The sequence below is a fragment of the Nannobrachium achirus genome (assembly GCF_963921795.1).
Source record: "Nannobrachium achirus genome assembly, chromosome: 16".
In the NCBI taxonomy this organism is placed as follows: Eukaryota; Metazoa; Chordata; class Actinopteri; order Myctophiformes; family Myctophidae; genus Nannobrachium; species Nannobrachium achirus.
Window position 1 is genome coordinate 53330727 of NC_137823.1, and position 72089 is coordinate 53402815.

At 42.1% G+C, this 72089-nt stretch overlaps 4 protein-coding genes across 4 annotated transcripts; 3 read left to right on the forward strand and 1 right to left on the reverse strand.

The window, feature by feature from the left end:
• Positions 1-2286: 2286 nt before the first annotated feature.
• Positions 2287-19697, forward strand: tube1 (tubulin, epsilon 1; the record flags this gene model as incomplete). Its single annotated transcript, XM_080743966.1, has 12 exons — positions 2287-2423; positions 2900-2973; positions 4452-4504; positions 5331-5391; positions 6207-6322; positions 7192-7313; positions 9014-9201; positions 9506-9669; positions 10491-10631; positions 11184-11324; positions 16719-16893; positions 19539-19697. Exons 1-12 carry the CDS (start codon positions 2399-2401, stop codon positions 19695-19697), a joined length of 1419 nt encoding a protein of 472 aa, XP_080600092.1. The 5' UTR covers positions 2287-2398.
• A 3611-nt stretch (positions 19698-23308) lies between these two features.
• Positions 23309-37461, reverse strand: ccn6 (cellular communication network factor 6; the record flags this gene model as incomplete). The annotated part of the gene is made up of 5 exons (XM_080744595.1): positions 23309-23590; positions 27640-27833; positions 30518-30760; positions 31796-32075; positions 37411-37461. The coding sequence occupies 5 exons, from the start codon at positions 37459-37461 to the stop codon at positions 23309-23311; spliced, it is 1050 nt and encodes a 349-aa protein (XP_080600721.1).
• Positions 25213-26220, forward strand: LOC308300318 (beta-1,3-galactosyltransferase 2-like; the record flags this gene model as incomplete). Its single annotated transcript, XM_080744134.1, has 1 exon — positions 25213-26220. The coding sequence occupies one exon, from the start codon at positions 25213-25215 to the stop codon at positions 26218-26220; it is 1008 nt and encodes a 335-aa protein (XP_080600260.1).
• Positions 37462-49086: 11625 nt separating the features above from the next.
• LOC308301137 (solute carrier family 22 member 6-A) lies at positions 49087-66724 on the forward strand (the record flags this gene model as incomplete). Its single annotated transcript, XM_080745032.1, has 10 exons — positions 49087-49443; positions 50594-50697; positions 51882-52036; positions 52465-52633; positions 54640-54763; positions 56677-56783; positions 58967-59178; positions 60885-60993; positions 64068-64280; positions 66655-66724. The coding sequence occupies 10 exons, from the start codon at positions 49087-49089 to the stop codon at positions 66722-66724; spliced, it is 1620 nt and encodes a 539-aa protein (XP_080601158.1).
• Positions 66725-72089: the final 5365 nt, after the last annotated feature.

Genomic DNA, 72089 nt, shown 5'->3' on the forward strand with positions numbered 1-72089 from the left:
CATAATAAAATAACAAAATATATTTATATTCGATTTTTATTAACGCAGGAACAATGGCTTCCATTGTAGCATGGTAACTTTTCAGGAATAGAAGAATTAGCTTTGGATTCCCCAACGATGATAATTTCGGAAGAATTGTGCTATTTTATCATGAACATTAGTGAGGACCAATTGTATGAAGATATGTTGAAAATGTTCTTCCTTTTTAGGCCTAGAATTATTAAATGCTTTAACCAGTGAAAAATAGCATACATATACAAGCTCACATATTTTGAAAAAGTCGTCAAAATGTGTGCAAGTCTTTGACTATATGTATTTTCAAAGCGAACATTTGTAACTCAAATTTTGCTTCTGGTGGTTCCTGGAACTAAATATTTTGAGATGGGGGTCCGTGGCCAAATAAATATCATTTTGGGGGTCCTTCACATGAAAAAGTTTGAGAACCACTGACATGGTAGTCTCTCAAGAACAGACTAACTGAGCTCCAGTTAAGTGAAAAGGACCTTTTCTTTGACGATGGCTAACCAGATTGCTGACATAGAAACATATATTTTTCAAAAGACCTTAGAAGGATTCAAAAGACACTTATAGAATCAGGTCAAAATTATAATTTTTACGATTTATATATAAAAAAAAGATCTACAAGCTCACAGCGCGGCACTCGGTACCACGCTGTGAGCATGTATATCTGCTATTTTTCAATAGTTAAAGCATTCAATAATCCTAGGCCTAAATGGGTTAAGAGTTTACCAAGTTCAGTTAAAACACTTAAAGCACTTAAACCCTCTACTCAGTAAAACACACCTGTAGCATAGGCCTACTTGGTGTGCTTGTAGATGTTCTATTTTCAGCTAATGTTCTCCTCAGAGTAGGGAGGGTATTGTTATTAAATGTTTAATAACACCAGTTGTTGTAACGTCACAGTAGGACAGTCATTTTTACTTCAATTACGGTGCTCTTTATTAATTTTCAGTTCCAACGTAGTGTAAAACAATAAAAACAGACATACCAGGACAGTTGTTCAGTGCTTTATCTGATTTATCTAACAATAAGAAACTTGAATATTGAATTATTATTAGTATAGTAGTAGTATTGCATGTTGTTTGTGTAGAACCAATGGCTCACTTATTTGATGGTGACTGACAGAGACCCACTCACTGGATTTTTACAACAAGGTGTCAAGTGCAAATGTCTCGGTGTGAAGGTCTCCTGGAAGAAAACCACAGGTTCTATGCATATGAATAACAGTCACAGTTTTCCGTAGAGAGACACAGAGGTTACATTGCTGTACTTTCAACTGTGACCAGGGCTGAATTTACACCTCAGAGGGCCCCTGGGCAGTGAAGCTCCTTTGGGTGTAAACGGATGCAGTTAAGTTAAACAAAAGACAATAATTCATTTTTCTTCTAGTGCCTACAGCCTCCAACAGCTCACCCATCCTCTGAATGTAGAATGAAGGTGAAGGTCTCATTAGAAAATGATACATATTGCATCTGCTCCCAAGCATTCAAAAGCGCAGGCTGTGGAGAAAATACAGATTTTTAAAATGTATATTCTAATGTTGAAATTGAATGAATAGATTTGCTATTACAATGGTTTCAGCACATCTAGTTATGCTCTATGTTTGTCATGCACTTTGTTTTAACATTCATTTCAGATGACTGAGAGTCACCAATTTGGTGTTAAAACATGGACACATGTTGGATTCATTGCCAATACAAAAGTAAACAGGTAACATAGTTTTAATATATGAACGCTAGGGGGCGACAGACACCCCCTGATGTCATTCATGAGCGAATCTAGAGTTGCAATACCAACCCTTGACAGGCCATATACATCCAACTAAAACAGAAAATTCCTAGTTGGTCGTATTAAACGATGTTAAACTCACCAACATTGCAGCTGTACGGAAAGCTCGAATTATCCACTTTCTATATGCAAAGTGTTTGATTTTTCATCGACAGTTATGAGCTACTTTCTCTCTTTATATAAAGCTTTTGGAACAAATAGCAGCATTGTTTTTCCTCAGTACAATTTAGATAGTAGAGAAAAAATAAAGACTCAGATGTAAAATGCATTTAAAGTAGCAGCGCTCTCTCTCTCTCACACACACACACACACACACACACACACACACACACACACACACACACACACACACACACACACACACCATACAACACACGTGTGCGTCCGATCGTTTCCATGTTTACCTTGGTTTCTATGGTTTCCATGGCAAAACGTCATCAAGACCCGACGGACCAAAACAAGCGCGCGGAACTGAACCACCACTTTAATAAAATAACCTTTTTCATCGAGTTCTGCAAGTTATACATTTGTTTCTCAATAATGTTAGTTATGTTAGTGATGTAAAGTTGATGTTTGAGTTCCTGCGGCGATGACACAATCAATAGTTGTTCAGGGTGAGTATCAACTTAGAAAAGAAACGAGCGATGCCTTTCAGGCAGTGATGGAAAAAGTACTCGAATGTTTTACTTTTTGTTTTACATTTGAGTATTTTTTTCCACCACTGCCTGAAGTTGACGCAATCTATGTAGAAATACTCAATACTTCAATCCGGTGTCAATAAGTCCTGAATTCTAATTATACTTGAGTAATAAAAGTAGGAGTACTGTATTGCCATCAAAATGTAGGCCTACTTAAAGTACCAAAAGTAAAAGTACTCAATGATGTCCCATTTCAAGTTTTCAAATCTATCTTTTGAAAACAGCAGTTCAATTCAATTCATGGTAAAAAATAAAATAAAGTTGAAGTAAAAGTATTGGAAATACTGAAGTAAAAGTACAGATACCTCAACATTGGACTACAGTAGCCTACTTAAGTAAATGTACTTACTGTAGTTACTTTACACTACTATTGACAAACTTTCTTTCTTCAGTTGGGCAGTGTGGCAACCAGGTTGGCTGCAGGTTTTGGGATCTGGCTTTGAGAGAACATGCACATGTCAATAAAGTAAGTATAGTGAAACTGCAACAATTTAAACGTATGTAATATACAGTATATATCACAGCCATTCTAAGGGCTAGTTGTTGTGGAAATTGAACATTTCCTCGTGAGAGAATGAATAGTTAGACACTGATATGTCTATAGCATATTCATTCAATGCAACAGATGACAATATGACGATGATTCCTATATATATATATATATAATATAATAATGAGAAAATAAGAGTAAAGAATAGAAAGGACACATACACATTGTATAATTAATTACATAATTCTGAGGACTGACATTCCTTCTGTCTGACCAAAAGATGTGTTCTCTCAGCACTTGAGTACGGAAGGTCAATTCTGCCTGGCTATATCGCAGTCTTTCTAAAGGGATAGTCATACAGTAATGCTGCATTCACACTACGAAAAGCCAAGCTAATGGTTTGCTTGGTAATTCAATGTATTCTCTATGCAAACCAGCTTTAAAAATGTCCAAGCTGGAAAACAGCTTTTCTTAGTGTGAATGCAGCATAACAACTGTATCCAGCTACATGTTGCATCAACGTGACTTTGTTTCCTGCACTGAGACCGAATAACTGTTTTGTGTTGGTCCCTACATCATAGTGAAAGTTAAATCCTATACAGAGGATGTTACATACATTTTAGTTTGCAAAATATAATGGAAGGCAATATCTGCATTCTGCATAGTATTCAACAGGGCGTCCGGGACCCCTAGGGGGTCCTCAGAGTTACTACAGGGGGTCCTCCAAATCTCCCAATCCTTTTTGTATTAAAGGAGCTTTTTCTTGAAAAACAGATGCTAAAATAAAAAATAATGTTTCGAAAATATTTTATAAAAAAATAAGCTTCGTATATCTGTTTCTGTTCAAAATGACCACGTAAAATAATGATAAAATAATCATTTTGGCCATTGTCAGACCGACACTTTGTTTACATTCTAGTCTATAGACTAGGATGTAAACAAAGTGTCGGCCCTACAATGAAAAGGTTGACTATAGCTCCTTTAACAACTTGAAACCTAGTGCCATATTTTGAGAACTGTAGCCGAAATTAGCAGAGCTTGTAGATAGGCTATTTTTTTGGCAAATAGGTTTGGTGTAGAGGGGGAAAAGACTAAGTACAGAGTAAAAGGTCAAATTTATTAGGTAATGATGGCTCAAGTGGTTCAATATCTGAAAACAAATTGACATGAATCCGAAATAGACTGATGATTGTGCTGTCAAACGATGAAACTACATGGAATCTATGAACAGGTTGTGGGGGTCCCTGCTTCATCTCTCTCTCAACTAAGGGGTCCTTGGCCTGAAAACATTGAAGACCCCTGCCCTAGACAATTAAGTCTACTTGCACAAAACAAATATATATATAATTCTGCAATTTTCACATAAATGTTCACCTATTGTGACATGAATAGGGACGCTAGGGTTCATGTGGCTGTAGTAACATCCATCTTATTTTTGATTTCTTTCCTGTTAGAAAGGTGTGTATGACGAAGCCCTGAGTAGCTTTTTTCGGAACGTGGAATCAAGGTAATCACACTCCCTTTGATGCATTAAACGTCTGTTCCATGTCAACGATGTAACTCCATGGGTTGAAAACGTGTCTGTTAAGCCCAAATTATACCGTGCTGATGTAAATGGTAAATGGTGCATTTATATAGCGCTTTTATCCAAGGCGCACTCGTCCGAGACAGTTTGCCCTCCTGGCCCCCAAGTTGTGGAATAAACTCCCTGTCGCACTTAGAACAACGGACTCACTCGCTAGCTTTCGCCGTGGACTGAAGACTCACCTCTTCAGACTCCACCTAAACCCTTAGCACTACAGAAAATCAATGACCATACTTGAAGATAGTTAGCATTTGTTTTTAGTTTTTTTTAGAACTTTGATTATATAGTGTTTTTTCTAGATAGATACCCATTTGCACTTGTTATATTGCTGTTGATGTACTGACATATTATCTTGTGATGTTTTGTATCTGCTTATTGTAAGTCGCTTTGGATTAAAAGCGTCTGCTAAATGCCTAAACTGTAACTGTAAACATAGATTGTGCATTACATTCACCCATTCACACACACATTCATACACCGGTGGCGGAGGAAACCATGCAAGGCACCAACCTACTCACCGGGAGCAATTAGGGGTTCAGAGTCTTGCTCAAGGACTCTTCGACATTAACTCAGGGGGAGCCCGGATTCGAACTGGGAACCCTTCGTGCTCTAATAACGGTTTCTCTACCCCTGAGCTATGTACAATTGTGTTGTGCGTCTAGAATGGCACATCTACAAGCTCATAATGTGTCACAGCGCTGCTCTGCAGTCCTTTCAGCTGTTCTCTGCTGTGTCCATGTCGTTGCAGGAGAAGTGACGGAGGAGCCTGTGATGTCATTGGTGGGAGGATCCGCTGTCTCAAGGCCAGGGTGAATTCCTTTCATTCCTCTTTGGCTTGCCTGACACATTCTGGTGTGCATGAAAAACTGTGTGTGTGTGTGTGTGTGTGTGTGTGTGTGTGTGTGTGTGTGTGTGTGTGTGTGTGTGTGTGTGTGTGTGTGTGTGTGTGTGTGTGTGTGTGTGTGTGTGTGTGTGTAGTAGTAGTACAGTATATATGCATGCATGTATGACTGTATGTATGTTTGTATGTATATCATTTATCAAAAAATGACGAATGAAACATTTGGCCAAATTGTCAAATATTAGAGGCAGAAATTGTGAAAATAGCCGATCTACATTGCTCACAACGCCTCAGGTAGATCTGCTATTTTAACAATAGAACCGTGTTATACAAAATGTAATTCCTCAACCTGAAGAAAAGGTTGAGGACCACTGCAGTAGGCCATGGGCCCTCATTAGATGATTCTTATCTGGGTCCACACAATCTACAATGTAAAATCCCTCTGTGTTATTACCTAGTTGTCAATCTGGCTAGCCATCGTCAGGTTCTCGTCAAAGTTCTGTTGCTCTTTTCCCTTTTTGCAGCAATGCAGAAGTCTGGAATCGAGAGACTACCTAGTTTTAGACTCCTAAAGGTCCATTTGGTCCCTATCATGTAGCTGTGGGGACCCCCTGGATTACCTGTTGTGTTTGGCTGTGGGGACCCCCTGGATGACTTGTTGTGTTTGGCTGTGGGGACCCCCTAGATGACTTGTTGTGTTTGGCTGTGGGGACCCCCTGGATGACCTGTTGTGTTTGGCTGTGGGGACCCCCTGGATGACCTGCTGTGTTTGTGTCCACCCAGGCGGTGCTGGTGGACATGGAGGAGGGCGTGGTGAACCACATCCTGCAGGGACCACTGCGAGAGGTGTTTGACAGCACACAGCTCCTCACCGACGTGTCAGGCTCAGGAAACAACTGGTGAGAAGGGATGGGACCATATGAACATGTCATATCACGATTATTATTGTGACAAAAGAAATCGGTAATCAAAATCCATTATCCTGTTGCGGAACATTTGCCAAAAAATAGCAGATCTACAAGCTCTCTTGTGAGCTTGTAGATCGGCTATTTTTGGGCAAAGACATTTGCTAGAGAGTGAAAAAAAGACTGTATCAAGTACGTATATTATAAGTGCCTTTCACCTTATAGAGGGTTTTAGTGGATATGCAGCTCGGCCAATAAAAGGTGAATTGATCCCAGTGCTTGACGGAGGACGATTAAATCTCCACGATACGATTATCGTGAGTGTTTTTTATCACGATAAACGATAATATCGCTTATCGTCCCATCCCTATTTGGGATCCGGAATCGTAGGAACCAGATCCAACATTGGAGGAACTGAAATCGGTTCCGTCACATCAACAAGTTTTATCACACTGTCACGGCAATCCAGCCAGTAGGGTTTTAGATACTATACAGTATGTTGTTTTCGGACCAATGCTTGGAGGAACAGTGACCAATTTATAGCAATTTATGGCATTCAAGAGGAACAGCGATTGTGTGTTCTTTGTGACCTGGGAATTGTGGAGGATGAGTTTAATTTTGTGTTCCACTGCCCATTGTACAACGGTATAAGAACTGCTTTATTTGAAAAACAATACAGGACAAGAATTTGTTTTGGATGTTCATAGAGAAATTATTGCTTTGGAGAAGGATGTACCCGTAACTCACAGCCTGGACTGTTACGACACGCCCAAAATATGGATGCTAAGGTTAAAGTGTTTTTGACAATGGGGCATATATCACAGGTGCAATAACCAAGCTGCCTGCTCTTCATCTGTCCCCAGGGCAGTAGGACACATGACGTATGGTGCAGCCTACAGGGAGCAGATTGTGGACAAGCTACGGAGAGCGGCGGAACATTGTGACTGTCTTCAGTGTTTCTTCCTCATTCACTCTATGGGAGGAGGTGAGGCACAAAACCGGACATTGTATTACAAAACTTAAACAGTACACTAAAATACAGTATGAATCTGAAAACATTTGAGGTGAGAAATGTAAACATGCTTCGGCACCGCCTCTCTCTCCTTCTCTGCCTCATGGTGCTGTCACAAGAAAGGGTTGATCCCGATAACCTTTTCAAGGGTACCTTGGAGGCTTGGATTAATTTTCTTTTTGATTATGAATTATTCTTCCCCTTTTGGACCAAGAGCAAATTTCTTTTTTTTTTTTTAAATATACTGTATTTGTGTTGGCCTTTTCTGCCTTTATTGCGACCGTAAGGTCGCAGTTTAGTATGAAAACCTCCACCGGCCGTCCGTCCGTCCGTCCGTCCGTCCGTCCGTCCGTCCGTCACACACGTCACACCTTTGCCCTGCTCAATGTATACGTGTAACGCCTGATACTGAGGTGATGTGTCACTGTGACATCACAGATACTGAGGTGATGTGTCACTGTGACATCACAGGTGAGATCGCAGTGATGTCAGATACTCAGAGCAGGGATCTCCATATTTAGGCATAAACAGGTGACATCACAGTGATGTCAGATACTCAGAGCAGGTATCTCCATATATGGGCATAAAATGGATTCTGTTAGGGATCTCCATACTGTATATGGGCATAAAAGGGATTAGTGATGTCAGATACTCAGAGCAGGGATCTCCATATATGGGCATAAAAGGGATTAGTGATGTCAGATACTCAGAGCAGGGATCTCCATATATGGGCATAAAAGGGATTCAGATGGAGATTCAACTTCAATGAGTAACAATGGCAAACTGTCAACTGCCCGTATGTCTTGATAATTGGTAAAACAAACTTTTGGCCTATTTGTGGCTTATCATCACATCCAACCATCTTAAGATACTCAGCTAGTGGGGAATGCTCTCTTCCCTGGTGAGAATTGCCCCTTTATATAGGGCTTGTTTGTGTATTGTATGACATCACGCCACATCATCAGCTGTGGACTCTGTGATGTCATCGTATCTCCATATATGGCCATCTCCGTATATGGAGATATAAGTCGTCCATGCCCAGGTATGGGCTGGTGAGGTCAGACTTTGTGTGATGGGTAGGTTATCTCCATATATGGAGATTCAACATTCCAGGTGTAACTATGGCTGCCCGTATGACGTGAGAGGTGGAGGCTGTGATATTTGTGGAGATAAGCGACCAACGGTCGCTTATCTCCCGATTAGGGAGTCTTACTGGTTAGATAGTATACCGTAAGTAGTCTGACAGGATATGGGTAGAGAGAGATGGGGAGTGACGCGCGGTAAAGGTCGTCGGGACTGAGAGTGTAACCCGGTGTCATGTCATATTAACACTTACACCTTCTAGAGAAGGAGACTGCAACAGAGCAGACAGCCCGCAACACTCCAAATTACATAAAATCTTTTTGGTGCACGGCTCAACAGTATCATGAAGCAAAGAAGAAGTCACCAGCACAACAAGGAAATCCTTTTCACATGATTTATTTACCTCTCTGGACAGGACAACAAAGGAAGACGCTACAGTACCAGGTCGAAACGCATACGTTGTCCTGTCCATAGAGTTTCATGACACTTACACCTTCTAACAACATTATCTTCACCAGACTTGTATGCAGTAGTTGCCCTCCTTTTCTTTCTCATTTGAAGTTTCCCCCTGGTTGGTGGCTGTCCTGCAGGGACGGGCTCGGGCCTGGGGACCAGAGTGCTGAAGCTGCTGGAGGAGGAGTTCCCAGAGGTGTGTCGGATCGTCACCTCCGTCTACCCCTCTGCCGAGGACGACGTCATCACCTCCCCTTACAACAGCGTGCTGGCCATGAGAGAGCTCACAGAGCACGCTGACTGTGTTCTGCCTGTGGAAAACCAGGTCTGCGTTCATTTGTCAATGATTGTCTTTGCCTAAAATGTTCATTTTCGGGAAAATGAGCTCAAGTGGAGTTAGGAGGTTTTCACTAAAGCACTTTTTACTACTTTCCATTGGTTCAATATTATTTTAACCAACACTCAGATGTAAAGGGTGTTCAATAGCCCTGATTTATGCAAATCAGCCATAATCATCCCTATATTAAATTATCTTCTAATTGTGTGTCAACGCTGTCGCCTCATTGATGTTGATGATAACGATCGCTCCTAACTCCCATCAAATTCCCACTGTTCCTCATCCCACCCAGTCCTTGGATGACATTGTGAACAAGATCAAGCACATGTCTCAAAGTGGCTCCGTCATCAAGAGAGACAGCACGGTCATCTCTGGTCAGGGTGGAGTCAGTGGGGCGGAGAAGCCCTTTGATGCCATGAATAACATTGTGGCCAACCTGCTGCTCAATATGACCAGGTATGTATGCATGCTACTAGCAGAGGAATACTTTGTTATGGGATTTGCTGACCGTGGTTATGCTGTCATGGCTTATAAGCAAGGTTGTAAACCCTCCCCCCTCCTGATTATTTTCCAATCAGCAGAGCTTGTAAACCAGTTATTTTCGCAGCGGCACATCGCTATGCGCTCTAGTACAGGGGTCTTCAACGTTTAGTTGAGAAAGAGATGAAGCAGGGACCCTCACAACCTGTTCATAGATTCCATATAGTTTCATTGTTTGACAGCACAATCATCAGTGTATTTTGGATTCATGTCAATTTGTGTTTTCAGATATTTAACCACTTGAACTGTCAATACTTAATACACTTGACCTTTCACTCACTGTACTTAGTCTGCTCTTTTTCTCCTCTACACCAAAGCTCTTTGCCGAGAATAGCCGATCTACAAGCTCACAAGGCGTTGTAAGCTTGTAGATCTGCTATTTTGGCAAAATCTCTCCGAATATGGACGCTAGGGTTCAAGTGGTTAATGGAGAAAAAAAAGTTTCTATCACTCAAAGAGTTGGAGGACCCCCTGTTGTAACTCTGGGGACCCGGACCCCCTGTTGAAGACCCCTGCGCTGTAGTATGAAATGGGACTCACTGTAAGACAAATGGTTAAAACCACAATGATACTGTCCGCTTGCACTTTGGTTTATGTTCTCCAATCTTCGAAACACCAGTCTTGGTTAAAGTCAGTTATTGCTCTGTCCTTCTGCATCGTCTCCTTCTTGTCGCTGATGGATTGCCCTCCTTCACATCGTCATGTGATTGATGCGTGTGCTCCTCCTTCCTTTGCAGCTCGGCTCGTTTCGAGGGCTCTCTCAACATGGACCTCAATGAGATCGCCATGAACCTGGTTCCCTTTCCTCGCCTGCACTACCTGGTCCCCAGCCTCACTCCTCTGTACACGCTGGCCGACGTCAACATCCCCACCAGAAGGTATGCTGCCCCCTGTCTGTGTTTCTACACCACTGTTCTTCTTACATCCTTGTATGATTAGGGGTGCAGTAGTTAATCTAACTCAGGGGTCTTCAACAGGGGGTCCTCCGAGTTACTACAGGGGGTCCTCCAAATCTTCCGATTCCTTTTTATATTAACAACTTGAACCCTAGTGTCCATATTCTGATAACTGTAGCCAAAAATAGCCGATCTACAAGCTCACAACGCCTTGCAAAGAGCTCTGGTGTAGAGGGGAAAAAGAGCAGACTAAGTACGGAGTGAAAAGTCAAGTTTATTGAGTTTATTGGTTATTGATGGTTCAAGTGGTTAAATATATCTGAAAACACAAATTGACATGAATCCAAAATAAACTGATATTTGTTCTGTCAAACAATGAAACTATATGGAATCTATGAACAGGTTGTGGGGGGTCCCTGCTTGTGCTTCATCTCTCTCTTAACTAATGGGTCCTTGGCCTGAAAATGTTGAAGACCCCTGGTCTTAATCAATTTAATCGGTTAATTAATTACAAAACCACATGTGTCCTTCTAGACTGGATCAGATGTTCAGTGACGCCTTCAGTAAAGACCACCAGCTGATCCGGGCCGACCCAAAGCACAACCTCTACCTGGCCTGTGCCCTCATGGTCAGGGGCAACGTCCAGGTGTCCGACCTCCGCAGGAACATTGAGAGGTCAGACAACACTCCCTTCCTCACACACACACACACATACACACACACACACACACACACACACACACACACACACACACACACACACACACACACACACACACTAACAGGCCCAAGGATGACCTTCCCGTCCGTGCTGCTCAGATACTGGCCTCATTCAGCACCGGTTGTGTTTTCTTTATTTTTTTTCTTCCTTCAATGACAGCCATGATTCATGACTAGCCCATTCACTCCCACCTCTCCACTCAGCTCTCTCCCTCTCTCTCTCTCTCTCTCTCTCTCTCTCTCTCTCTCTCTCTCTCCCTCTCGCTCTCTCTCTCTCTCTCTCACACCGTCTCTCCCTCCTTAGACCTTGTTTTCATGTGTCATGTTGTCAAGAGAATCTGAAACATGAGGTGGTATTAGAGGACATATTTACACATGACCAGTGATTCAGTGTTGAAAGGGGAGAAATATTCCACACGAGGCAGGCTTGTATTATGGCAGTATTATTTTTGGGGGGGTGTTGTGTAATAAGAGTTTCTTCACTGGGCACTAGGGTGAAGTACATCTGTATTGGCATTCTTCCCAATTCAAACAAATGGGTTATTTTAGCCAAATGTTTGTTCCTTAACTTGGATTTGGAGCTATAGTCTTATTTGATTAGTTTCATTGCTTCCTGAAGGGAGATTAAACGACACTTTGAAGGAATGAATAATCATATTCAAATGTTATGATAGGCATTAAATTAAAGGACAACTTAGTTTTTTTTTACATCAAAGGGTTCATATTTTAGAATGATGGTCATTAGAGATAAGCATTTTGTCACTGCTGCTCTCAGAGCACCTTAACTCTCAAATACCTGGAACGCGCCTGAGTCGCGTTAGATTTTAACCACTTTAACCATTATTTTATGCTTTAACTTTAGAAAAATAGCAGATATACAAGCTCACAGCGCGGCACCGAGTGCCGCGCTGCGAGCTTGTAGATCTGCTATTTTTGAAAAATCGTGAAAATGAGTGCAAGTCTTTGAATATCTTTGACCCGATCTTTGACCCGACTTCTAAATCCTTCCTCTAAATCAGTGGTTCTCAAACTTTTTCATGTCAAGGACCCCAAAAAATTACAGGTATTTGGCCACGGACCCCCATCTCAAAATATGTTGTTCCAGGGACCACCCAGAAGCAAATATTTGAGTTACAAATGTTCGCTTTTAAGTAGATATATTCAAAGACTTGCAAAAAAAAAAATCATGATTTTTCAAAAATAGCAGATCTACAAGCTCGCAGCGCGGCACTCGGTGCCGCGCTGTGAGCTTGTAGATCTGCTATTTTTCAATAGTTAAAGCAGTCAATAATCGTAGGCCTAAATGGGTTAAAATGATATGCATAGAACAATTTCTGCTCGGGGGCATGCATGCAAATCAAAATCGTTAAAATCACTAAAATTATTTTCTCTAATGACTATCTAAAACATGAACCTTTAAAGTTATACCATGTAACTTTTTTTATAAAACAAATCTTAAAATTGTCCTAACTGTTAAATCGCTAAAGTTTTAGAACACCCACTCTGTTATTTTCAGCTTCTGAAGCCTTCTCTTTATATGTTTTCTATGAGCCGTGAGGGGGGGAGAATTCCGCGGCAAAATTGCGTCATCATACACTACCGGCCAATCACAGCGAGGGTTATACACTGCCGGCCAATCACAGCGCATCTTGAAGTGGGGTCGCTATCACAATACGGCGGCCATATTTGTAGGCGCCCGTGTAGCTTGCCTCAACATAACAACAGCATTTACTCGGCGAAGGAGTCCGTTTCTCCGGAATGCCTGAACGCACAGGAACCAGGGACCCCTCTAAAGATAGATCTCGGCGAGTTGGAGGCAGACGCGGGGGTGGTCCGCGGCGAAAAACGGCCGAAAGACGCGGACGCGACCGCGGTTTGCTATAGAGCTACTGACCTCTAGGTGAGCAACTTACACAGTATAGCTTTAAGTTGTGCTCTTTCTTGCACAAAATATGGTGTCTTCATTGAGGGTCACACAGTAAAAACTGTGTGTTCATTTCATTCATCCATTTGTACAAATGTAACCATCTTTCTGATGTGATATCATATGCCCTATGTATGTTGTCCTCGTTCTGTTACTCCGTGTCGACGTCCCGGGAACAATGAACTCATCGGGCGTACATTCATATTAAGCTCGAAACAATATCTCATTGTCATCGTTTCGTGTCATCGAGTTTTCCATTATCACTGAGGATTATCCACCTCTTTCCGCGGGAATTTACTGGAGATTTATTTGAACCACACTTCCGGTTAACAGCAGACATACAAGCTCACGTCGCGTCGCAGATGCAGCCGTTGTGAGCTTGTAGATCACACTCAGCTGCAGCGCCGGAAGCTCCGTCCAACTTCTGCGCAATGCATGATGGGATGTTGTGGATAGTGCGTGTATCCAGGGGTGTCGCACCAAATTCTGGGCCCTGGGTACAAGCATTCCCTGCGGGCCCCCCATGAATGTTCTTCATAGGGGGAGGGGGTTTAACCCATTTAGACTGGGAACGCATTATTACGCATTCTTTTGTGCTTTAACTATTGAAAAATAGCAGATCTACAAGCTCACAGCACGGCACTCGGTGCAGTTTTTTTTTTTTTTAACCTATTCTTCCCGTCTCAAAATATTTAGTTCCAGGGACCCCCCAGAAGCAAAACTTTAGTTACAAATGTTGCCTTAAAAAATACATATATTCAAAGATTTGCGCACATTTTCACGACTTTTCAAAAATAGCAGATGAGTGCCGCGCTGCGAGCTTGTAGTTGGGGTTTTGGGCCTAAATCAACGAATAGGCCTGAAAGGCTGTTTATAAAGTGCTCATTGTAGAATCATACATATAGACACAACACAAGAAACAAATGTGTCATTGGGAGAAAAATTAGACCAAATGAGACCACACAAAAAAGAGCCAAGCCGATCATCATCATCAATCATCATAAAATAACAAGTAGCATATATTATGTTCAAATAGGTCGTTGAAGACAACAGGTGCTTCTTTCTACACACAGTCCAATCCTCATTTAATCGAACACCGAGGTACAATCCTGGAAGACGAAAAAGCAAATTGTCCCAAACAGGCTTCATACTAGAAGCTGTTAAAGCCCAGTGGTGGGCTCTGCTGCCCCATAGCTCAGGCATACAGTAGTAGCTGAGGCGTCATCTGCTTCTGTGCACTAGCATCAAAGATGAGATTTTCTCAACTTGGACACAGTGACAGTTGTGTAGGCTCATGCAAATGTGCCGTTGCTGCACTGGCGACGGTTTCTTTTTTTATTTCTTTTTTTTATTTGACACTACAGGTGAGTAGAGCCCGACCGATATATCGGTCAATTCGATATATCGGTCGTTTTGGAGCAATCGGAAGGGTATCGAACATCGGTGAATTATTCCACCGATATATTAACTCATCTGGTGCCGATCCCGAACTAGTTCGGCTTTATTTCAATCCAATACAATCTTTTTTTTATTAATTTACTTACCCCGAGCTGCTTGTAGAGTCGTGGGTGGTCCTGGCTCGCTAGCCGCTAGCCAGCTAGCCGTTCTACTCTGTCCGACGATATATTCCATTAAAAATGGTTTAAAATACATTTTTGAGCTCCCCAATGTTCACCCGATGTTCGGCGCCGCTTCCGATGAGTACACGAGTGTGCCGATCCCGAAGTAGTTCGGCTTTATTTAATTAAATGAATAAAATGATAAGAGGCCTTCTGAAGCCTGGCTTGATTTTTGTAGCTACTAGCCGAAAGCTAACAACGTCCCGGCCGGCCGTAATTTGCGAACGCAATCGCCAATCTCCGCCTAATCCAATGAAAGACCGCATCTTTAAAGGCTTATATCTCTTTTTTGTGTTTTAGGAAAGCGGCGCGAGGTTTATTTACGGCGAAATCGCCCAAAAATGATCTTTTAGATGACAAAATGGGAATAGCCATTCTGTTAGCATCTTCATCCGGGACATTTCCATGCCGTGCAAGAACGTGAGAACGTCAGGTCCTGGAAGCTGAAGTCCTGGAAGCTAAAGCGCTCGCCTATGAGAGATGCGCTGGCATTCTTTGGCCCCTAGAGGGCGCTGGCGCTCAAAGAGTTAAGTGTCTGTAACGTGTCTGCGGATAGAGCATGAAACCCTGAGTTATATAGTCCTATGTGTGGGCAATACCAGAATTATCCAGCAGAGTGCAGTATAATAGTCCAAGATGCAAGCCAACACTACTGGAGCTGCTGCCTCTCGTGTGTCGTTCACTCACCACATGCACGTCTAACTCTGATTTTTCATGTTGCGGTGAAGGAAGGTGTGTAGGCCTATGTGAAAATCCACAGAGAGGAGCGAGCAGTCAATTAAATGATCTTAAATGAATAAAAAATGATTTTTACAAAACATCGGTATCGGTATCGGTATCGGTGCTCTAGCACTCTCCAACATCGGATATTGGTATTGGTCGGAAAAAAAGGTATCGGTCGGGCTCTACAGGTGAGGTACAGTTTGGCCCCAGGGTATGGGAGAGACGGCTATCCGTTAGACAGGGGCCAACCAGGGGACAAAACTGTAAAACTGTCATGAGAGCCAAGCATAATACATTTAAACACCCAGGTGCTGCAAGGTGGAGTTTGAGGTGGAGTACAGTCAAAACTCCAAAATAATATCCAAAAAGAGGAAGTGTTTTCTGTGAGCGAGCCAAAGTGCAGTACTATATGGCCAGGCACGTAGATCAGCTATTATCACAATGTTCGCCTCTTACTTACTTACTTAACCCATTTAGAACGGGTACACATTATTGTGTATCATTATTTTATGCTTTAACTTTTGAAAAACAGCAGATATACAAGCTCACAGCGCGGCACCGAGTGCCGCACTGCGAGCTTGCAGATCTGCTATTTTTGTCTTTTGAATCCTTCTAAGGTTTTTTGAAAAAACTATGTTTCTATGTCAGCAATCTGGCCAGCCATCGTCAAAGAAAATGTCCTTTTCACTTCAACTGGAGCTCAGTTAGTCTGTTCTTGAGCGACTACTATGTCTATGTATTTGGCCACGGACCCGCATCTCAAAATATCTAGTTCCAGGGACCACCCCCAGAAGCAAAATTTGAGTTACAAACGTTCGCTTTGAAAATACATATATTCAAAGATTTCCACACATTTTCACGACTTTTTCCAAAAATAGCAGATCTACAAGCTTGCAGCGCGGCACTCGGTGCCGCGCTGTGAGCTTGTATATCTGCTATTTTTCACTGGTTAAAGCATTCTATAATTCTAGGCCTAAATATTTGACAGTTTGGCCAGGTTCTGGTATTAAAACTCAGTCCCACTTCCCCCCCACTCTTGTGACGCCCCTGCGTTGTATCTCCCTGTTCCTCACCCCTCCCCAGGCTGAGGCCATCGCTGCCGTTCGTCTCGTGGAACCAGGAAGGCTGGAAGACTGGCCTGTGTTCAGTGCCTCCCGTGGGCCACTCCCACTCCCTGCTGGCCCTGGCCAACAACACCTGTGTGAAGGCCACATTCATGGACCTACGAGATCGCTTTACCAGGCTCTACCGGAAGAAGGTTCCCCTTATACACTTTATATCATGTCTAGGAGGCCAGGGGTTCTCAAACCTTTTTAGGCCATGACCCCGAAAATAAACATATATGAACTGGGGGGACCCACCCTGACAAGCACTTGGAATTGTAGGTGTTACATTTAATGTGACTCGGTTCCACAGATAAATATTGTGATCTACATGCTCACAACGCCTCGCACTTACTTAATATTTGACAGTTTGGCCAGTTTGGTATTAAAACGGTCTTAAAAGTCCTTAAATAGTCACTTTATAAATGTGAGGTGCAGATACCCTGTATACACTTATGTAGGTCTGTTTACCGTTGAGTGAGAAATGTTTTCTTTTACGTTAAGCTAATCATCTGGGGACTCCATTTGGGGTCCCGACCCCAAGTTTGAGAACCACTGGTCTAGGCCATGTATTAATGAATAATAAAAAGAAATGCCTGCATTTTACTTCTGATATGGTTCACAAGTTGGACAACACAGCGGTGGTATTGGTACAGTACAGTAATGCAGGGTTTCCTCAAACCTTTCCATGGGTTCTAGGCTTACTATTTTTATAAAAGTCTATGGGGAAAACGAATGGGAGATCTTTTAGTGGGACCATTAAACCACTTCCGCTGAGATGCTCTATTGCAAAACGGGCCTAAGACAACAAAGAAAATAGCTCATCTACGAGCTCACAACTACACGTGAGACATTAGCCTGCAGAAATACTTCATTGCACACCAAAAATAGCTGATCTCAAGTAGATCAGCTATTTTCAGCAGATATAAATCAGGCTTAATGTTTGCTTGCGCCAGACAGTTGGTTGTCTTCCACTGTATTTCACTCACAAGGATAATAAGTAAATGTGTAGTTGCTGCGTTGGTATGAGAGGAATCACAACCAAACACGTCTCTTTCCCTTGCACAGCAAAAAAACACTGCAGTAACTCTTCCAATATTTTATTTGGTTACCGCAGGTCTGCTTGTAACATTATGCGTTGCGGAGGTCACTGCCAAATGTTGGGCTCCATGTTGCATTCGAGCTGAAGCAATGACAAAGGCTGACAAATCAAATGTGACAACAGTCTTCGATCAGTTGACCACATGAGCGTGCGTTGACTTGAAAAATGACGACCAGGGACAGATTCTGTGGTCTGTCTTTTTCCCTTTTTTTCCCCCACATTTGGCTTTAGTTTTCTTCTGTGCAAACGAAATCATGTTCTGTGTTAACAGCAAAAATATGCACACTACTGTACATTCTTAACCCTTTTTCATATTCTAGAGGTCACATGGCACAGAACAGCTCATACACCTCAACATTGAGTAAACTCATTCTCTTTTTTGAATGTTCTTTTTTGAAAGTTTTGAAATGTTCACCTAATAGGCCAGTCAATCTAAGCTAAAAAGGGTCCTGACACAAAATAAATTGCAATAGTAATCTTTCAGGTTTTTTTTATGATCCTTAGGGTCATCCAAAACACATGTTAAAAATCTTCCAAAATATTCTTAGTGGATCAAGGTAAATTCAGGGGATTCAAGTTTGGGTCCCTTCACTTACTATACAGGAAAAAAGACCCCCTAAAAAAATCTTCTTTAAGTAGCATGTGAGGGGTCTAACTATGGAGTTTTCATAATTCTGAATCCATTGCAAGCATTTGTTTTGCATGAAAAACATTCCTCGGGCCTAAAACTGACCCACAACACGATGGTTTAGTGATGAGTCATCACTTTTCACACTTTGTGGGGTCCATTTTTTGCCAGAGGAATGTTTTTCGTGCAAAACAAATGCTTGCAATGGATTCAGAATCATGAAAACCCCCTAGTTAGACCCCTCACATGCTACTTAAAGAAGATTTTTTGGGGAGTCTTTTTTTCCTATATAGTAAGTGAAGGGACCCAAACTTGAACCAACTGAATTTACCTTGATCCACTAAAAATATTTTGGAAGATTTTTAACATGTGTTTTGGATGACCCTAAGGATCATAAAAAACCTTGAACCATTACTATTGCAATTTCTTTTGGGTCAAACCTCAGATTGACTGGGCTATAATACCAGAAAAAAACATAATTATTGTCTCTGTCGGGTGGACACATCATATGTCCAAAACCTTTCAGGATTCAAAATGAAAAAAATTGCAAAAGTAGCAAATTGACGAGCTCAGAAGCATGCAGATCTGCTACTTTTGATACCTTTGTGTGATGCTGTACTATGATGAAGTAGGCCAGGGGTCTTCAATAGGGGGTCCTCCAAATCTTTGTGTGATATAAACTTTTTTTTATTAACCACTTGAACCCTAGCGTCCATATTCGGAGAACTTTAGCCAAAAATAGCCCATCTACAAGCTCACAGCTTGTAGGTGGGCTATTTGGTGTAGAGGGGAAAAAGAGCAGACTAAGTACAGAGTGAAAGGTCAGGTTTGTTTTAAGTATTGATGGTTCAAGTGGTTAAATATCTGAAAACACAAATTGACATGAATCCAAAATACACTGATGATTGTGCTGTCAAACGATTAAACTATATGGAATCTATGAAAAGGTTGTGGGGGTCCCTGCTTCTTCTCTCTCTCAACTTAAGGGGTCCTTGGCCTGAAAACATTGAAGACTCCTTGAAGTAGGCTATTCATATCTATGTGTGTTATATGTGTGTGTTTGTTCTCAGGCTCATCTCCATCACTACCTCCAGGTGGAGGGCATGGAGCAGAGCTCCTTCTCAGAGGCTGCCGTCTCCCTCAGCTCACTGATTGAGGAGTACGACCAGCTGGACGCCACCAAGAGGAGACTGGTACCCGACGCACCTCGACTCACCGTCGCCACCTGAAGGTCCACACACTGTCTTAATGAAATTATTTAAAACATATGTTCTACCACTTTTTCTGGTCACATGTTCAGATACTGGATTCTGATTGGCTTAAAACAGTGGTAAATCAGTCAACAACCTTGAGTTGGCTCATGGACCCCGCCCACTGTTGTGTCGCGGTTGATTGTAACTAAATAACTTTGCAAGTTACAACTGTGTTTTCTTTCATTTATATGGTAGAAGTGGTAGAAAAGCAACTCGTGCCACAACCCTGAAACAGTGGTAAATCAGCCAACAACCCACTCCCTCTCATGGTAAATGGCTTACCTGTACTTTTAAAAATCTTTTAAAATAATAATCAATTACAAAATGTTGAAAACTAAACATAAAGGGATCTTCACTCGCGACCCAAGAAAACGGGTCCACAACAGACAAATGGGTCCTGACCCACTGTTTGGGAAACAGTGATATAGACTGTAAAAAGAAAATGGACTGAGGACGTCACCCATTGGTTTCTACAAACCCTTTTTGAAGCCTCTCGTTCCAGCGTTGTATTACAGTGTGTCACACCATACTGACCTACTGTATAAGTTCACAATGCATTGTATCCACGACACATTGTGAGCATATAGATCTGCTGTTTTTGGTGTGTGACATTTACAAAAACATTTACACTGTGTGTGTGTGTGTGTGTGTGTGTGTGTGTGTGTGTGTGTGTGTGTGTGTGTGTGTGTGTGTGTGTGTGTGTGTGTGTGTGTGTGTGTGTGTGTGTGTGTGTGTTGAGTTTGTTCATATATACATACTGTACAGAAATACAATAGTCTTCATTTTGCAAATAATATTTGGTACAACCAAAAGTGTTTTGAATGTATTTTTATAAATTATATTTGTATAAGGCAAAGTTATAGAGTTATGAGGTGATTTTGTTTAGTTTTATATTGATGGGAAAAAATAAATACACACTACATGAAAAACTATGGGCTGCAACTTATGGCAATGGAATGAATGGATGCGCTGAAAACAGTTAATCTAAAGATTATCCACTAGCTTGATCTCACTGGCATCCACAGTGTTTTATTGAGGTATGGTTAATCAGTGAACATCTACTATTGAAGCAGTTAGGTTGTCCACAGTCCATGCTGCTAGAGCTGCACGGTTAAAGGACCATCTTCACCCATGTTCAACCTATCTTCATATAATTGGTCCTTCACTAATGCTCACCATTTGTGTATATTTGGTGTCTCGGAGGAGGGCTGTGGACATTTCAGAAACCTGCCTACCAGTGACATCATCGATGGCGAATCCATGCTAATAAAACTGCAGGCCTATTCCTGGAAAGTTACCTTATCTGTTTGAAATGACCAACCCACCTACCGATGAATGATGTCACTGGTAGGGGGGTTGGGTTTCTGGACTGTCCACAGCCTTCCTCTGAGACACAGACCGAGTAGAAAAAAATGGTAGTATATTACTAGTAAGACGCATCAGGGCGACATGCGCCCTCGCGCCAATTCTTGGCCATCTGGCCAGTGATGTATATCGGACCAGTCATCCATATATGGAGATCCATTCACTGTATATAGTACATCCATGTTATGCCCATACATGGAGATCCCTGTTTGAACCAGCCACACAGATATGGGCCATGTCTTGGCCGATCAATGACATCAGGGATCTTCATATATGGGCGGTATCACCTGTGATGTCACAGTGATGTGTCAAGGGAACCACAGTGTCAGGCGCAACCTTCAGAGATACACGGATACGTGGACAAGATGTGCCGGACATCACAGTGACATCAGAGCATGATGTCAGAGCGGCAAACCCATAGACTGTAAAAATGTGTACGCGTCTACACGCGGACAAGCTGTGACGTTTCTCATAGTAAACTTGCGACCAATTACAGGAAGACAGGTTGAAAATGGGTGAAACAGGGTGAAACAGGGTGAAACAGTCTTTTAAGCCACTTTGCCTCCCAAGAATACTAATGCAACAGCCAAGCCCCTGGCAATGTGCATTGGATAGCAGCATAGTGCTTCTTTGGATATCACCGCGCACCCCATGTCCACCATGATTCGTTTAGCAGACGTACTGTAGATGCAGCAGTGCACGGCACCCTCCCGAACCACAAAGCCAGAGTTAGTTGAGCAAGTTCCCACACTGAGCATCCAATGGCCTTGCACATGGACCAGCTGATAGGGTTGGAATCATTTATAATTTATTTTGAAATTGCAACCATGTCGACATTCAACATACAGTAATTACAGAAAAGCTTCGAAAATTATTAATTGGCTGCCACCCCAGGAAAATCCTCCTCTACTTGACTTGACAAGAAGAGGTAAGACTCGCCTGGCGTGGGTGTTGTCCAATGAGAATTGCCCTGGGCATGGCCATTAAAGTATTCGTGAAATATATTGGAATATCAGCAACATTGAAACATTTCCTCTCATTTACAATTTCCAGCATAGTTGGAAAACAGTCAAAATCATAATACTAGATTCATACAAGTGCCATAAAGATAGTCTCGCTCCCCAAAACCTTCAAGACCAATAAGTGAGTATTGGTCATCATGGTCAAGTAAGTAAAATAATTGGGATTGTCACTTCAGTTATAATACGTGCAGCTCTAGGTTGTTATTGCACACACATAACCTGAAGACAGGATTCGTGACTCTTTTTTTCTAATATTTCCTTTCATGCATATATTTCTTTCCAATCCATTTCTTTCTTAATGAATTGAGGTTTTGTGTGTTTTGAGTTTTTTGGTCGTTTTCTTTTTAAGTTCTCCTGGGTTTCAGTCCTCCCATATATTGTCACAGTGACCCGGTGGTGACCCTGTCCTCCTGTATTTGGGGTTCCCCAGGGGTCCCTACTAAGTCCCCCTTTTATTCCCCTCTACACCAAATCCCTTCGGCGAAAAACAGTCGATCCACAAGCTCACAACACCTCACACGGCAAATGCGTTGTGAGCTTATTGATCGGTTAATTTCGGCGAACGTTTGCCTATTTCATGCAAATGTTGGCCTATTATGACCTGCCCAGAGTAGTACAAGAGGAGAGTAGTGTCACGCTTTGATCTCGCCGCAAAGCGGGAGTGGCGTCGCTGTAGCCTGGTGACATTCCTAACAAATGTCTGCTGCTCTTCAGCCCTGTTCACCTCCATTGTAACCGAAGCATTTTCACTCGCTGGTAAGTAGACTAAATCACGTCTTTTTCCCCCTTTTAACACATTCACAGGCCTCTCCAACTTCGGCAACATTATTATTTCTCGTAATCGGCTCTAGTTAATGTTTCTTGTAAGAAAAATTACTTTATTGACTTTAAAATTATTGACTTTATTGACATTAAATGTACTGAAAATTAACTTGGAGAGGCCTGTGAATTTGTTAAAAGGGGGAAAAATACGTGATTTAGTCTACTTACCAGCGAGTGAAAATGCCTCGGTTACAATGGAGGTGGACGGAGCTGAAGAGCAGCAGACATTTGTTAGGAATGTCACCAGACTCCAGTAGGCTAAATAGTGACGTCACGTCTGCTTTCCAAGCTTACAATGGGAGTCGAGCGTAAGTGTCAGAACTCTCTCTTTTTAGGGGTCTGGACCTGCCCATAACAGAGACACCAGAGTCCACGCGGCTAAAGGAAGCGCAGGTCGGCAAACATGTCCTCCGGGTCGTTGCACTTCTTCTGGCACACGCAGGATGAGACCCACTGCATCTTCCAGCGCGTGTCGGAGCCTCCCTTGCAGTTGAAGCTGACGGTGATCATGCGAGACTTGTTGGGGACGCAGCAGCGCTTGTCCGTGCACACGCCACAGTACGTGGGCTTGTACTTCTTGGTGCTGGTGCAGCCCGAGAGAGACAGCTTCTCTGCTTTCTTTGCCTGGAACTTTGCACGGCACGTCTTTCCCTTTGGCATCTAGAGAGGGGATTGATATTTCACAATGAATATACAGTAGCTACCATTGAATACATATTTCTATTTCAAAAAGCTGGTACAGTCTCCAATAGGCTTGGGTTGTATCTATTCTTATTGCGACCGAAGGTCGCATATACTCTGAAAAACCGTGTCGCTTGAGTGTCCTTCCTTCCTTCCTTCCGTAACCTCTGTGATGTCAGTGTGATGTCAGCGAGTTGTGACATCACTTCCTGTACGGGGCGGCTACACGAAATGTGGATAACACTATATATGGAGATAGTCCAGTCCATCATGTCATATGGGACTACCGTCATAGACAGTAGCCAAAAGAGAAGGATACACAAGACTAAGAAAGACAAAAAAAGGAGGAGGAGGATAAAGATACCAAAAGGAGAGAGAAGAAAGGGTGGATGAGGTACAATGTGTCTCAGAAAAGAAAAGGAGGTGGCTCGACGTTGGTCATTTGGACCTATACATGGAGAAATGGAGCGAACCTGTTTGGCCTAAACATGGAGATGTGGTACAGAATGACTCATATATGGGCATAAAAAGTATGTCATGTGACATCACTTCCTGTACAGACAGTCAGACAGACAGACAGCCATTGACTCCGGCCTAACAATGGCTACTGTCTATGACGGTAGTCCAATATGACATGATGGACTGGACTATCTCCATATATAGTGTTCTCCACATCTCCATGTTTAGGCCCTATCGCTCACACCCTAGGTGGGGTTGGCGAATGGCGATAGGGCCTTTTTTTGTGTGGAGTTTGCATGTTCTCCCCGTGTCTCACACACACACACACACACACACACACACACACACACACACACACGCCAAAAAGGGTATGATGACCCATAATGACTTCATCAGTCACCGGATCTGATGATAATATAAAGGCCAGATGATCAGATCGCTCAGTAGTTCATCCATATAGATTTCAGTAGCATCTGTAAGAATCAATCCTCAAGACTGGTGAAAAGGTTTAAAGCTATAGTGTGTAAGTTGCTCAACTAGTGGTCAGTAGCGGTATTGCTTTTTTCGGCCGTTTTTCGGCCGGAGTCGTCGCGGACCACCGCCGCGGACCACCGGAGCGGCGCCAGCAAACCACCGCGACCGATAGTAATCCGTGGAGGGGTAGAACGCATGGTAGAACGTAATTTTCTGGCCAGGATTTGTGGATTAAGAGGTTAAAATCCTTCACCATGGTAAACACTGTAGCCAAGCGGAGGCGCTTCCTGGAGACCAGAGCAGATAAGCTGTGATTGGCCGGTAGTGTACCATGTGTGCATGATCGGCGATGTGATTGGGCAACGTATACACAACGTATACAGATGATGCAGATTACGTCATTTTGGCGCGAAATCCCGCCCCTGTCACTGCTAAGAAGAAAACATATAAAGAGAAGGCTTCAGAAGCTGAAAATAACGGAGTGGGTGTTCTAAAACTTTAGCGATTTAACAGTTAGGACAATTTTAAGATTTGTTTTATAAAAAGAGTTACATGGTACAACTTTAAGGCCACATGCCAGCTTTTAAAAGCCGAGCTCTACTATATGCAGGAAACCCAAGAGCGGGACAAACGAGGAGGAGGAGAGCTTGAGAGGTGAGAGTAAGAACATGAAGAACATGAGGTTGACTGTTTCAGCTTCTATTATCACACTGGTTGTGATAGGTACTTTGTGTTTTTACTGCTACGTGACAGTCGTGAATGCCAATGTTGGAGAGAGGTCAGCGGAGGTTCCAAACGGAAAGGTTCCAACCATCTCCCGGGGACCACGATACATTGTGGAGTATCCCCATGATGACTACAGCTTCGTCGTGGACGAGCCGGAGACGTGTCGACAGCAGAAGCCTTTCACCGTGCTGATTGTCCCAGTTAACCCTCGCAACAGAGCCGACCGCGACGTCATCCACAGGACATGGGGGAACGAGACCCGGCGCCCCGTGTCGGGCCAGACGGTGACCCTATTCTTCTTGCTTGGCCTGCCGACCGGAGCAGGAGCCGAGCGGGTCCAGCAGGACGTGCTTGAAGAAAGCCGGCACCACCACGACGTGCTGCAGGCCAACTTTGTGGACTCCTATGCCAACCTTACAGTGAAAACCATGTTAATATTGGAATGGCTTGAGTCTCGCTGCTCCAACACCTCATACGCCATGAAGATCGACTCGGACACATTCCTCAACCTGCCTAACTTGGTTGAAATGCTGCTGAAAGCTCCCGCGGTCAACTACCTGACCGGCTATGTTGCTTATGGATTTTGGCCTGTTTCGAGAGACCCAACCAGCAAACATTATCTACCTGTTGGTGTTTTCTCAGAGTCTCATTTTCCACCATATGCGATAGGAATGGCCTACGTTTTGTCCTTAGACCTGCCCAGAAAGCTTGTGGAAGCTTCCAGGCACATTAAGCCGATTTACATTGAGGATGCTTTTGTGGGTTTGTTAATGAGACACTTGGGTGTTTCACCCACTGACCCCCCACATAGATCACTCTTTGACCTTGATGTGCCCTACAGTCGCTGTGCTTACTCCAAGCTAATAGTCACCCTATGTGGTCGAAATGCTGCCGACCGTATCACCATTTGGGAAGACTTCAAAGGACCAGGTCCTTACTGTAGTGTATAGAGACTCACCTGGCACGAGGTACAGTCAGAGATTAAAACTCTTTAACTGCCAGAGTTAAAACATCATCTATCCTCCTGACAGCATTCAGAGAGTTTTTCACTAACCTTTGAAAAATCACAGAATATTTTGCATCTCCCCGATGTGGACTATGGGACTACCGTCATAGACAGTAGCCAAAAGAGAAGGATACACAAGACTAAGAAAGACAAAAAAAGAGAAGAATAAAAAAGGAGGAGAAAATGTAACAAGGAGGTGGCAACGGGGCGGCTAGATAAAGTTATTAGGCCTGGATCCGACTTTAAGTCGACGCACAGGATTCCAGAAGTGTAGCGCTTATTCGCTCTTGTATTGTAGAAAAGTGAAGTGACGGTAGGCTCACTCACAGACTCTACACCCACCACTGATGTGACGTTTAGATCACAGATTTATTATTTACAGGTTGTGTAGGCATGTGGTTTTGATCAATGGACACACACCCTCTCACAACAACTCTGCAGTGAAAATGAACCAGAAGACACTGTGACTTAATTAGCTGAATGAACTCCACCTGCTTGTGGCATAATTATCTGAACAAACTCCACCTGGTGGTGGAAGCTACCACTCTAGGAGGGGTGAGTGGGACTGAACCAACTGGTATATACTGTATATATTCATACCCTTCTGTCACCAGGGTCTATGGTAAATTGTGTATTTTCCACAGATGGCCTTGGCAAGGTCACTCTTGTGTTTTAGTACAGTGTTTCAGCCATCTCATCTACAGAGTGACCTGTCAGGAACTTGGGGGAGCTTGGCTTGCTCATCACTAGGGTGCAACAGTTAATTAAACTATTCCTAATCGATTATTACAAATATTTTTTTTTACAAATTTACAATATTCTAATACATTTTTGGGGAATTGAAATGTTGTTTTCTTAAAAATATCCAAAACGGATGAACTCGGACACGTTGCAGTGTCGCCCTAAAGGGCGAGGTCGCGCCATCTGTCTTGGCCATATATGGATTCTGTCATCATACATACGATCCCTTTTATGCCCATATATGGAGATCCCTTTTATGCCCATACATGGAGATCCCTGCTCTGAGTATCTGACATGCACTGTGATGTCACCTGTGATGTCACAGTGATGTGTCAGCCTTTTATACCCATATATGGAGATCCCTGCTCTGAGTATCTGACATCACTGTGATGTCACAGTGATGTGTCAGGGGAACCACAGTGTCAGGCATTACAGACAGAAGGAGATACGGTCAAGCTGTGACGGTTCACATACTAAACTGCGACCTATGGTCGCAATTAAATGGAAATATAGTAGAACGTTTTCACACTGATTCATTGATGTAGAAAAATATCTTCTCTATCTATACATCAATATACCAAACAGAAAAGTAGTGGACAGTCGCATCCCTAGTACTCGTCACCTTGATGCTCTTGATCAGGCGCTTGTCGCAGGGCCGCAGCAGACACAGGCGGCGGTCCTTCCTCATCTCGCACTTGCCGTTGTCGTTGTTGACGCGCACGGAGATGCCCAGGCCGCACGTCTTGGAGCAGGGGCTCCACGCTGTGGTCTGGATCAGGCAGTTCTTCTTCCAGGCTAAAGGAGGATCCCTGTAAGCTTTCAGTATTACAGTTAACCACTTAAACCCCCAGCATCCTTCTATTGTGGGGGGAAAACTCCTGCCAAAGCTTTCCCCACAATAACAGAAAACGGACCCTCGTGCAGAGCCCTGAGGGACTCAACAATAATAGGGTTTAAGTGGTTTAAAGGGCACTTTTGTGGCAACAACTCCCTAAATACTAGTTATAGGCAATCCCATTCATTTCAGTGAACGAATCATTTTGTTCGCGTTCACGGTAATGATCCGTTCAAAGCGATCACTGTTCATAGCACGATCGAACGGATGTGTGAATGACACATTTCAGGGTTTTGAACAAATCGTTCACGAGTCTTGCTAATGATTCGAATCTTATGAACGACACATCACTACTAAATACACACCTAGACCAGTGATTCTCAACCTATGGGTCGTGGACCACTGGTGGATCGCGAGGGTTTTGCGAGTTGGCCGCCGAAATATCTGAAAAGCGTGTTAATTCCAGTGATCCAAACCAGAACACAATCGACTGATTGATCATTAAAATAAATGTGGCCCAACTCTTCGACCACTTAACGGGATGGGATGGGTGGGCTATGAATGCTTTTGAGATTTTCAAGTGAGCCCTGGTCGAGAAAAGGTTGAGAACCACTGACCTAGAGGAATACCGCGATTTTTAGAGGTGGAGGCACACACATCTGCCCAGTCTCCCCTCCTAACCAAAAATGTACACTAAGCTATTATAGACAGACAAATAACAAAAATAGCCGGTCTACAAGAATATAATGTAACACATTGCAACCCTTTGTGGGCTTGTAGTGGGCTGATATGTTATTTTTGCGATTTCTGTACTAAATCTCTTACCAAACACAAGCTCACAGTCAAAAACGCAATGTGTTGTGAGCTGGTAGATCTCCACATTTCCGCCGAATACGGACACCAGGGTTCAAGTGGATAAATCCCATTGAAGGGTTCTCCCTACGCAAAAGTGATTGAAGTGGAATTTAATTTAAGTCTTTGCAAACCTTAAAAGAAAGTCTTCATAAGAAGTGTTGGTTGTGTGGCTGAAGGTCCCAAGAAACCAGAACCTTTTCTGGGTTGTTTTTTTCTTTCTTTCTTCGTGCCAAGCAAAGCAAAAAAGATTTGCCTCAAATACATGAAAGTGAGGTTGTGTTCAGATCTTTGGATGAAAAGTGAGCGACTCCACCCTCTGTTTTCCCTCTTATGAAGCTGACCACAGCCCAGTCGCTCTCACATGCACTGCCAGGGGCGTCACAAGGGGTAGGAAAGTGGGACTGAGTTACCGGGGCCCAAGGTGGTGGAGGGGCCCTAATAACTTTATCTATTGAAAAATAGCAGATATACAAGCTCACAGCGCGGCACCGAGTGCCACGCTGCGAGCTTGTAGATCTGCTATGGACACGGTGCCGCGCTGTGAGCTTGTATATCTGCTATTTTTCAATAGTTAACATTCATGGGGGGCCCGCAGTGAATCCTTGTACCCAGGGCCCAGAATTTGGGGTGACGCCCCTGTGCACCGCACTACAGCGCTGGAAGAAGTGTTTTACTTACTGTAATGTAATAGCAGCAATATCTCAATGTAGGTCTGTTACGAGTAAAAGTCCTCTATTTAAACCCAAAAGTACAAAAGTGTTGATGAAAATATACTTACATCAATAAGTACTAAAAGTGAAAGTACGCATAGACAACTTTTCTGATGGATGGGCACACATTTTTGTGCTTTTACCCCTCAGCACGGGAACACATTTTTGTGTATTACAGTACATATAGTACAGTATTTTTTTTTTTTTTAATTGATAGCTTACACCTTTGTGTAAGCTATCAAATAGTTTTGGAATTTTGTTTCTAGCTGCTACGGAGGCTGAGTAATACGTTTTCCAGAAAAACAGTGGGTCATTTTCAAATCGGACTTATGCTGCATTCACACTGAGAGAAGCCAAGCTAATGGTTTGGCTTGGTAATGCAATGTATTCTCTATGCAAACCAGCTTTATAAAACTTCCAAGCTTTCTTTCCAGCTTGGAAATTTTAAAAGCTTGTTTGCATAGAGAATACATTGAATTACAAAGCAAACCATTAGCTTGGCTTCTCTGTTTGTGTTTCTGTCTTTAAGGATTTATTTTTCCAAATCTGACTTAGGGCTAAATGGGTTAAAAAAAGGTCTAAAATAGTAAAGATATATGTATTTCTTTCCTTCTTAATAATACAATTCTGCAAAGTAACTATAATATTTGCCTCTGAGATGTAGTTTTATGTATAAAGTATCAAAAAATGGAAATATTCAACGTGAAGTAAAAGTACCTAAAGGTTGTACTTGCATTCCACCACTGCACTCTACAACAGTGTTTCTCAAATTGGTGTGGTGTAGTGTGGTGTGGTGCTAAAACTGCAGTCGAAAAGGGGCTAAAAAAGTGGATTCCAGGGACTCTGTGGGTTCCTTTAGGGGGTCTAAATTGACCCATACAAGCCTGTAACTCTGACGGGTCCATTTGGTTCCATTTGTACACTGTCAGAGTTAAGGGCAGACCTTGAAATTTGAACGTTTGAGAAACACTGCACTCTACAAAGCAGTGAAGCGCCCACTCCTCCCCAGTCCCTCCCAAGCCACTTTGACAGCAATTAGCATTCCAAGCCAAGACAAGCTGGCAATTCTCCCCTCCCTGGTTTGCTCTACAAACACACACCTGGCATGAGCATGTAGGTAGTGTCCTGCTGGTGCTTCCTGGAGCCCTGGCCGCTCCGCAGGCCGGCTGGCACGTTGCCCATCAGCGGGGCGGGGCTCAGCAGACCCGCCGGTTTCTGGATGAAAGCAGGGGTGCAGCCGATGGCGCCGGCGATACACGTGCACTTATAGAGGGGGCTGGGCTGGAAGGCTTGACCGTTGTCATAGTGGAGCCCGTTCAGGTCACACCCCACTCCCATCATGTCTGCAAGGAGGAGGAAAAACAAGTCAGGACTCTAGTGGTACCGAATAGAGTGTGTGAGAGTGTGTTTGTTTGTGCGTCTGTATGTGTGGCATCAAGACATTAGCTGTTGTTTGGTAATTTTCTTGTTTCTTATTGAAATACATGCAGATCAGAGCTGGGTATAGCCCCATATAGAATGTTACCTCACCCTCCGCTGCATACTGTTGTGCTCCGAGATGAGGTCCTACGGGGATATCACCGGGCTGAGATAGAATGCCTCCACGCTGAGGTAGATCACCCTTTTCCCCAAATTGTATCCAAAACTTAAAGGTAGTCCCACACTCCCAGAGTATGATTTTCCATCCGGCGGTACATAAAACATGCACAACGGCATTTGGAAAACGGTTTAAATCACTTATTTAGAGAATAAGGAGCAGTACTGGCAACTGCCGCGGGGGGAGTTCCGGTTGAATGGGAAAACATGACACTGGCTGACAAAACTAGTGATTTAAGCGGGTTGTTTCATGCCGTAGTGCATGTTTTATGTACCGTGGGATGGAAAATCATACTCTGGGAGCGTGGAACTACCTTTACTTTATGGATACAATTTTGTGAAAAGTGTGATCTACCTCGGCGTGGAGGCATTCTACCGTAGCCCGGTGATATCCCCGTAGGACCTCATCTCGGAGCATGCACAGCAGTATGGCAGCGGAGGGTGGGGTTCTATATGGGGCAAAGCTGAGTAATATGGTCAAAATACCTATATCCCGCAATGGTTTTGATGGAATTATATTCTTATTAACAATTGTATTTAATTAATGTAAACACATTTTGGATTTATAATGATAGAAATGTCACATGTTGGTGGGGTTTTCACATAGCCTATAGGAAGCATGCAACTCAATCCGAGTTTTCAAAAATAGCCGATCTACAAGTTCTGCTATTTTTGGAATTCTTTTGAAAATGTTCACCTACACAGTATAATGACCAAAATAGTGACACCAGGGTGGAAAGAGCTCAATCCGGTGACAGTGACAAAAGCAAAGAATCACTCACAAGCGCAAACTCCGACCTCGAACTTGGGCCGGTCGGCCGAGAAGTCGCAGTACATGCCCTTGTGTGGGTCGCACACGTCCCGCTCGTTGCACGGATCCCCTATCTGCTGGGCGCAGCTCTTGCAGCATCCGCACCCGTCCAGAACGGAGCTCACCCCCGGCGCACACTGAGGCTTCGCCCGACACTTGCAGGGCCACTGGCAGAACTGCTTCCTCTCAGCAGCCGCCCGCCCGTCCCGGGCAACTGGCAGACGACCATTGTTCTGGGCCCTGCTCAAACTCTGGGGACACACACAGGAGGGACAGTTCTTGGTGCTTGGAAATGACTAGGGCATTCACCAAATATTCAAAGTCACTATTCAACGTTGTTCACCGAAGTCGAATATTCGCTTTTTTTTTTTCTTTTTATTGTTTTCTCTTTAAAAAATATAAGTTTATAAAGCTTGGCTAGATAGGAAGTCATAAGAATGAGTTGTCAATGCCCCTGGTGGATGAATTTGTTAATGCTCTATACCAGGGGTTCTCAAACTTTTTTTAGGCAGTGACCCCCAAAATAAACATATTTGAACTGGGGACCCCCACCCTGACAAGCACTTGGAATTGTAGGTATTACATTAATGTGCCTCGGTTCCGCAGACAAATATTGTGAAAATAGCAGATCTACATGCTCTCAACGCCTCGCAACGCAAGGCGTTTTGAGCATGTAGATCGGCTATTTTCACAATGTTCGCCTTTTGCTTACTTAATATTTAACAGTTTGGCCAGTCCTGTCGAATATTCGACTATTCGAATACTTTGAGATCGAATAATTCGAATACTAAAAATCACTATTCGTGAATGCCCTAGAAATGACATGAGGCTGATTTCACGCAGGCAGTGGTGAATTCGCTTTTGTCAGAACGTTCAACTTTTCCATTGCCGCAGCGCGGCAAGAGAGTGGTAGCCAACCAGGAGTGCACTGTTGTCTGGCCACTAGTAGTTCTCAACCTGTGGGTCAGGATTCTCTGGACTCCCACGCAATTTTTGGGGGGGTCCCCAGATGACAGTGAAGTGACACTGACAAGTGAAGGACTTTTAAGACATTTTTAAACATAAAACAATTAAGAAAATATCTTTTCAAAGTAATCAACAAACCCATATATTATAAAACTGGTCTACAGATCTACATATCAGCTTTTTTTACAATATTTATCTGTGGAACTGAGTCGAACAAAATGTAATGCATCAACAATTCCAAGTGCTTGTCGGGGTGGGAGTCCCCATTTCAAACATGATTATTTGGGTGGGGGTCACGGCCTGAAAAGGTTGGGAACCACTGGACTAGGCGTACACACGCTAATAGGTCTACTGCAAGGTTCCCCAATATGCGGCCCGCGGGCCATTTGCGGCCCGCGGCTGGCTACTGTCTGGCCCACACCAACCCCAGTAAGAGCAGCAACAACACTAGTTTATCGTCGTTGTCGGGTGGAAATCTTGTATCTCCAAATTTCTACGTTCTTCTGCAAATCATACAAGGCCGTCACACAAAAGTAGTGAAAACAGCTGATCTACAAGCACACAACGCCTCGCGGTGCGAGGCGTTGTGTGCTTGTAGATCGGCTGTTTTCACTAGTTAAATCATTTTTAAAATAATAAATGCAAAACAAACGGTTTTGGACATACAAGATTTTCACCCGACAAACGACGATATCTGAACTGTCGCTGGAGTAGCGTGAACGCCACCGCCGCCCCCTGCAATGTTGTGGCCCTCGGCTTGGTACCCTAGACATAATTCGTCGGCTATTTTCCGCACGCAACACCTGAGAGCAACCAAACATAAAATGACTCTTCAGAATTATTAGTCCCTCCCTAACGTTTTAGTCTAGTTTTTATTTTCTTGACGAAATTGTCAATATATTTAGTCTTAGATTTAGTCATCACAGCTTAGTTTGTATTTCGTTTTTATTTAGTTTTCGCCAGTGAAAAAAACGCAGTCGACAAACATTTTTCGTCATAGTTTTAGTTGACGAAATCAACACTGATGGGGATGCACTTGTACATCAAGCCGCCTCACGCTACAGAAACAGGAGTTATGCTGCATTCACACTGAGAGAAGCCAAGCTAATGGTTTGCTTGGTAATTCAATGTATTTTGCGTAGAGAATACATTGAACTACCAAGCAAACCATTAGCTTGGCTTTTCTGTATGTGAATGAGGCATTAGGCTCCTGCCCTATGGGTCACATGACCATGGAACCATTTGGCTACTTAATCGGGAACCATTTGTTTCCAAGGCTACTTATTAAAACAAGGGTGTCGTGCACTGACGATTGCTGATCTACAAGCTCTCAACGTTGCGGAGGCATCATAGTGAGCTTGTACACACAACATCATAAATGACAACACACAACATCATAAATTAAGCATAAATAGTGCAATAAATAACAGGGAATAATGTGCTAATTCAGACTGACTGTAAAGTGTGGATGCAATCATGTGTGAGTTGTTTGATCATCATTACACCCTACCACATAAAATGATTCTTCATACTGACCTCTTAAACTGAATTTGGCCAGGAAACATTGTTTTTCTAAAATATGAATAGGTATGGTTTTTCTATTTAGATAGTACATGGGTATTAACTAAGATTTTGTGTAAGAAATTAATGGAAACTCAAGTGAATGTTACTTGAAAGCCCATACATCATTTACAGAAAGTAGCTCCTGCACCTTATGACCAAAGAGACCACACTATAAAGAATATGTATTACCTGTTGAATTAGATGTGCATTTATAAAGGAATTAAAGGTTAGAACATATAAATAGCCACCAACATAGAAGAACATGATTCCTACAGCAAACTGTCAACGAGAGATTGATAGTGAAGAAGTGAAAGTTGAGTACTTTCAGCCAGCAATTTGTGGCGGTTCACATATCATCAGCTTACTGTACATCTCAGCCAAATTTATCTCCCAACAAAAAAAAAATACATGTTGTGGTTTCTGGGGGGAATAAAATTAAACAGAAACCCTTTTTTAAATCTATTCAGTGTAGGCGGCCATGTTGAAATCGAAATGGTTATAACACTCACCCAGATCTAAAAGGGATCCCTGACTAATACGACAAATATGCCTTAATACATTATAATTGTCCTCTATAACTACAATGTAAAATTAAAAACACCTAAATCATTTTATTTCTTCTAGAAATAGCTAATCTTTCACTCAATAGGGGAAATGCCTGTCGCAAGTTGATGATGTCATAAATGTCATGTGTAACTTTTATGGCATGCATGTGCAAAAAAACAAAACACAATCACATTTGAAATATTCATTTGATGCTCATATTAACCATAGGAAATATTACGTTTGTTTTTATTTGCACATGCATGCCATAAAATCCATAGGGATAGATCACAAATTACATTTATGACATCATCAACTTGCGACAGGCATTTCCCCTATTGAGTGAAAGATTAGCTATTTCTAGAAGAAATAAAATATTTAAGGTGTTTTTAACTTTACATTGTAGTTTTAGAGGACAATTATAATGTATTAAGGCATATTTGTCGTATTAGTCAGGGATCCCTTAAACAATCAGCCCTTTGAAAATGAAATGTATACATAACTGTGCAGACATACACCGTCCAAGGTACAAGTACCAAAATAGCTTACTGGTAGAGGCCTGGAAGCATGTCAATACAGTTTTAAAAACCCATTTAGGCCTAGAATTATTGAATGCTTTAACCAGTGAAAAATAGCAGATATACAAGCTCACAGCGCTGCGAGCTTGTAGAACTGCTATTTTTGAAAAAGTTGTGAAAATGTGTGCAAATCTTTGAATAAATGTATTTTCAAAGCGAACGTTTGTAACTCAAATTTTGCTTCTGGGTGGTCCCTGGAACTAGATATTTTGAAATGGGGGTCCATGGCCAAATAAATATAATTTTGGGGGTCCTTAATATGAAAAGGTTTGAGAACCACTGACATAGTAGTCTCTCAAGAACAGACTAACTGAGCTCCAGTCAAGTGAAAAGGACCTTTTCTTTGACGATGGCTGGTCAGATTGCTGACATAGAAACATATTTTTTTTCCAAAAATCTTAGAAGGATTCAAAAGACACTTATAGAATCGGGTCAAAATTCTAATTTTCACGATTTTTCAAAAATAGCACATCTACAAGCTCGCAGCGCGGCACTCGGTGCCGCGCTGTGAGCTTGTATATCTGCTATTTTTTTTTTATATTTAAAGCATAAAATATTGCGTCATAATGTGTTCAGGCCTAAATGGGATAATTATATGCAGCTGTAGAATTTGGTATACTCTAAAAACTGCTTGGTATTTTCTGTGATGCAATCCCTGGGCGATGTCCTTTGTGTGCCGTCTTCCCTGACAATCCCTTGCTTCCCAGGGGTCATTGGAGGTCACGCCGAAAAATCTGAAGCCTTTCTGCCAGGTTTGCAGAATGTGCTAATTTACTGTATCTGTGTGAAAACGGATCAACCGGAGCTTCTGAAAACACATACCTCATCCTTTGCTCCATTTGTCTGCCAGTGACTGCTCCTGCATGACATAAAAACACGACCTTTCCCCCAATAAATTATAAAAGCACCATCGGTTACCACCCAGCCAACTTGGAAGCTTTTGGCTGTGACTAGAGTTTGTCTGCAATGGACATTTAACTACAACAGTGGTTCTCAGAGTGGATTCCAGGGACTCTGTGGGTTCCTTTAGAACAGGGGTGGGCAACTTTGATGATGGCGAGGGCCACTGTATTTCCACCTTCAATCCAGAGGGCCACATTGCATATTGCTACGTCCTACTTTGTCATTCTAGTATCTCATACAAAAGAAGCAAAAACAGCAGATCTACAAGCTCAAAACGCATCGCGCTGCGATGCGTTTTGAGCTTGTAGATCAGCTATTTTTGCTTCTTTTGAATTGGAATCCTGAATAATTTTTTGTTGTTTTTGAATTGGAATCCTGAAATGTAATTTTTTTTATCTAATTTCAAATGCATTTAGTTATATACCGGTAGTCATGTTAACTTTATGAACCTAAATACAAATACATTGGACATAATAAATACATTTTAATACTACTATACTAGTCATTTAGCCACTAATAGACTGAAGGAATTAAAGCAGGTCATATTTGGAATTGTAACAGCTGAAATCAGTAATATATCAGTATTCCGGTATTAACCTGTGGGCCGCATTAAGTGAAGGTGGGGGCCGCATGTGGCCCATGTATGCTTTAAGGGGTCTAAATGGACCCATGCAAGTCTGTAACTCTGACAGTGTACAAATGGACCCTAACGGGTCCATTTTGTTCCATTTTTACACTGTCAGAGTTAAGGGAAGACCTTGAAATGTAAAAGTTTGAGAAACACTGAACTACAAGACAACAAAAAAACATAGCCTCTCAATATTAGACAAAGCTGAACCGTGAGCAGCTGATGCTGTGCACTGACGACATCCTAGCCATATCCCAACAGTAGTGTGTTTACAAGACGCCCTTTTCCCTTGCTCTCCATACACTGTAGGCAGGTATTGGAGTGTCTCAATCAAGCGTTGACCTGTCAGGAAACGCAATTTGTCTCGTGTGAGCTGGATTAGAAAAGAAAGCTAAACACTCTTACCTGATGGGCTAGCAGGAACAGCAGGGAACGGTAGAGGAGTAGAGATAGCATCTCTTTAAAGTATTCAGGTTGGTGTGTGTGTGTGTGTGTGAGCTCCAGGAGCAGGCAATGGGGCCGAAAAAGAGTTGAGAAGGTGGGCTTGAGGAAGGGAGGGACTGGAGATGGGGGTGGGGGGGGGGGGGGGGAGATGGAGAGAGCCTGACCTGTCGGAGAGGGGGGACAAAGCTCCCCTCTGTTTCCTCTCTAAACACACCTTTCCAAAGGAGAAATATTTGTCTTCATAACTGCTGGCCTGCTCCTACAACCTCCGTGTCCTGCCGCTGCTGTTTATTCTCGGGTCTGCGGAGCCCATTGCTCAACGTCTCGCTCACGCTCATATTAAGGTTTATCCGGACGTGGTCGTCTACTCTTAGCAGTTACAGTAGATCTCTATGAAACGGTTAATATTCGGTGTACTATTCCCCCTTTTGATAAATTTCTCGAATGTACTTTTACTGTACTTTAACTAAGCACGGGGGCCGCGAGACAAAAAAGTCAATTCATGGAGTTAAATGTGTGGCACGTGTAAATGCATTCAGTGTGCAGTGTACTGTTTGGTCTGAATGCGGTGCTAAGCGGTGTGGTCCTACTTTATGTGGACTGGAGCGTATTTGAGTTCACATTCCTTTATTATTTACACTGAGTAAAGAGGGCCCTCAGAGCCAGCCCCTCTGCCCCCCGTCCCCTTAAAGCCACGGGCCCTTTAGCCATTCATACAGTATGGAGAAAGGCTAGAACAAAAATGGCTAACTGCTGCTGTATACGCCCAGTCGCCCACAGAGCATTCACTGAATTAATCATGCCCTCCGTCCCTATTCTGGGGACGAACATTCTGCAAAAACAAACCTAAGCTCACGACGTGCCGCTATGAGCTTGTAGATATTCTTGCCATGAGATTTGGTGTAAAGGGGGGGAGAAAGGAGGAGACCGAGTATAGACCCCTGGGGGAGCCCGTTCAATGAAGTATTTTGCTTTTAAGGCATTATTGCTCTAATATTTCCTTTCGCCTATTCACTAAGGCTACACATGTCCAAGGGACTCCGAGTTTAAAGTGTTTGAACAAGGCAAGGCAACCCAATTAGATGACAGAATTCTCTAGAGTGACTGTAAAGTGAAACTGGATGAACTTGTTGGTCGGTCACCAAAGTAATTCACATGCACGTGCTCCTCCTCTGTGTGTGAGCAACCCTCATCAAGATGTACTGTATGGACTGTGGACACAATGCTGAGAAGAGCACTGGGGGCTCTGTTGGTTCTCTGATGTTAATCTTACTATACCTATTACTTAGCCTCGCAAGCCATCGAGTTACGTCATCACCAATGTGCTTCCTTTCTCGGTCTGGTGTCCCTCCCATTGAGTCTCTTTATGAGAATTTGGTTCTCAATTTCCAATCAAAAGGCTGCATTTCGAGCGAACCCGCCTCACACCGCTCCTGATTGGTCGAGCGGCTGCTACAGCTCTCGCATTTAGTAAACAAACATGGCAGACCCCATGTCCGATGCGAGTTCACAAATCGCAAATAAAAGCTGCATTAAGCGAAGTTTTATCTGAAATCAAAGGCATCGCATAACTTAAAAACGAACAACAGTTTGCACCTTTGGAATTTCTGTCTAGAAAAGACGTATTTGATGTTCTCCCGCCATGTTTTGATGCGCTGATGACTACTGAATGGACCTGTCAGTCAAAGTGAGTAACGACGTCATCGCGTAATGCATCGTCTATGGAGAACTCCCAGACTCCTTTTGGAGAGTCTGGCTGTTGCGAGGCTACCTATTACTAGCCCTTAGCTAAAACCTGCATAGAAAAGAATGTGCACAAGGGGGCAGTTAACACGTTGGTGATGGATGTCACTCAATCAGTTACTAAGTAGTAGACAGGTGTGTCTCTGTCAGTCAGCACAGTGTGTTGTTCTTACTGCAAATGTAAAATTAATTGTAGACTTACAGTATTAAGAAACACAAAAGTGAGCAAAATTGTAGATGGATGCTCACCAGCATACTTTAATAAAGTATAAAAATAATATTATAAATCCAAATGTCACACAGTAACATAATATATTATACAAGTTACTGTGTGACATACGTATAAATAATTGAAGGCTTAAACCATTTTCATTTTCTAATTGTGTGATTGTTAAGTGTATTCCATATGCCACAAGATGGCAGACGTTTAACTTTTTTTGATGTTCAAACAACACTTTAGGAATTAGGAATGAAATAATAGGAATTGCCATGCCCAATTATAACATACATGCATGTTACAGAGCGACATGCATTCACATTTAAGCTATATCTTAAATAATGTTATTTCATTTAAATGGACTATCACCTGATAAGTTACATAATGAGAGATGTTGTTTCTTTGCCATGTGTAGTCAACCACATTGTGCTTAATTTTTGTCCTGACTAAGCACACTGTCACACAGCACCGGCTTGTCTGCCAAAAGTGTTGTGGTCAGTCCCATCTCCTTGGTATTTGCCGTTCGTGGAAGTATTGGAGGGCCAGACCACAGGAGATGCACAATAAGACACATGACACGTCTTATACTGTACTTGTGGGTCCAGGGACAGGGACTTAGAATTCTATTCAAAGACGTTTTGCCCTGTTTATCCTCATTACTATTGAGTAAAGCTCTACTGTGTTAGACCCGTGCACACACAATGTACACATTGTTATTCCATACACAGTGCCTTGTTGTTGGAACCTCCCTGCTTCTGAATCAACCAGATAAACTGGCAAAGAACACATTTTGAATTATAGCAAGAAAGAGGAGTATACTGTCTGTATAACTTATGGGACGGCAGGCAGGGGCGTCACACCAAATTCTGGGCCCTGGGTACAAGGATTCACTGCGGGCCCCCCATTAATGTTAACTATACAAGCTCACAGCGCGGCACCGAGTGCCGCGCTGCAAGCTTGTAGATCTGCTATTTTTGAAAAAAATGTGTGCAAGAAACCTATGTTTCCATGTCAGTGATGCTCAAACTTTTTCATGTGTAGGACCCCCAAAATGATATGAATTTGGCCACAGACCCCCATCTCAAAATATTTCGTTCCAGGGACCATCCCCCAGAAGCAAAATTTGAGTTACAAACGTTTGCTTAAAAAATACATATTCAAAGATTTGCGCACATTTTCACGACTTTTCAAAAATAGCAGATCTACAAGCTCGCAGCGCGGCACTCGGTGCCGCGCTGTGAGCTTGTAGATCTGCTATTTTTCGATAGCTAAAGTTACTAGGGCCCCCCTCCACCTTGGGCCCCAGTAACTCAGTCCCACTTTCCTACCCCTTGTGACGCCCCTGACGGCAGGGCTGCATACACACTCACACCTGGAAATGTCCACTCCAGATATCATGACAGCTCCGCTGCAGCTGCTGGAGATTATGTGCCCTGTTCAAGGACACCCCCAGTGGGAGGTGCTGTGGCCTGCGGGCATTTATATAGTACAGCAGGGTTCCCCAATAGGCGGCCTGCGGGCCATTTGCGGCCCGCGGGGGGCTACTGTCTGGCCCCCACCAACCCCAGTAATAATGGTGGTATAAGAGCAGCAACACCACTAGTATATCGTCGTTGTCGGGTGGAAATCTCGTATCTCCAAATTTGTACGTTCTTTCGCAAATCATACAAGGCCCGTCGCACAAAAGTAGTGAAAACAGCAGATCTACAAGCACACAACGGCTATTTTCACTAGTTTAAATCATTTTTAAAATGATAAATTCAAAACGAACGGTTTTGGACATACAAGGTTTTCACCCGAAAACTGTCGCTGGAGTAGTGGGAACGCCACCGTCGCCCCCTGCAATGTTGTGGCCCTCGGCTTGGTACCCTAGACATAATTCGGCCCTTGGGGAAAACTAATTGGGGAACCCTGTAGTACAGAATGTAAATGTAAATAGTACATCTCTTCTGTACAGTAACTTTGGGTGGAAAAACTTCAGTAGGAAGGCACAAACTTTTTCTTTTTTTTGTTTGTTAAATGTTTACTGAAATTTTGTGCCATCTTCAATGTGTCGAGTTGCAGTTTTTACATTGATTAATTGAGTATTTTATTAGACAAAAAAAAAACAGTACAAGTATAGTCAATCAATAGAATAAAAAGTGAAGTACTGTACAAGTAGCCTATTGTTAAACCCAAATAAGTCCTTTTACAGTCTTTTTTTTATCCTTGGTATTCAATTCATGGACCATAGAAATGTCCAACATTCTAACACCCCCTGTCACACTGATCATTTGCGCAGTGCTGGTCACCTGCAGCCTGGCTGCTGGCATTGTCACTTCCCAGGGCAGTGAATGAAGCTTACTCCAGCCACAGTCTGTCAGTTTGAAAAGAAAAGGGAAAAAAGTGCTGCAATATAAAAATCACATCCAATATAAATTTAGGCAATTACAATTTTGGCATTTAGTAGACGCTTAATCCCCACTTAATCCAACAGAATCGTAGATAATATAGGGCTACGTTTCAATCACACACACACAAAAAAAGAAAATAAATCCAATCGCCCTACTACATGTATACCTGTCAATCTGACTCCTACATTCTCCTACATCTGGCTTTGTCTGTTTGTTTGTATTTACGTACAGTATGTACGTAATGTCCCATACTTGTCTCATTAGCCAAATTTCACTGGACGCTTGATGAAATTAACTCATAAAAAGCACTGTTCAGTTCACACTGGGTGTAATTTTCCTCAATAGACCGTTTGTCAGCCTTCTGATTGGTCCCTGAGACTCCCTGACTGGCCAACCAGAAAAAATCATTCACTTTTTGCTATCGGGGGTGGAGTTGTGCAGTGAGAGAATGTTGCTTCAGGCTTTCAACAACGGTCCGCTCTGCGCGGCACGGAGAGCGTGCAGTACGGCGGCGCGAGGTGATAGCGATTTCGCTCATTATAATGAATAAGCTTCAACAGACTAGTTCACATGGACCTTATCAATGTAACTAAGAGTTTTGATTGGGTACATATATTTTAAATGGGCAGAATTACGAAAGCCAGCCTATTATGTGAGGAGAACTATAGGCTGGCTGTCATTTTCCTACCCAAAATGCACTGCGCTTTCTCTTTCTATTTATCCTCTCTGTCTGATCCAGAGGATTAAACTAATTAAAACATATATTTTCGGGGGAAAACTACTGTTTTGCTATGTAACTACTGTACTTTTTTCTTCCCTTTTTATTAATATCACGTAGATGTGTTTTTTTTGTACTTTATATAGCTGTAATGAGGCTATGAACAATCTTTTTTCCCCATCCACTTCCACTATAAAATAATCTGCAATGGTGATTCTGTCCCACTGGGATTAAACAAATTAAAACATATATTTTCGGGGGAAACCCCCTGTTTTGCAATGTAACTACTGTACCTTTGTCTTCCCTTTGTATTAATATCACCTAGATGTTTTTCCTTTGGTACTTTAAATTGCAATAATGAGGCAATGAAAATACCCTCTCCCCCCATTCACTGCCACTATAAAAAACAATCTGCCCAGGGTCATTTGTACCACCATAGTAACAGGGCAGAATGGGGCGGGATTTGCAAATGAGAGAATTTGAGGGATTTCTGTCGTTTTGTGTGGCAACTTGTGCCAAAGACCCACATAAGACCACCCCTTCATACCCACTGATATGCAGCCGATTAATTGTTAATTTGTGGTTTGACATGCAAATCGCATATTGTCTGTATGTTTTTTTGTTGGAAGGTGTGAATGGTCTGTCTGTCTGTCTGTCTGTCTGTCTGTCTGTCTGTCTGTCTCTCTTTCTCTCTTTCAAACACAGAATGTTACACTTTTACTCGCTGGCTACATTGGCTCAGGGGTTAGAGCGGCCCCCCCTGGATGCGTGTCGAAGTGTCCTTGAACAAGACACGGAAAACTCCCAAAGAGTCCCGATGTGCAGGTTGGTGCTTGCTTGGTTTCCTCCACCATCGGTGTGTGATTGGGTGAATGGTAAGTACGTCAGGGACTAAAACGCTACAATATCAATACAAGTACTGTACTATACACATTTGTAAAATATGCCAAAATGTGTTGCTAGAACCACCAGAGTTTCTTGATCTAGCTTGATCTAGAGTATCTTTGACTATGACCACTGACCGTGGCGTTTTGCACCAAATCGACATCTGTTTCTAAATGGTCGGGTTGACACTCAGTCAGCAGGGGGACCTCCCCGCCCTGTAATGTTATGCTGCACGATCCATACATTGAATGGTTTGTTGACTCAAATGCAGATTAAGGGGATTATTTTGTTTGCTGGTTACAACAGATTAAGTATACACAGGTGCAAATGTAACTCTGCGAAGGTACAGAGGGAACCATGTGCCCGTGGATATTTGCACCCTCTCGCTGTCGGTGCACCTTGTCGAAAGACGTGGCTTTCAAATCAGCCTTTCAACCCTGTTTTCCCTTATCTTCAGATCAAGTTGGAGATAATCATCTTTTCACTGCTTAAATGCTGGATGCAAAATATTATCTGTGGGTTGATTAATGCTAAAGGTGAAGAGAAATGTAGAGACAAGACAGATTACACACACTTGCATCCTGTTATGAAGAGACGCGTGGGGGAATTCTGGTTGAAATGAAAAACAACAAATGCAGAAGTAACTTGGTCACTCAGGAGACAGCAGTTATGGGGAATAATCAGGGGTTATATAATCATATGATCATGATTAATCAAGCCTTATAATTTTGCCTTATAAATGTCTCATAATTGTAATTAGCACGTTATAATTTTCATTTGTAGAATCATTCATTTGTATTCAATTATTAGGGTATCATTGTGTTGATATTATGGTCACTTCTTCACTTGACATCTGTTTCCCGTAAGTTGGAGAACCACAGGAAGCCAGATCTGGGAGCTGAGCCAACTCTCTCTCTAGGGCCTTTTCCACCGGCAAAGAACTGGTTCCAGAACCAGTGCCGGTTCAACTTTCTTGGAACCTTGGTTCGTTCTTGCAAACCGGCTTGCGTTCCCACCAGATTGAACCATGATTGAACCAGAGGAACCAAGGAGTTTGTGGTTCCCGTTCGGAACCAACTTTTACGGTTCGGAACCAACTCCGGTTCTCGGTGGAAAAGCTCACCTCTGGTTCATCCCATAGGCGAGAGAAAGAACCAGAACCGGTTCTTTGCCGGTGGAAAAGGCCCTAGTGAGAGTGTAGCTGTAGGCCAGCCACGCGCTAGCCGATGTCGCAATGTGTTACTTCCTGTCTATCAACTAACAGTATGATCATAATGTACTTACTTACAGGAACATTAGTTGCACTTACTCTGACCTCTAAGGACCTTCCAGGGAGGGTGCTCTTGTGGTCATCCTCTCTTGTTTCTTTCTTTTTCTACTTGTTTTTATATCGCACTGACCTTTGGACACTCTGCACTATTAGGTTGTGTTAGTAGTTTTGAGTATTTTTGCTTGTGTTTGACATGATGGTGAGATACTTGTTGCACTAACTAGCATTGATTGTTATGGTCACTTTGATTTGGGGGCACTGTACTATATTGATAGTTGTGCCTAAGGACACTTTATGTATATATATATATATATATATATATATATATATATATATATATACATATATATACATATTATTCGTTCCCTTTCTTGACGTACCTTGCTCTTTACTGTACTCTGTTCTTGTTTTTTTATTTTCTTTATCGTTTTTCTACTTCTCTGTAACTTTGTAAATAACCTTATACTGCTGTGCTGCCTCTGGGCAACTGATTTTCCCCTTTGGGATAATAAAGGTATCTATTTATCTATCTATCTATCTATTTATGTTTAACTGTGTGGAATGATGGGAAAAGTAAAGAAAGGGACTTGTTAGTAAAGAAGGCTTTGTTAGTGTCTATGATGGCCGCATGCATACTAGGAAACTAGTTACATGAACTCATGTGTGGTTAGGATCAGTTTAAGGGGATAGCCACTGGCATAGACTGGCATAACTTGAATATGGTATTTTCAGAAGTCACCAGCGTTCCTGCCTGTGTCAGGTACACAGTAACAGTGTTCTGTGTCACGGCGACTGACTGGAGTAGATATAGTTAAAAATGTTTGCTATACCTGCAATTGGCTTTATTGAGCTGGTATAGTGAGAAAGTGCTAGGCCCAGACGTGCACTGACTGCACTCATAACTATAGAATAAACTTGCTTCTGGCTGCTCAGGCTGCTCAAGCCTTGGCCCAAGCATTGTATTGACTTAGGGCTTTGGACACAGTACGTTGTTCACTGGCAGAGCAGACCTCATATTAGAGATGATGTGAGGACATGATCTAAAATTGGGGCAAATGTCTGGAGCAGCGTAATGGCACCGTCATATCCGAATAGTATGGCCTTGGAGTCCACCCACATGGGATGGACGGACCCCAATGCTATGATATGATAGGTCTAATGAGTAGAGAGGGGAAGTGGGGGACGATGGTTTAGTGGCCCCTTAAAAAGTAGTGTACTAAGCAAATTTATATTTATATACTGAGGATAGACACCTAGAGATCTATTGTGAGTAGGCTTAACTACGCTACTCTAAACTGGGGACTTACCGGTAGGGTCTCCTAACCAGAATTAGTACAGCACGGAAACTGCCTATAGTCTCTCTTTTTTAAGATTTGTTTTTGGGCTTTTATGCCTTTATTGATAGGACAGTAGTCTGACAGGAAATGGGGGAAGAGACAGGTATGACATGCGGCAAAGGTCATCCGGATGGGGAATCGAACCGGCGCCGCTGCAATGCCTAAGAGGTATGCGCCCGGACCAGTAGGCCAGCGAGCGCCCCAGCTGCCTGTAGTCTTATTCGTGACCATGCATGTTCTTTGTAACTGGATAAACATGACACGTTTTGCGTCTCAGCACTGAAAAGGTGTTCATGCTATAATGTAGTTTAATAAAAATACAAATTATGAAAGTTGGCAGGATGAAATGTAGTGCAGTGGATTTCCCATGGCATGTATTATTATTTGTGTATAGTGTGGAAGCAAGTGCACGACTGGAGTGGTAGAAGAAGGCACACGGATAAATGGCGTACTCCTTCTCTATTAGGGTGGCTGGATTATGACTGAATAAACTCCAGTCCCACACAGACGACACGTACACTCCATGTATCTAAGTGATACATTTTAATTAGTGGTTATTATTAATATTATTATTAATAAGATTTATTTTGGGGCTTTTCATGCCTTTATTGATTGGACAGTAGGTTTAGGGGGAGAGAGATGGGGAGTAACACGCAGCAAAGGACGCAACACGCTGTTTGAGCCTAGATGCCTGGACTGATACGCCATTCCGGTATTATTAAAGATGGCTCTGTAATTGCTTCGGTCATCAAATCAATTTCTGTAGCCTTACTTTTTGCTTTTTAATGGACGAAATTACAAAATAATGTAAATTAATAATGAAATGACAGCATCTGTGTTAAAAGGTTTCCACCGCCCCCTCCCGTCCTTGATTCTCACGCTCTGAGGTGAGAAACCATGTTGTGCAGGTATTTACTACCTGTCATGTTATATTTGAAGGCTGTCTGACTTGTGACAGCTTAATCAATTTGACCTACTTTTCCACACTGGCTATGTCATGAATTATTGGAAGCAGGATTCCAATAGTAGATTCCAATAGTATAGCATTTCAAATCGATGTATATACTCTTCCAACGGGATTTGCACACAGTTTGGGCTATTTTTTTTATCATTGTTAATACATTTTAATTCAAGCGTTTTCAACTATTCGAATAAAGGTTTTCAAAAACAACAGGTACACGTCTTTCAAGTTGGGCATGTCATTATAGGCTTAAAAACTGTACATTGTAATTATTTTCGTTTGGCTGGTTTCTTGATTGTTCCTCTGGAGATTCTGCATTCATGGACTGCCTGACTTCAGTTTGCTACACCCTCGTTTGTAAGCCTTCCTTTTTCTGCGTTTAATAAATATATTGATTGAATTCTGCTCTGTTATTGCAAGCTTTGCTTTTTGGGTTCTTTCACTCTGCAACCCTGACACTCTCTGTGCCATTGATGAATCGCTGAGTTCCAGTAGGAATGTCTATAGTCATGTAGTCAAGACGGAACAGTCTAACATTTTATTTAGTGCATCCTGATTGGCTAAGATTGACATTTAAAGTTTGCAGGAGTGGCACATCATGAACGCAGTGTCTGAGCGTCTGTGCAATGACTTCATCAACATGAACCCCATTCAACTCACCTCTGTAATGACTGAATTCCAATTTGCTGGCCCCCAATAACCTGTTTCAAAGAAAAGAGTTCGCACAGTTTGTAGTCATGATGCAATAACCTTTTCTTTTTATTATTTAAGACGCAACGTTTCAACAAAGTACAGTACGACAGGCTAATCAGCTCACATGTATAGAGGCTGGGACAAAGGTGAACTCATCAAAGACCTGTCCTCAATCTGGAGGCTAGCCAACACCCTAGGTGGGTAATTGTTTGTCATTGTTGACAAAGGTATAAAAACATTAATATACATAAGTCAATGAATACAAAACATATATATATATATATATATATATATATATATATATATAATATATATATATATATATATATATATATATATTTATACAGTATATACAGTGTGTGTGTGTGTGTGTGTGTGTATATATATATATATATAGAGAGAGAGAGAGAGAGAGAGAGCAAAATACATTCATTGACTATTATAAAGGTTTACAGTATACATGGAACAGCAAGATACAAGCTAAATGTCTAACCACATCCTGGCTCTTGTCCAAAGCAAGACAATCAAGTCTGACAAGGAGACTGATTTGTGGAGCGCTCCTGGAAGAGAGAACTCACACAAAGAGAAACAACGGTAAACCATACAATATTAGTTGAATCATATAGAAAACCATATTAAATATTGTGGTCTTCTACATGGAATTAGCAGATTTTGAGATGCAACTTGTTAGCTCATAACAACATGCTCCTTGTGTGTTACAAGAACCTGGTTTTGATCGCGTGCGAATCTGTCTCTGGGCGTCTTGTCTCACATGTCTCCCCTCTCTCTCTGCCCTAGGTGTGTAACTCTAACCCTGTTCATGTCAATGTGTATGTCCGGGTTAAATACATGTCAGTATTCATAAAGTTGATGACTTTTCTTATTTATTTAAAGATTGTTGAACATTTCAAACTATTACATTGCTTAAATCTCCAACCCTGAGTTGAGGGGAGGGGTTTAGGAGGGTGGGAGAGAGTAAGGGGTGGACTAAAATCAACCACTCAGTCATCAACAAAGACTCCCCTCCCTCAGAGACTGGAACCCCCACCCCCCATGCCTCAGGTTCACTCCCATCACCAGGACATGGTTATATCACTGCGAAACCCGGAGGATTATGAAAGTCAGACGTCTCATCATTACTCAAACTACAACGTGGCTACTGTGAAACCACCAGTGTTAGTCCACACAGCAGGTAGCCTGCTCTTAGGCCACAGCTAGCACTACAGGTGTAACTGCATCTAAATGCAAAGACTTGGAAACTATTTCATAACATTGATCCGGTTCAGAGACACTGAGCTCGGTCCTAGCTGGCTTCGTCTTGGTCATTTTTAGGAACACTGTCAAGACAGACCACCTTCTGATTTGATATATTATAGAGCATTTTTATTTAGAAGGATCCTCCTCCAAAGAGCTAGAGAAAATGAATTTTGACGAGATCCTCATTCTCATCGGGGGATTTGGGAAGTTTCAGAAGCTCCTGTACGTGTGGATCAGCCTACCCCAGATCTTCCTGGCGTTCCACATGCTGGTCTCAGTCTTCACCGGAGCCATCCCTCCTCATCTGTGCCGCTCTGCGTGGCCCTCAGCCGACCCTGCAGCCCCCTTAGGCTACAACTTCAGCCTCCTGCTGTCCCCAGGCGGCCGACCAGAGCTGTCCTGCATGGCCAAGTTCAACCATAGTGCTGCTCTGGCTCCTAACCATAGCCATCACCCTGGGAGTTGCCAAGGAGGCTGGGAGTATAGCCAAGAGACCTTTCGCAGCACTGTGGTGACAGAGGTGAGTAGCACCATCGCACTGGAAACCCACTGACTCACTATTGGCGTCTCGCAGGCGATGGAGGGTTTCTATGATAGTTATTTATAGTTTCTTTTTAATATATTTTGTATTGGTCTTATATAGGACATAACAATACATCAACAAAATGAACAGACACCAGACTATAATGCATATAAAACATGAGTAATAAAGAGTTGGACATAATTATTAACAATTGGGCTTGTACAAAGTGGAGCAGTGGAACAGTCGAGATGACCCGTGATAGGACCCCAGATGTAGGCCTATTCGAATGTTGCTAGACTGTCTTTTTTTATTGCATCGCAGCCTCCACATTTATCGGTGATACAAACTCATTGAGCCATCAAGTGAAACATGGAACAATAGAAGTCTTCCACTCAGGCTACAAGTGTACCAAGCATGAGAGTCTGTCTGTTGGACAGAGTATGCGGCAGAGTGAGAGACGCTTCGGAACAACCAAAAAGGCAGTTCTGTGTTTAAACTTACCGTGAGTTTGGATGTAAGAATGCAGACTGTAGCCGTTGGATATGATGATATTAGACTAGAGAGGCCGGTGGGAGAGCTGAGGCTCCCGGCAGGCATCGAGGCCTCTCTACACACAACCTGACAACTGTTCCTCCGAGCCACAGCCATGACATGTGAGCTGTAGCCTCGTAAACCAGACTCTGTAGGAGGAGTCTGGTTTACTAGGCTAGTGGAGCTGCGGGTGGCAGTCTGGCGAAGCACTTGATTTATGAACCCTGCCTCTGGGCCTCATTCTTGAAGACTTAACTGAGAGATGACTATTAGGTCTCTTTGATATTGCTGATGATATTGATACCAAAGCGCCCTTTGGTATTCATTGCTGATGTCCAAGATGTGGTCGAACACTTTGAGCTCAAATCTTTGAGTTCGACCATAACGACAAACGTCTAAATCGAGACATTGTCTTGTGCCATGTTTTGTGCAGATATTAAATATAGAATATTAGAGGCAGACAGTTGACTCTGTAAATTAACAATTTACCCATTGTGAATATTAACAAAGATTACATGGAAATGTCTCTGACTCTGCATTAGGCAACCAAGGCAAGTGTTTGTACAGTTGTTGCTTGTGAATTAAAATCTTCTTTTCTTTGCTCTGTTCCTGACAGTGGGACCTGGTGTGTGATAAAGCCAGGTTGCGTCACATCGGGTCCTCCATCTACATGTTTGGTCTCCTCGTCGGGGCTGTTGTCTTTGGTGCCTTAGCTGACAAGTAAGTTTGTCTTTCTTAAGGTGGTTGCACACTGCTGCGTTTTTCGTTGCGAAATGCGTTTTTCAGGGCAAGGAGAGAGAGAGATAGAGAGAGCAAGGGACCGAGTGGTGCGCGAAACGGGCGGCAGTGTACAAACGTGATTGACATAACGTGAGGTTGATTTTTTTATTTGCGTGGTCCGAAATTCACTCCGATATTCGGCCCGAAAAACGCAGCAGTGTGCAACCACCTTTAGTCCATTAAGACCTGAGGCCAATTCTACAAATGCCTTCTACATTAGTAGTTCTTGCACTTTCAGGATTTCTCAAAAATCTTCAAAAATAGCAGATGCTCAAGCTTGTAGATCTGGGTTAACAGTCTGCTGCTAACAGCAACATCAGCTTTCAATTAGGGTTACCAACTTACCAGGATTGTAACAAATAATTAATATTAGACTATTATCTACTTTTTATATTGGCTCTAGCTCGCTTTGCCAGGGTTATACTATAAACAAAGATGGATGCTAATATTTTTTTCTTGTCACTTCTTGCCCTTTGCTTACAATGACTGTATAAGTAATGTTGCCACCCTCCTGTGTGAAGCAAGGGCACGTAAAATGTTATTGCTTCATCAGGTTTACAGGTGTAAAGCAGTGGGTGAAATTCGTATTAGTAAGTTGGTGCTGCTTTTGTCCCTTAAACCAGGGGTCTTCAACATTTTCAGGCCAAGGACTCTTTAGTTGAGAGAGAAATGAAGCAGGGACCCCCACAACCTGTACATATTCCATATAGTTCATCGTTTGACAGTACGATCGTCAGAGTATGTTGGATTCGTGTTACTGTGTGTTTTCAGATATTTAACCGCTTGAACCGGCACTTGACCTTTTCACTCTGTACTCTTTTTTTCCCCTCTACACCAAAGCGCTTCGCCGAAACTAGCCGATCTACAAGCTCACTGCGAGGCGTTGTGAGCTTGTAGCTCTGCTATTTTTGGCTAAAGTGGCTAAATATGGACGCTAGGGTTCAAGTGGTTAATGTAAAAAAAGAAAATAGAAAAAAAGGTTTCCATCAAACAACGATTTGGAGGACCCCCTGTAGTAACTCTGAGGACCCCCTAGGGGTCCCGGACCCCCTGTTGAAGAGCCTTGCCTTAAACTACTACGTTAGGCAGAAGTGTTAACTTTTTAAAAACATCTCCTGTTGCAGGTATGGACGCAGGCCCATCATCCTCTTCAGTCTGACCATACAGGCGGTCTTCGGGGTTGGTGCAGCTTTCGCCCCCAACTACTATATCTACATAATGCTACGGTTTGTGGTTGGAACGTCCATCTCTGGCGTCATCATGAATGTATTTGTCCTAGGTCAGTCCAACTAAAACATATACAGTATATCTTGTATCAATATTTGTATTGGTATCATTTGAATGTCTTCTATACTGTATATTCAGGTTACGCTAGAGCTACCCAAAAAACACAAGTGCTTGTGCAGGATTCTCAAAAATAGACCTGTTTTTTGCAAGAAACTGTTTGAAAATGGCTTAAACTTGAAGAACTAATGTTGCTTGTTTTAATCAAAAAATAAAAGCCTTGAATATTTTTGCCTAGAATGACATTCCCAAAATATAGATATGAGGTTGAAAGTAGATAATTAAAACAATGATCTTTATTGAGAAGATGGCAATCGTATTTTGGAATCAAGCTCTTCACATAGTTTCATGGTATATTTTTACAGTACACAAACAATAGAAGTTCATGCGTCCCTGTGTGCTTGACCTCGTGTGATTGTGAAGGCACCGAGTGGACAGGACTTAAGCAGCGGATGCTGGCTGGTATCATTACGGACTACTTCTTCGGTTTTGGCTACATCATGCTGGCAGGGGTGGCATATCTCATCAGAGACTGGCGCAATCTCCAGCTGGCCATCTCGGCACCAGGGTTCATCTTCGTTTTCTACATCTGGTGAGTCGCCTGTGACGTGAGACTAAATGCAAAAGGAGAGACGGGAAAATGTAATGGAAGATTTGACAGAAGATGACATGGATGATACCTTTTAGTTTAACAAATTCAATCTGGCATTTCTTGTCATTTTCCAAGTTGAAGGATTTCTTTTTTTTTTTTTGCCTATAGTCACATGCCAGATAGTTTTTAAGTGGCTTAATTCAGTATTTAGATATTTGATATTCATTTTTATCAGACATGCCCCCTTCCCATACAAACCCCTCGTAACCTAAACTCTGTTTGAAGTTACAATGGGTGTGTTTTCAATTAATCGAACTACCGGTATGTTACATTCATTGAAAACACATGTCCATGGTTCTGGTTTCTGATACTGTCCTTGAGATGGCTGTGTTTTCATTTTTTTTTTTATTATGAATAAAATAAAATAAATGAAAAGCGTAATTGAAAAAAAAAAACACCTATTAGAGGGGGGGGGGGGGGGGGGGGGGGCGTGTGTGTGGCTGCTAATCTTAGAGTTTCATAGTGGTTTCTTTTGTGATCATTATTCAAGGACAAAAGCTGCAGTGAATGCATTGCTTCAATGGCAACACGCTAGGGGTGTAACAATAGAGTAACTGTATCGAAATATCGTTTTCAACTTAAAAAACCGAAGTATATCGAAATGAAAACAGCTAAAATCGAATCGTATCGTTTTATTTTGTATCGTATCGAATCGGCAGTGCAAAGAATCGATTGTATCGATACTACCTTCTTGTGCATTGTATTTTGCATTTTTAAGAAGAAAAAATAAAAAGCTGGGGTTTCATTACTTTTCCTTTCCATATAGCTACACTGGTCTATCGATAAATGTGTGTAATCTCTGTGTTCATGTCAAGGTGCAGGTTTGTCAACATACAATGACCATGTATTTGGCAGATAATCACTGTGTTTACTTATTTATATCCATAATAATACATGTTTCCCTTAAAAACCTGCACTATCCACACCTTTCACACAGATTTAATTTCTTTGATAAATAGTTACTATATCGATTTTAAATCATTGAATCGAATCGTATCGTGTTGCCATGAATGAACCTATATCGTTCATGTATCGTATCGTCAACCATGTATCGTGATATGTATCGAATCGCTATTAAAATGTATCGTTACACCCCTACAACACGCCCACTTTTCAAATGTGACAGAAACAAACTGGCCTACTTTTGGGCCTCATGGAGGAATGTATGTTGTCTATGTAAATGTCTTGCCACTGCGGTGTAACAGTGATTCCCTATGGGTCATACAGTATGGGTATGTTTATCAGTGATAATGATTATTTCTCCTTGAATACGGTTAATGAATCATTACCAATTTATTATTTTAATAGACAATACCAAATCTGGGGGCGGAGAAGAAATACAAATAAAATATAGCATATCCATCTGGTACAGTACGTTTTATGTACTGTACATGATGTTTGACATAAGGTGCCTGAGCTTAGCAGCAGGTATATACAGTATATTGTACACCATGGTTCTTCAACTAGGGGGTCCTCAGAGTTACTACAGTCTTTGACTTCCAAATCTTTGAGTGATAGAAATGTGGAATCTGGTTAAGAATCTGGTTAAGAATTCTTAACCAGATTCTGAGAACTTTAGCCAAAAATAGCAGATCTAAGCTCAAAAAGCCTTGTGCTGCGGCTATTTTTGGCAAAGATGTTTGGTGTAGAGGGGAGAAGTATTGACGGTTCAATTGATTAAATATCTGAAAACACAAATTGACATGAATCCAAAATACACTGATAATTGTGCTGTGAAACAGTGAAATGATATGGAATCTATGATGAGGTTGTGGGGGTCCATGTTTCATCTCTCTCTCAACTAAGGGGTCCTTGGCCTGAAAACGTTGAAGACCCCTGTTGTACATGATATAGACATTAAGGTGCAAGAAGAATATCAGTGCGTTGTCCATGAGATTTAAGGTGCACGAGTGGGTCACCAGAACACCTCTTCTCTACATTGTCAGGCTTTTACCCAGGTCAGCTCGCTGGTTGATGGCCAATGACAGGAATGAGGAAGCATGGGAGCTGATCCGGAAAGCTGCTCGGATGAACGGAAGGCCTCTCCAGAAGGACCTGGAGCTATGCCAGGTCGGCTGCTTACCTTTTTGTTTGGTCAATAATATTTGTGGTTATGGATTTGTGAAGTTGCCGCTGCCTGACTGCTCGGCTACAGGTATGATAGCCGTCTTTGTAACCTTTTTCCAACGTCGTTCACAAATATGAAGGTAATGACATATGGTCCTCCTTCAGTAGTAGTTAAGAAAGAAAGAGGCCGCACAGCTCTTCAGCCACGATGCAAAATCCTTAATTTAAACCAACGTTTCGACTGTATCAGTCTTCTTCAGGGTTTGGTCCTTCAGTAGTAAAAATGGGGTGTGCTCCCATTCAGCAGCAGTATCCACTCCAGGCAACAAAGAAGAGACTGCTTCCATGTATTTGTATTGTAATGTTGAACTGAGACGGGCTACCAACATGCCCAATTGGCCTGTAGCTCTCGCAGAATGATTGCCCCAGAATAGGGATGCTAGGGTTCATGTGGTTAAGTCATCATGTACCTACTGTTGGACTGAAGTATAAAACTGAGTTCTGTTGGTCAGGCGTCTTCAACAGGGGGTCCGTGACCCCTAGGGGTCCGTGTGGATACTGCAGGGGGTCCCCGAAATTGTTGGAGTAAAAAAAAAAAAAAAAAAAAACTTTTTTATTTTTAATTTAAAAAAGAAATAAAAATGTAATTTGTCTTTAAACATAAAAAAACATGATTCTGTCTCTTTTGAATGCAATTCACCCTTTGTCAAGTCCCGCCCGTTGTCCCGCCCCTCTTCACACCCATTGGTTGCTGTGTCTTGGTGGGACACTCGGTGGGACACTCCATCCACTACCATTGTAATTCAGTTGCTTCGTATTGTTATTCTGTGTGTTCAATTCTAATTTCAAACTTGGTTTCATTAAAATGGAGCTGCTCAGTGGCAGTATAGTGACTCAGCATGTTTTTTAATGTTTTTATTTCTCCAAAAATGATTTTTTAGCAAATTCAACATAAAAACGGCGGAACCAGGGCGGGACAAGGCAGATAGAGCCTGCTGGTTGGTTAGTCAGGAACCAACCAGAAGGCTAACAAAGGGTGAATTGAGTTTGACAGATTGTTAGTGATAGATTCTTTGAGATTCATTGAGTATTGACATTGGTTCTCAGTTAATAAGGTATGTTTAAGGTACGGCCACTTGTACAGTACATATGCATGTTATATGTTGTAGCCCCACCCCCACCCTATGAGGTAAGGGGTCCCTGCTCCATCTCCCCATCAGTTTGGGGGTCCCTGGCCTGAAAACGTTGAAGACCCCTGCTGTAGGTATACTAAGAGTTTGTTATTATCATTTTTCGAAAACCCAGACTGCAAGGTTAATCTTCTCATGCAAAAGGTGCTGTTTTTGAAGCGGTGAAAACCGCTTCCTATGAGTGGCTTTGTGTTTCCCACCCCCATATATGGTCATTTCAGTTCAGAATGAACAGGTTTTTTCAAAAACAAAATGTGTGTTTAATTTCCATATATGGTGATCTCAGTCCAGAATGAACAGGGTTTTTCAAAAACACAATGTATGTCACCTCATGTCTATATATGGTCACTCCAGTCCAGAATGAACAGGTTTTTTCTGTCCCGTACGTCCAGAATATCAGTCCAGAATGAATAGGCTTTTTCAAAAAGCAAAATGTGTGTCCCATGTCCATATATGGCCATTTCAGTTTAGAATGAATAGGCTTTATCTGTCCTGTACGTCCAGAATATGTGTGTAGTGTCCCTCCCGGTCAGATGAATGGATACTTTGAGGATTGGTCAAGCTTCACATGATAATTCAGCCCTCCATTCTTTATATATTCATTCAGAATATATAAAGAATTGTATAGATGTATAGATCACAGAGTTCATAACTCTAGAACACATAGAATAAAAGTTCACCGCTTCACTTCGAACCGAGGTTTGATTTTTTTCTATTCACACGCAGGGCTGTAACGACAAAGTGAAAACTGAAGAGAGGAGAAAACACACCGTGATTGACCTTGTCCGAACTCCAAATATGAGGAAGCAGTCGCTGATATTGTTTTACTTATGGTGAGTATCTGTTTACTGCCTCTGCTCCTGGAGGTTTTGGGAGGCCGTGGCGGGCTCCTGCAGAGCAGAGGCAACAAGGACCCTCTTGTTAAAGTTAGCCTGGTAAACATCAAGCTGCCAACCTTTTAACCACTTATGCCCTATATACTTCATCGTACAGCGAATAGCAAACATGTTGTGAGCCTGTAGCTATTTTAGAACAGTGGTTCTCAACCTTTTCAGGCCGCGACCCCCAAAATAATCATATTTGATTTTGATTTTGATTTTGATTTTTTGATTTTGGTTCTATTGTGAAAATAGCTGATCTACATGCTCACAACACCTCGCATTGCGAGGCGTTGTGAGCATGTAGATGTAGATTGGCTATTTTCACAATTTATGCCTCCAATATTTGACAATTTGACCAATGTTTAATTTGTAATTTTAGAGGTATAAAAAGTCTGAAACTTTATGTTGGTTTGTTCACTGTTGAGTGAGAAAATAAATGTTGCATATTAAGCTAATCATCTGGGGACCCCCCAAAATAATTTGGGGACCCCCCCTGGGTCCCGACCCACAGGTTGAGAACCACTGTTTTAGAAAACTAGAGGTTCGGGCCGCTACGCGACCCTCACAAAGTCTTCTTTCAAAACTATATGCTATATACTAGGATCTGGAGTCTGGACTGACATGAATGTGCGCTGTAAACAACTGGTTGGTACAACCACAGTGCTGCATTTCTTTTTAACCACTTGAATCATAGCATTCCTATTCTTGGGGGAGCATTTGCAATAGCAGATCTACAAGCTCAAAACGCATCACGATGCATTGTGAGCTTGTAATGAAATGTATATATTTATGTATTTTTTTAACACTAATAAATACAGTTTCTGACAACTTGTTGCATTACAAAATATACTCTTGTGCTCGAACCCTGCATCATTTCTTCTTCTGTATAGACAGACATTAGAATGTCAAAGGAGCTATAGGTGTAGAGTATGACTTTTAAGTGGTTAAAAAATGTATATCTACATTTTGAAAGAATTCACCTATAACAGTGGTCCTCAACCTGTGGGTCGGGACCCCCCCAAATTATTTTGGGGGGTCCCCAGATGATTAACTTAATGTGAAACATTGTTTTCTCGCTCAACAGTAAACAAACCGACATGAAGTTTAAGAGTAGAGAGGGTATCTGCACACTTCTAAAGTGACAGTTTAGGGACTTTTTAATACCTCTAAAATGACAAATGAAACATTGGTCAAATTGTCAATTGTTGCTCCATTATTAATACATTCTCTGAAATGGACAAGCGACAGTGTGCGGGGTCAGTCTGTCTACTCGTCAGATCTCCTCCTAATGTTTTGTTACCCATGCACCTGCTAGAGAGGAACTGGGTGTGCGAAAGCCTTCTCTTCATAAATATTAGAGGCTGACATTGTGAAAATAGACGATCTACGTGCTCATAACGCCTCGTAACGTGAGGCCTTGTGAGCATGTAGATCTGCTATTTTCACAATATAACCATGTTATGCAAAATGTTATGCCTCAACTCTAGTGCTCGTAGGGGGGTGGGGGGTCCCCAGTTAAAATATGATTATTTTGGGGGTCGCGGCCTGAAAAGGTTAACCCATTTAGGCCTAGGGTTATTGACTGCTTTAACTATTGAAAAATAGCAGATATACAAGCTCACAGCGCGGCACCGAGTGCCGCGCTGCGAGCTTGTAGATCTGCTATTTTTGAAAAATCATGATTTTTTTTTTGCAAGTCTTTGAATATATCTACTTAAAAGCAAACATTTGTAACTAAATATTTACTTCTGGGCGGTCCCTGGAACAACATATTTTGAGATGGGGGTCCGCGGCCAAATACCTGTAATTTTGGGGGTCCTTGACATGAAAAGGTTTGAGAACAGCATGATTTAGAGGAAGGATTTAGAAGTCGGGTCAAAGATCGGGTCAAAGATATTCAAAGACTTGCACTCATTTTCACGATTTTTCAAAAATAGCAGATCTACAAGCTCGCAGCGCGGCACTCGGTGCCGCGCTGTGAGCTTGTATATCTGCTATTTTTCTAAAGTTAAAGCATAAAATAATGGTTAAAGTGGTTCAAATCTAACGCGACTCGGGCACGTTCCAGGTATTTGAGAGTTAAGCTCTTCATCACTGTTTTCATTCCTCACCCTGCGTCTTTCCTCCCGCCTCAGGTTCATCAACATCCTGGTCTACTACGGCTTGTCCCTCAACGTCTCAGACTTTGGCATGAACATCTACCTCAGTCAGATGATCTTTGGTCTGGTGGAGATGCCCGCCCGCACCATCACCCTGTTCACCCTCAACCGCTCCCGCAAGTTCTCCCAGCTGGCCTTCCTGGCCGTGGCTGGCATCGCGTGCCTGCTCACCGCCTTCATTCCCAACGGTATGGCCGGGCGGCGGACCAGCTCAGACGCACATGATCTGACTGGGCTCCCAAACCATTTTGTGTGTCCCTGCAACCCAAACATACAACAATATTTGAGAATGAATTAAAACCCATTCAGAATGGGTACACATTAGGGATGCCCCGATCAGGGTTTTTTTGCTCCCGATCCGATACCGATCAAATATTATTGCTTCCGATTCGATCCCGATCTTTCCCGATCCGATCTTTTGGCAAGGCATTAAGAAGAAAAAAAAATTCTATTCATTCTATCACTTGGTTCTCAACCTTTTCAGGCCGTGACCCCCAAAATAATCATATTTTAACTGGGGACCCCCGACCCTGAAGAGTTGAGGAAGTATATTTTGTATAACACGGTTCTATTGTGAAAATAGCAGATCTACATGCTCGCAACGCCTCACAACGCGAGGAGTTGTGAGCATGTAGATCGGCTATTTTCACAATTTCTGGCTTTAATATTTGACAATTTGGCCAATGTTTAATTTGTCATTTTAGAGGTATTAAAAAGTCCTTAATTTTTCACTTTCGAAATGTGCAGATACCCTCTATACACTTAAACTTTATGTTGATTTGTTTACTGTTGAGAGAGAAAACAATGTTGCACATTAAGTTAATCATCTGGGGACCCCCCCAAAATAATTTGAGGACCCCCCTGGGGGTCCCGACCCACAGGTTGAGAACCACTGAGCTAGTTGACAGTGCAGAGAGACATAATTGCCTTCCTTTGATCCATTAGCAAGGGGCCAATTACTACTTATTGGCATCAGCTGCCAGCTGTACACAGAGTCTGACACAATCACCTTCCCTCTGCAGTGCTGTCTGTCTCATTTCTCCAAAAGCCCTTGAATATGATTGAAAATGATTAAGGATTACTGTGATTATGGTAAGCTTACATTTCATATCGCATTCACCTTACCTGTAACTTTCAGTACTTCCAGAAAATATTTTTTTGAAAAAAAAAAAAAAAAAAAAAAAAAAAAAACTTTTTTTTTTTTTCGATTTTTTTTCCCCCGATCTCCGATCTTATAAAAACGGCCATATCGGCGGCCGATCCGATCACGTGATCGGGATCGGGCAACACTAGTACACATGATTGTGTATCATTATTTTATGCTTTAACTATTGAAAAATAGCAGATATACAAGCTCACAGCGCGGCACGAGTGCCGCGCTGCGAGCTTGTAGATCTGCTATTTTTAAAAAATCGTGAAAATTAGAATTTTGACCCGATTCTATAAGTGCCTTTTGAATCCTTCTAAGGTTTTTTGAAAAATCTATGTTTCTATGTCAGCAATCTGGCTTAGCCATCGTCAAAGAAAAGGTCCTTTTCACTTAACTGGAGCTCAGTTAGTCTGTTCTTGAGAGACTACAATGTCAGCGGTTCTCAAACCTTTTCAGGTGAAGGACCCCCAAAATGATATGTATTTGGCCACGGACCCCCATCTCAAAATATTTAGTTCCAGGGACCACCCAGAAGCAAAATTTGAGTTACAAACGCTCGCTTTAAAAATACATATATTCAAAGATTTGCACACATTTTCACAACTTTTTCAAAAATAGCAGATCTACAAGCTCGCAGCGCGGCACTCTGTGCTGCGCTGTGAGCTTGTATATCTGCTATTTTTCAATAGTTAAAGCATTCAATAATTCTAGGCCTAAATGGGACCATGAATCTTTCTTGTGTAGACCTTTCCATCGTAAGAACTGTCCTGGCCATGGTTGGGAAGTTTGGAGTGACCGCCTCTCTGTCCATCGTGTACGTCTACGCGGCTGAGATCTTCCCCACTGTTGTCAGGTGAGCATCTTAAAAAGACTCCCTGAGACATGCATGTGAGTCCAACCCATCTGCTCCATGATAGCAGGTGAAGCATACATATCAGTCAACATCCCTTTAAGTACATTAACACCTAGTTTGTCCGATCTACACCAAATTTGATTTATACATTGAGAACATTCTAAAGTTTAGAGGCCCTTCGATGTTTGATTCAAATTTGAGGCCTAATAGAGGGTATGGATGTCCACTGAGACCGCCCCCTTAATCTAGAGTCTGAGTGGCAAAACATTGCGCAGCATGGAGCGTTGGAGTTTGATTGATTGATTGAAGAATTTATTAGAAGTTTGCAATAGAAAAAAGTACAGTTTCATGACAGGAACAAATCACTGGTACAAGGTCAACTAAAAGGAGATCCTAGAAAGCCGAGGCTTATTTCCACAGGAACCACACTTTAAGTATCTCATATAACATTGAAAGACAGACGGATAGAACATAGTACTTTATCTAGGATAATATCAGTTTCAAAAGCATAACATCAAATACAAAGGCAGAAAAAAGAATAATAAAAAAGGGGGGGGGGGGGCATGGGGGCTTAGTCTATTTACAAGTCACGGGTAGCAGCTGTCTGAAGGTGACTTTTCATACCAATTTTGAAGGAGGCTAGGGATTTGCTCTCCTTTAGGGCTTGAGGAAGGGCGTTCCACATGTTGATGGTGTAGCAGGAGAACGAGTTAGAGCCTTGTTTAGTGTTAAATCTACGTTGATGATGATTCGTGGAGCTGCCTCTGGTGTTGTGGTCGTGAACATCCTTGACCTTTAAGAAGTAGTTTGTCAGGTACATGGGAATCTTGGAGGTGTAGTGTATCTTGTACACCAGGCCCATTGCAAGATGCTGTACTCTGTCAGCTACTTTGAGCCATCCCACGCTTTCGTGGTGATGATCGGTAAGGAGTTTGGAAGTGCTAGTTGCAAATCACTCAATGGTCCTGCATACCACCTGTTTCTAAATTGCACATCATGCAGGAGGCAGCAGGATGTTGTGTTGTTGAAAACGAGTGCTTCCACACTCTGACACTTGGAAAAATAATCACCTGCACAGACAGAAAGTAGCTCATAACATGTCTATCGTGGAAACAAAAACTTTAAATTAAAGCTTTCAGTACAGCTGCAATGTTGCTGAGTTTAACTTTGTTTAATACAATCAGATGGGACTTTTCTGTTTGGATGTATGGGCTGTCAATGGCAGAAATTAGTTTTTTGCCACTCAGTAGGCATCCCACATAACTTCCAGAAACAGTGATGTCACGTGCATATCCTCTTTCACTTCTGCCCATAGGTAGGTGCCAAAAATATGTTAGGTTGCACTGTATATAGTATGATTTAGAAATGCTATTCCAGCAGCTTCTTTGCACTGTAGCAGCTGCAACCTACAACTTGCACAGGCCTGGTGGAGATAATGAGCTCAGACAAGCACACTTATCTAGTTTTTGTAGTTTATTTTAAAGCAGCAGGGGGCTGCAGCCAGAGGTTATGGCTATTTGGGGATCCGTGGCATGGAAAAGATTGGGAATCCCTGGTATGCTCTAGCCTAGGGGCTCCGTGGGGCAGAAGTGTCCCCTTTTGACCGCTGATGCTTTTCCAAGAAGGTCCTCTGGAGATAGAAAGAGTGGTTTTCAGTTAATTATGGCTGTGTGCTGTTCTCCGTGGTAATTTGACATTAAATGGGCTGTGGTTATTATGTAGCTAAATGAAGGGTGACTAGCCAAAAACATTATAAAATGACTGAGCCAGCCCAGTATTGTCCTCCTTCCCTCAAATGACACTCAGCAGCACACGTGGCACACGTGGCTGTCCATAATGTATTGCTGTTCTACATATACTGTATCTACTATACTGTATCTGGTAGCGCTAACATCTGACTTCCTGGTCTTTAATACATTGAATTTAATCTAATCTTTGCTGATTCAAATGCCATTTTTATTCCAATTATAATGGAGCGTCTTTGGTCTCCCTTTGGCATGTTGGTTCAGGAGTGCAGCCCTCTTCTGAATCTGAACAAACAACTGTGAGCGTATTGCTCATACTTGGCATTTGGCAAATCAAAAAGCAAAGGCAAGTAGTAGTACCACTTGGACTATTCCGCTTCCTCCTCTAGACTAAAGGGGACACCGGCTGTGGACGGTGCTGGTCAAAACAGCCACCCCCATTATTATCAATGAACATACCCACATCGGTGGTGTCAGTCGCTCGCAGGCGCGCGTTCACGCCTTGCCCGCCGCTCCGATACGCCACTGTTATATTTCCAGGCGTTGCCGCGCGGTGAAAAATGTCTGCAACCGGTGTGTCTTCCCCTTTAGTGGTGTTGTATGCAGGTGCAACTCATTCAGAATCAAGAGGAACGCCTGTTAAAGTTTAAGCCAGGGGTTCACTGCTGTTGGTTTTGTCCATTGTACAGTATTGTAAAAACATTTCATATTGTTACAGTACATGTACATTCATCTAAATTAGTTTATTGACAACTATTAATGCTGGACAAACGAATGAGGCTAGTTTTGTTGTTTTCTTATCAGGTGCCTGATAATCTCTCAAGAACAGATGTAGTGAAACTGAACAAAAGCGAAAGGGCGCTGTTTTTCATTTGACGATGGGTTCCCAGATCGGGTGCCAGATAACACAAGGCTTGTGACAAAAAATGATCATTGATAATTAGTGTTGAATTACCTTTTATTTCCTCACAACTAACACAAATATATATTATATACACACTGGACTGTTACTGGACTGCTCGAACTTACTTTAGTCAGATGAATATAAATGTCTTTGTATTCTTCATTTCCCAGTAGAGAGAGGGCACGCACACACCTGAAATGTAGTCCTGCCGTTTCTGCCAATAAAGCTTTTACTGGAATCCTGGACTTTGTGTGTTTTGATCAGTCACTACAGCGGTGGGCTGTATTATTCTTGAACCCACATGTAGGAGAGAAGTCACTTATTTTACCCAATATCCTGTGAATATACGCAGCTACCACTACATACATTTCATATTGTCTGTCTGTCTGTTTTTCTGTCTCTCGGTCTCTCTCTCTCTCTGACAGACAGAATGGCATTGGTATGTGCTCCATGTGTGCCCGGGTTGGGGGAGTGTTAGCTCCCATCATCTACCTCCTGAGGCAGGTCAGTGAGCAGGCCCCCATGGTTCTGTTTGGCCTGGGCACCATAGTGGGCTCTGCTCTCACCATACTCCTGCCTGAAACGGCCAATAAGCGGCTGCCGGACACTATCGAGGATGTGGAGCGACCCAACTCCAGGTCTGAGTCATTTGTCTTTTTGTTTTTAGTTTTATTGCCCCAAAAGACTATATCTGTGATCTGGCACATAGCAAATCGTAACCACTTGAACCCCAGCATCCTTATTCTAGGGGGAACCTAGCTCTGAGCTCTGAACTTGTAGATCAGCTGTATTTTTGTGTAGACTGAAAAAAGCAGTCCAAGTACAGTTTTTACTTTGTTTCACTAAGACTTGAGGGTTTAAGTGGTTAAAGATGTGGTGCTGTGATTTCTATTCCACCCTACAACATAATCATCAGGTATTATTATTGCGACCGCAGGGAGCAGTTTAGTGTGAAAACCTGCAGCAATTGTGTCACGCTGTACTCTTGCCTGTCACGCTGTTACTCTAAGCTGTTACTCTTGCCTGTCACTCGTTTGCGCTGATTGCACTCAGCTACTCCCCTACACACACACACACACACTAGGGGTGCAGGAAAAAATCGATTTGAATTCGAATCGTATTTCTAACATGGAAAGATTCAGAATCGATTCTCATTTTCCAAAAATCGATTTTTGTATTAATTATTATTTATTAGATATTATGATTTTTATTTTATGATTTTTTATTATGACGTTTTGTTATTACGATAATTAAATAAATCAAACATGTTGGATTTACCGTTGTTTGTTTACAATTATAGCAATAAGTTGAACTTTTACAATTATAAAAGTTACATAAATGTACTTTCATGCCAGCAGACTAGAGTAGATCCTGATATGAATTGAATAGAGAATCATTTTGAATAGAGAATCATTTTGAATAGAGAATCATTTTGAATGGAGAATTGTTTTGAATAGAGAATCATTTTGAATGGAGAATTGTTTTTAAATCGGAAAATAATCGTTTCTGAATTCGAATCGTTTGGATTTGAAATAATCTGAAAAAATCGTGAATCGTGACATCAAGAATCTATTCTGAATTGAATTGTGGGATACCCAAAGATTCGCAGCCCTAGCCCACACACGCACGTGCGCGCGCACACACACACACACACACACACACACACACACACACACACACACACACACACACACACACACACACACACACACAGAGATCAGCTCAATTGATGCCCAGCACACCTGAAACTGATCAGTTTGGCAGAGTCTCCAAGTGTACAGATCTCCTCTTCCCTTTTCCTCCTCACATGTGCTTTGAAGAGCCTTTGCTTGTAAGTGTTCATGTTTTAGTTGTACTTATACTTTTGCATTTCTGTATATTGTGCGATATGGGGGTCTAGTAGAGTAATGTTAACTCCATAGACACATTAAACCCAGAAAGTGTACCAAAACTATGGCACCACCTCTTTAAGTGTTATTGAACTCTGAGAGTGTACAAATGTAACCAAATGGACGCTTACGGGTCCACAACAACATGTACTGTATATTAGTCAATATTATAACTCTATGATATTAGTACTCTAATAGAGTTACAAATGGATACAAATTGAACACTAAGGATTTTACTGTCGATATGAAAGGTTGCAGTGACTGGATATGAGTTATTGATGTGTGTGTAAAGGCAGACTGTGTGAAAGTGAGTTTTTACTGTACACACTTTAACAGGATGCTTGATCTTTGACGTTATGGAACAGACTGTAATCACTGTCATGTAGCATAACATAGTGTTAATAATTATGCTCACGATGGCATATTGTTCTTTGTAACGCATTGTGAGCATGTAGATCTGTTCCATTTCCCATATCCCCTCCTGATTGGCAACGATTGCTTTCTAAAGTTTGTGTATGCGACGTGACGGTCGATTATCTCCCGAGTCCCAATTAGGGAGTCTTACTGGTTTAACTAAGAATAGCGTAGTCAGCGCCCACACCCTAGGTGGGGTTGGCGAAAGGGCCTTTCTGTGTGGAGTTTGCATGTTCTCCCCGTGTCTCCTAGGGTAGATACCATCACAAAAACATGCAGTAATCCTGGTCTCAATAATGCCTCCCCCTGGCCAGCCGGGGCGCCTGATGGAGGGGAAAGGAACTGGTTGGAATAACGTGTTCCTTCCATGCGCTAGGTCCATACCGGGGAAATCCCCCCTGTCAGGTGAAAAGAAACAACTTGGACTACTCATGCATTGAAGGAAGCATGAGGTCAGTCCGTTGTCTCCCCAGGTGCAGCAGAGGGATAGCAGAGCCCAGGATTACATAGCTTAGGCAATTGGCACTGGGTGAAAAAATGGGTTACAAAATCGTGAAAAAAAAAAAAAAAGAATAGATGGTTTAAAATTTAAACCACTATTTAAACTTAAAATAGTTAAACTGTTGAACAGTTATGTAATGTAAAAATGAGTCTTCCACAGTCGTATCATAGAGGCATGAAAGTAGTATACTGTCTCATTCTCACACAGCAGTGAGGAGGAAGAGGCGGAGGAGGGCACTCTGAAGCCAGTCCAGTCTTCTATTATGAGCCCTGTCTGATGATCACAGACATCAGAGAGTGATGGATGCCATCAGAAAGCAGCACCGGATACTGTCTCCAAGCTGGAGCCAGGGCAGCGTGAGAAGGAAATGTCCAAGCTCTCAAACCAGGTATCCCCCCCTCCTCATTTCACACAGTGGGACACCCAGCACTGAAATGGCTTCTTTACTGAATCCAGCAATCCAAGTACTTTCCACGTTAGAGAAAATGTCAAACGGTTGGTAATTTGTGGTACAAACTTGCTTTAATATCGTCTCTTTGTTTTGTTTTTTACTTTGATGTCTTACAATGTACTATACAATATAATCACTTTGTCACAATGATTGGTTTAGCTTATAATGAAATTGTATTAGTAAATATTAGTACTGTAAGTATTGTTTTGTTATGTTCTTGATCCATATACAAGATCTACTTTTATTGTCCTTCTATTACTATTCTTAGTGTCCTTTTAGCTTAGGGATAATTTATACTTTGTTACTGTATGTCCATCACTCGATGAAAATGACAGAATTTATATGACGTTCATCTTAAAGTTAGTCTCCATGTCTCTCCAGGTCTCCATGTCTCTCCAGCTCTTTATTAAACAGAAAATGCATTTCCAGGTGGCGATACCAGTTTTATCCAATCAGGATAAAGACCTCAAACACGTGAAATTGGAAGTGATGTCACAAAGGAATGAGCTGACAAATATTAAGCCGATAAATGGGAACTCGAGTCCTGATTGGCTTCTGTTCATTATCTGGAGAGACAGGGAGACCCCATGTGACTGAACAAACACTACACAGCAACGATTACGCAACGATTACTATCTGAATAACTTTCCTGCTTTAACCTTTTTGTTTTTACCCAAAATATCACTTGTCCTTTTCGCCAAAGTATAAAATTAGCTTTCAGAACCCGGGCCTCCTTAAAACACATCCCCTATCATTTTAGGACCCAGCTGAAACAATACATTTTTCAGTCACCCTTAACTTCTAATTATTTTTGTTTTATTTGCAGGACGACATAAAACATGACACATATAGTACAACATTGATTAACAGTATAATCTGCAGGAATAGATGTGAGACATGGTGGTACAGCACCAGGCCAGCACGCCTCGAGTGGAGTCTATTTCTTACTACTGGGCAGTTGTACGTAACTTGACATGAAGCTATCACACTTGGCAGTAACTCACTACCAGCCTATGAACTACGCGTGATTCCTAAACCCACCAGGCTTGAGTTAAGACCCGCCTCGCGGAAACCCGAGGACTTCCAGGAGTGGCTGAAATCCCTGCCTGACACATGGAGGGTGGATAAAGTCAGAGGCATGAAGACTTGTACTTGAGAAAAGCCTGCATTTGCACAATGCACAACTATTAATTTCTCACTACAGTGCTCAAAATGAACTGTGCTAAAAAAAAACTTGAAACTGACTTAATTGTACTGTGCTTAATAAAGGGAAAACTTTCTCTTGCTAAAAAGAGAAAAACGTACTGAGAAAGCTATTAATTTGTCACTACATGCTCAAAATAAAAACTCTTACTGATTATCAGTTAAATTGTCATGGTTTGGATATGGCTTTGGGCCTATTATGCTGCGTGTATTATTGTAATGGATCAGTAGGTAGTAGGTACTTTGCACTTGAGCGAGCAGCACTAACGTTCATGGGCACTTTCATACTTAAAATTATCGAGGGGAGGCGGGTTTTAACTCAATCCTGGTGGGTTTAGGAATCACGCATGAACCACAGGGCCTTATGTCGCTCTCCCATCTCTTTTTGGAATGGCTGCTCTGGTATTTTCATGGGATGACACTTTTCTCTTGGACAAAAGACTGACTGCCTTGCTTCTCAGAGACAAAGCACTGTCACAGAGCAGAGGTGACACTCTGCAAAGGTTTTGAAGGTCCTTCTTTTAGACTGACATGGTCTCTGCACTGTCTCGAAGGTTTGGCTCTGAATTTTGACGAGTTTAATGCCAAAATGAGATGTCCAACATGTGAAAAGATTGGCAATTTTTATTATAAAATGTTTCTTAGCATAAAACTATCAAATACGATTACAATTATTTCTGGAGTGGCAGTTAATAGGAACACATCTGCAATAGTTTTCATGTATGTACAGTTTTCATACATTATTTCCGGTTCTCTTTAATGACATCTAACACAGAGTTGCTGTCAATTGCCCTTTTATGCTGACTCCAAGCATACATAGCATTGATATGATGCTCTGCGTTGGAAATGGAGTTTAATCACAGAATCTTTAAACTGTATATTTTTGTACTTTGGAACCTTCTGATTCCCAAGCAGCCGCTCCTACTTTCTGTCTCACTGCTGCCCCAACTAATAAGTAGGTTTGATATTTTTCATAATGGCACAGAGGCATAACCTGTTACAGAACACTGCCACCATCTGGAGAAGGCTGGTATCATCTGACCACTGAAGTAACAGTTAACCTAACTAAACTAGATGAGCTCTAATGCAGAGCATTAAGTTCATACAATTTGAATAGTGTAAATGTAACCAGGGTGTGGCAAGTTATTTACTTGTACAAAAATGCACTACCTTGAAGATTAGTTTTTCTTTTGTTTTTTTATTTGGCATTTCACATTGTTTACTTTCAATGGGTGCTGGGTGGGATTACATAATTAAGCAGCAGAGTCTCACCTTTGGGTGAGCGGAACACCCACACAGCGCCACGGGTAGAGGCAGGATTATTCATTCAAGATGCAATGGTCATAAAGAAGTATGTGCTATGCAGGGTCCCAGGCTCATAGGTTAGGTGGGCCATGCCTAGTCATTGGGTTGCAGGTGGGGCTGTTCTGCCAACCATCGTCAGGAGCTGGCCGATGGCTGGGTTGTGGTCACCCACAATGTGGGAACCTCATATTAGGCTGCAAGGGCGCTGCTGGACCAATGGGTGGTAGCCATACGGGTAGGGGTAGTACTCTACTCCTGGACCGGCTGGTAGCACATTGTGAGTGAAACGGCCACCTTGAAGATGTTACTGTCACAATATGAGATATGAGTGTTGGAACTAAGTGCCGAACCACACAGGCAGGCAGGTCAAGTCCAATGATGATTTATTAACAAATAATAGAAACTCACAGCTATACAAGCAGGACATACAAGGGCAGGAACAAAACATGACATCAACTACAAACTGGCAAAGGAACAATAAATGAAAAAGAAAGAGCTAACAACGCATTGAAATGTGACACATTATGTACAACCATATTGGTACAGTGGGGTCCAAAACTGGTTTAGAATGTTGATAGCCAAGCAAGTTGTATGACAGAAATGAACATGTTGAAATTATTTCATTCAATTTGCATCTATCTGCATCTGGGGACAAGCATATCTGCTGCTCATGCTCAATAACTGATACTAGCAGCAACCTAGCAGCTACTATTTTATGAGTAAATGTTAGACTAGAATTCATGTATTTAAGTAAATGGCATTGTGGGATTTTTATTTTAGGAACCAAATGATAAAGGTCTCTGGCTTCAGTTGTTTTAAAAAATATTTGTTTATTCTTCTATGTAAAAGTGGCACTATGTAACTTTGTTTTTAATTAATACACTTTTATCTTATCTGAATGGTAGAGTATGTTAACTCAATTTAACTTATACATTTGGGGTGGTTTTATTTTGTCTTCCATTGATTCACCTATAGACACAGGATCTGACACAAAGTTTGACAAGATTCAACACTTGCGCAGGGAACTAAATTCAACCACATTTTTCTGAATTATTGCACTGTTACAATCGGTTCACGTTGGTGTTTTCTACATTTTTGTGAATAAAGACTCATTTTGTAACTTTGTCATTTCATCTTTCCATGACAATCTTTTTGTTCAATGAGGTTTGGCCTTATAGAAGGAAATGTCTGTTTTCCGTGTGTTTCCTTCATTTGTTAGACTAGTCATGTGGTGTGTTACAAAATCATTGTCACATCCAAAATAGGACCATCATTTTTAGTTTTGGCCCTTGGACTTTTGGTATTAAGTGGCCCCTGAATCAGGAGTAGTTCACCCCCAAAATGAAAATGTTTCTATTGACGCCATGGAGACTTGAGTTCAATAATATATTTTTTGTATTCATCGCATTCCTAAGACAAAAATGTGATTATAGTAAATTTACCCCAATTGATTCCGGATGGGGACACAAATGCATTTGGGTCCCCATCCGGAATCAATGGGGGTACATTTATTGTTATGCATATTTTGTCTTAGGAAAGTGACAAAAAAACAAAAAACATTATTGAACTCAAGTCTCCATGGTGTGAGTAACCAATAAAAAAAGTCATTTTCGGGGGGAACTACTCCTAGCTATAGACAGCAGGTGGCGCTCTAAACTAGAGGAAAATAAACAGTTGCCGGCAGCTCGATGCGCCACCCATAAGCCCCTTTTCCACTGGCCCAACTCCACACCACACCGCCCACTTGTGTGAGGTTTTCCACTACAAGGTCCTGGGTAGAGTGGTGTGAAAGTGGTACTAAACGGGGTACTAAAAAGTATCCACTCTAGAGTAGGTCTGAGCTAGGCCACACAGGGCCAAACACATCATAATGACTGATCACTCACTGGGTTTTCATTTAGACCACCAGGATATAGTTGTAATACATGATAATAGATTATATTGTGTTATAACCATTATTATAATCTATTATAGTATATTATAATTATCATAGTAATACATTAATACTTTATAATGAATTATAATCACAGTTATAATCCATTATAGTGCATTATAATTAGGATACTTGTAATACAAATGTATTATGTATTATAATCACAGTTTATGTGGTGTGGTGTGGTGTGGTGTAGTGTGGTGTGGTGCTAAAACTGCAGTCGAAAAGGGGCTATAGAGGCAAACCGAATGTGGGGTAGCCTGCTAGGTAGGCTATAAGAGGGGTTTGTATTTATAGCTACAGTCAGTGGTAGCCTACTACACATTCTGGTTTATTGCAAAAACACAGATTTGTCAACGTCTCGCCACAAGTCGCCAGCATATCTTTGTCCCAGTCGAATTAAATCAAAATAGCTGATTTAGCTCTACTAAACACAGCGTTTGTCTTTGCATTTTTCCCTCTGAATTAAATTTAGAGTATGCCATTAATTGTAAAGCCATAGACTATAATGTGTAGCCTAAATAACAGTAAACGTATCAACCGTATGCGTGGCCATACCCTCACACTGATAACGTGTTTACAATTACATCCATCCCCATCTCATCCCCCGCCCTCCGTTCGGCAGCCTCTCCAGCCTATTGGTCCGGCCTCGTGTCAATCAAGCGGGCAGTCCCGTTATGTTTCATTGTGGCCATGCAGAGCCAACGCCATCACAGCGGCATAACGGCAAGGAGAGGAGAGCAGAGCGAC